The 72089-nt window shown below is 37.2% G+C and overlaps 1 protein-coding gene across 1 annotated transcript; it reads left to right on the top strand.

The window, feature by feature from the left end:
* The first annotated feature begins 18827 nt into the window (after positions 1–18827).
* Positions 18828–21071, top strand: LOC116130607 (probable nitronate monooxygenase). Its single transcript, XM_031416330.1, has 6 exons — positions 18828–18993; positions 19141–19353; positions 19567–19662; positions 20068–20213; positions 20523–20739; positions 20876–21071. Exons 1-6 carry the CDS (start codon positions 18859–18861, stop codon positions 21056–21058), a joined length of 990 nt encoding a protein of 329 aa, XP_031272190.1. The 5' UTR covers positions 18828–18858; the 3' UTR covers positions 21059–21071.
* Positions 21072–72089: the final 51018 nt, after the last annotated feature.

Here is a 72089-nt window from a genome sequence, read left to right as displayed (position 1 = left end):
TCTTCTCTCAACTACATATATCTATTTGTTAAAATTCAAGTATATTTGTTTTTCTTGTAAAAAAGTCTAACTAAATTAGTATTTGTTTTTTTAGCTCTCTAGCAGAATAAAATTTCATTCTTATTCCATATCCCATTTTTTTCCTCTTCAAAACACCATCATAAAGAGAAAAATAATTGATTTATGAACATGTACTTTTTAGTACTTGATAATTTAAAAAAATTGATAAGACTTACAAAGGGATTTAGTGATACATAAAATAACATTTTCTTTTTTTTTTTCTTTTTTTTTTTTTAATATACTTACTCATGTTATTTTCCCATTGGGGCAAATCCCAATTTACACACTCTAAAATATAGCTCCTTACCTATATCAATCATAAAAATAATGTGAAATCAAGTTACCATCACTTTTGTAGTTGAGAAAGTTAAGTAGTCATGTTAATTATTTGGGGTTTAAACATATAAACAAGAGATATTTCCATAATATTTGTTTCATCAGTTTACATTATTTCTATGGTGAATTTTTTTCTTCTTAAGAAATAACAAGTTATTTCAGATATTGCATAAGATGTATTATAACTTGTTATGCCTAAAAAATATAGGGCTGAGGCAAAACTCGGTCAGCATAAAAGGTTAGAGCTTGGGTAGGCCTACAGCCAGTTAAAAGTAGCCACGTCGCGTGGTGACCTGAGCATCAGTAAAGTGGGTGCGCGCCAGACTAGCCAAAAGCCATAGTGATTCCACGTGTCCGATCCTTGCACCAAATTGCGTAAATCACTCTAGAAGGTGGACAATGTGACATAAAGAAAGATTTGCACGGATAATCCCACTAACTCACAGATTTAGTAATGATAACCTTAATCTATCCCACTATAAATAGAGAGCTCTTCTCTCATTTATGGGATTAGCGACTCTTTCTAAAAAATATATAGCATTCTCTCTCTTGTACAATCATTTGTAAGTCAGTCCGCTAACGCGACCTAACCTCTATCATTAATACAAAAAAGTAGGATTCGCTTCCTTAGCATCTGAACCACTTTAAACACTATTTTCCATTGCATTTACTCTCATTTTCATATTCACGTGTGTTCTCTGGGCCTGCTCAACATTTCACACGTGCGTTTGGTTGGTGTCAAAATCCCGCATCAACAGTTTGGTGCTAGAAGGAGGGCCTGATTTAGTATTCGTCCTTCATCAAAAGAATCTCTAACAAACTAGTCCTACAATAGCAAATGGCCCACTAACCTGAACTTGAGCGAACCAACCAAGGTGTTGAGGAGATTCCCCAAGTCCAGGATGACACCTCTTCCGAGGTACCTTTGGTTCTGAAAAATGTCGTAGGGGATATCCTATCAAGTTTAGAACTTGACCCTGCCATTATGAGCTACCTGGAAAGGTTCAATAATACCCTTCAGATGGTCAACCGAAGGTTGAATCGTTTGGACCAGGGCGTGCCACCCAAATTAGCTGGGGTGGTGCAACCGCCAAAAACGCTTGCAGGTCACGCAAAAGTACGACAAAGTGAGATAGCCCATGCCGCGAACACTACAATGCGTTGAAGAAAGGGTAAGCAAGTGGCAAAAAACGGGCCCAAGGGCTCCAAAGGGCCGATGAACATTGACCACGTCCCGAATAGAATACCAGTGGCATTAAGACTCGGTGAAATGACGCAACCCGACCTGTCCCATGCCACGTCGCATGTACACCCCCATAAAAGTGTTGGGCGGGTTGATTCTTATCCTCGCCAGCAAAACAATCCTGATCGTCATCGTGCGGGAGGTTCCCACACTTCGCGGGGCGGGTCGCACCAACGCGAAGGTCGTGAAAATTCTTCGCACCATTTATCGCCATCATATGACTCTAGCCAGCGTGCATCGAAAGCGGTCGAAACTGTCAGCCGAGGCGAAGAGGAATCTGACCTCCGGACTTTCCTTAACTACAATCGCGAGGGCTGAACTCGCATGGGCAAAAGCAATCCCCAAATAGCTCCACTGCCTCAGATTGAAGAGCTTCATCGAGCTCTAGACCGACTAAGAGCTCAGCAAAATAAGCCAGGGTAGGTCGCATCTGCGTCTCCCTTTTCTCCAGAAGTGCTAGCTGCCCCACTACCATCAAGATTTAGAATGCCCAACATGTGGGCGTTCGATGGAAATTCTGATCTGTAGGATCAATTATATGAATTCAACGACCTGATGAAGCTTTACTAGGTCGCAGATTTAGCGAAGTGTCGTTGTTTGGCAGTAACTTTAACCTCTCATGCCAAATGGTGGTTCAGGTTGCTCCCAGCGGGATCGATAAGCTTGTGGCCTCAAATGAGCGCGACGTTCCTAAGGCACTTTCAAGCGAACCGAAAGTTCTCAATGCCTTTGAGCTACCTCAGCAATATAAGGCAAGAAAGGGATAAATCCCTCCAGTCTTACATCGACCGATTTCACAAAGAACTCAACAAGGTAGCTCACACTCCCGAAGAGTCTGTTTGGACTCTCATCATAGCAGGAGTTTATCCACAGACTGACATGTGGAAAGAGTTACAAGCTGAGGATGATGTTTCCCTCACCCAATTCTATAACCTTGTAGAGAAGTACCTTCGAATTGAAAATTCAATGGTGACGCTCCACCGCCGTAACCCCGACGCTTCAGGTAGTATGTCTGGTAAGGGGGAAAGAGGAGAGTTGATCGCAGATGGGCTACTGACGATCAATGAAAATGAAAGAAACCGCGCTGTGAGTCCAAAAAGTCTTATGCTCTTGTTCCTCGTCGCGATCACGACAGAAACTAGTATATGCCTTTGAATGCATATGTATCGGCTATCCTTGACAAATCAGAAGAAGCCAACCTGCTCGAAGAGCATGAGCCCATGAAAAATCCCCTGTCAGCTAGAAATAGTAAAAAGTACTGTCGCTTTCATCGGGATAATGGGCATCACACCAATGAGTGTCGAGGTCTCAAACAGGCAATCAAAGAACTCATCAAGAAGGGGCATTGTAAGGAATATATTGATGACTCTACCCCCGCACAAGAGAAAAATCAAATGGAACCAAGAAAGGAGCGCCGTGATCGCAAAGGCATATGTAGTGTCAACTTGATCTTTGGAGGGCCGCACCTCGCGAGGAACTCGCGAGGTGCCCAAGAGAGATATTCTCACGCGGCCCATCATGACCCTGTCAGTGTGATGAGCACGACGTAGCGACCACAAATGGTTCACAGGGAGGAGGAAATTACCTTATTCGAAAAGGATGCAGCTCATTTGCATCATCGCCACGATGACGCTCTTGTAATCACGCCCCTCATAGGGGACCATAACGTCCACAAAATATTGGTGGATAACGGAATTGCTATGAACATCTTGTTCCAAATAGCTTTCGAAAGAATGAACTTAGAGGAGGCCGACTTGAAGCCCGCCTCAATCCCCTTATGTGGTTTTACAATGGACCACCTGATCCTCAAAGGAACGATCTCGCTTCTAGTCATGCTAGGTGACTTTGACGAAGTGATCAAGGTAACCAAATTCTTGATAGTGGATTGCCCATCCGCTTTTAATGGTATCATGGGGCGACCTCTACTGAGAAACTTCAAAGCAGTTACTTGGATATACCATCTGAAGATGAAGTTCCCCACCCCGACGAGGATAGGGGAAGTTAGCGGATCTCAGTGCATAGCTCGTGACTCTTACGTAAGAGCAGTACAGATGGCGTGCAAAGGGAAAGGTATCTCACTTGGCATTTCCCGATAGGCAATGACGATCAGCCAGATCGAGCCATAACTTAGCCCAGCCGAGGATACTATGGATCCTCATATTCAAGAATACCCGTCCAGTGGGCCAGTTGAGTATCTGATTGAAGTGTTGGTCAACCAAAGCGAGCCGAGCAGAATGTTAAGGATTGGGAGCAATCTCAATCCCCAGCTCACTACCAAGTTGACCAGTTTCCTCAGAGAAAATATCGATGTGTTCACCTGGTCGCACGTAAATATAGTCGGGATCAGCCCGGATATTATTTGCCATGCTTTAAACATCGATGGTGAAGCCAAGCCGGTTTGCCAAAAAAGAAAAGCGATGGATTTAGAGCGATATGCTGCCTTAAAAGTAGAGGTGGATAACCTCCTTCGAAACAGATCCATTCGAGAAGCGCTTTACCCGACCTGGGTTGCAAATCCAATTTTAGTAAAGAAGCCCAATGACAAATGGCGAACCTGCGTTGACTTTATCGACCTCAACAAGGCATGCTTGAAAGATAGCTTTACCCTACCCAGAATCGACCAACTCGTGGATGCCACCTCGGGGCACGAGCTGCTAAGTTTTATGGATGCATACTCGAGATATAATCAAATTCTGATGTACGCGCTGGACGAAGCGCATACATCCTTTGTTACAGATCGGAGGCTATACTGCTGTAAAGTTATGTCCTTCGGCCTCAAGAACGCTAGTGCAACCTACCAGTGGTTGGTTAACCGAATGTTCTCCAAACAGATCAGAAAATCAATGGAGGTCTATGTAGATGACATGTTGGTCAATTCCCATGTCGTTTCAAATCATATAGCACATCTTGCTAAGATGTTTAATATCCTCCGACAATATTGAATGAAGCTAAACCCCCTCAAGTGCTCGTTCGGAGTATCCTCGGGAAAATTCCTAGGGTACATGGTTAACCAACGGAGAATAGAGATCAACCTCAAGAAAATCCAAGCTCTCCTCGATATGGAAAGCCTGACCATAAAAAAGCAGGTCATGAGCCTTAATGGGCGAATAGCGGCGCTAAGTCGCTTCATATTGATGTTAACAGATCGTTGCTTGCCGTTCTTCAATGTTCTGAAGGCCAATAAAAAGTTCGAGTGGACTCCCGAGTGCAAACAAGCGTTCCAAAGTATTAAAGAACACCTCGGGAAGCCACCTCTCCTATCCAAACCTCTCCTGTAAGAGATCCTCCTCCTGTATCTATCCGTTTCTCAGTTCGCTGTCAGTGCAGCTTTAGTTTGGGAAGAGAAAAAGGTCCAATGGCCACTGTATTACGCGAGTAAGCGTCTGTTGGATGCCAAGATGTGGTATCCAGAAATGGAATGGTTAGCCTATGTCTTGTTGATTGCTTCCAGAAAGTTGCGACCTTGCTTCCACGCCCATACGATCCATGTAATGATTAATTACCCGCTAAGGCAGGTCCTCCAAAAATCGGAGGCATCGGGTAAATTGCTTAAACGGGCCATGGAATTAAGTCAGTTCGAAAAGCTGCAGAACCCAGAGGAACGACTATTCTAACATCAGGAACAAACATTCTTGATACCAATAGTCACTTTACTTTGAAATCTAGGGTTTGGAATGATCGTTCCCCTATATGGACTGGTCGTTACCCTATCGCGAATGGGAGTTCCTTTATCGCGAATGGGGCGTTACCATCTTGGACCTCTTGATGTCCAAAAAATTCAGAACCTTGAACAGCTTCCTAGAATGGCATTGTTCCTTTTTGGAACGGACTGAATAATTCTGGGAATGGGCGTTTGTCGAGGTGGTTCTTGATTCAATTGAAGTTTACATAACCTTGACTTGAGCTCAAAAATTCTAAGTCCAAAATCTTAACTTTACCTTGGAACGGGCATTCCTCTCATGGAACAAGTGTTCCTCTTCATGTCGCAAAAGGTGTCAAGATCCCAGAGTTATGGATGAGGTGATGGAACAACGTCGTTCATGTGGAATGGGTTGAATGAATGGTCATTCTTCTTACATCATAAGTGATGTCAAACTGTGGGTGTGTGTTAGCCTCTTTTGGATAAGTCTTGATATGTCTGGAATGGTCGTTCGGTTTGGTCATTCCATTTCTGACTTGAGTTTGCTTGAATGGATTTTTGCTTCACTTTGGACAGAATTATAAATTTGCATGAGGAATGATGTCGTTCCAAAATGGAGCGCTTGACTAAATCTATTTTCTAGAAAAACTGAATGGAATGGGCGTTCGATCTGTGTGAATGGTCATTTCACCCAAAAAATCTACATTTTTGTTTTGGTAATGACTTATGTAATATCTTTGCACCTTGTTAGTTCATTAACCCTCTTTTTGATTAGTTTTGGCACATCAAAACACATGAGGGCTTGACATGGAAGATAGCTCCTATTGAGGGTGAAAAGAGACAAGAGGATGAGACAGAATCCTTAAATGAAGGAATAATGATGGAGAGAAAAAGAACAAGGACAGAGGCTGGATTGAGTTCTAAGCCTACAAGCCACGCAGATGAACTTATTGAGAGAGTAATGTCTCACTTTGATGAGAAATTCGAACGGTTGAGTAATCAATTGTCTGAGGTAGTCAATGACCTTTGTCGATGTAGAGACTAGAAGCCAAACTAGCCACCACCTCCACCAAAGCCTTAGAGTCTTAGGATTTATTTCATTTGATGTTTATGACTCTTACTTTATATTTTGTAGATGATGATACATTTTGTGTACTTTTAGTACACTTGATTTTTATCATTGTTTAAACTTTTGATTCTCATGACTATGAATGAATGGTTTACCTTCTTTAAATTTATTTGCATCGTTATTATGTTGATATGGAATTTGAATATGCTGATGAGTTTTGATACTTGGACTTATTTTTGTTTGATGTCAAAAAGGGGGACAAGTATTGAGGTTGCTTGATTGGCGTTTGTGTTGAGTTGATGAAATGAAACTTTTAGAAGTGTTTGTGCTCATTGTGTATATTGAGAAGTTGTTAAGGAAGTTTGTGGATGATAATGTTCATTTGAAGTGTTTGTGTTGATGAATGATTTGTTAATGAATATTTGTATGTGTTGAGGCCTTTTTGCGCTTATTTTGATATGTGTATGGAATGCTTGTTGTGAGGGGGAGCTTTTACTAAAAACTAGAAGTCACTTTTGTTTTAAATTTGTTTAAAGGCTATGCTTATTGTTAGGGGGAGTTCTAGCATTTTCTTGTTTATTTTTATTAAATTAATTTTTTGCTTAATTTTGTCATCAATCAAAAGGGGAGAGATTGTTGAGCCCTCATGTGTTTTGATTTGCCAAAACTAATCAAAAGAATGTTTAAAGACTGACAAATGTGCAAAAGTATGACATAAGTCATAACCTGTAATACCCAAGATGTCAAAGGCATGTTCCAACTCAAAATAGTCCTTTAAATGTTAATTTTATGTTAAAAAGAAAAAAATCTAACTTAGGGTGAAATAGTCAATTCATTTGTAACAATATGAATCAATTATCTATAAACGGGTATTAGGGGCAAAATAGTTATTTTGCCAATGTATAAGCATTGCAAAGGTCAAGGATGAGTATACTTAATTGCATTTAATGACATTAATTAAGTAATAATTATGTTTAATGCCAAATGACCAAAATGCCCTTATATGAAGAATTAAGGACTTATGAGTTATACAATTAAAATAATTGGGCCAATAGCATAATTTTGAAAAATTAATGAAATATTTTCCTATAAATGAGAGGAAATCCGTTCAACCCAAAAGAGATATCATTTCTTCAACCTTTCTTCCATTTTCTCTCAAATCTTCCATGGAACAAGCTTTCTCTCTCTAAGTTTTAAAGGAGTTTTGCATAATTTTTCAAGGAGAACAAGATAGGAGCCTTGGATATTCAAGTTGAAGGGTTTAAGGTGAGGAATAAAAACCCTAGTTTTGATGTGATTTGAAGATTTGAGGTAGATATTAAGGTATGATGTTATATAGTAGGAATAAAGTGTAAAAGAAAATAAAGGCAAAGGATTTGGTAGGGGAATTCTTTAAAAAGGTAAGGAAGAACCTCCTATGACTTTAGGAATTATGCTAGGGTTTGTAGATTTTAATGAAACCTTAAATTAAGGCTTTAAGGCATAGAATTAGTTGATGGCAAGTGTAGTTGAACTCATTAATGTTATTTATTGCCTTGAATTTATTATACATGAAGTTATTACCATTTATGTTTTATGAGTTGTTATGTTTTAATTGAAGAAATGAAATATTTATGTTGATTGTGGCAAAACTTGTAGTATTGGAGGCCATATGGTGTTGAATTGTTGCTATTAGAAGTGTTGATGTGTTGTCTGCATTAACTTACAATGTTATAGCAATGATAAATGATCATGGGAGTGAGGTTTTACACTTCTTTTAAGATGTTAAAGACTATTAAGGGGAGGTTTATTTGATCCATAAGTTGACCTTTTGGTGAATTGTCAATAAGAATTGATGTGGCATAGTTTAATATGAAAAATTCGGATTTGGTAAGTTTAGGGGCTATGTTAAACATGCTTCAGTATTTCAACCATAACTTAAGTTATAAAAATCAAAATGAGATGATTCTTGAAGCACTAGAAATATGTTTAGGCAAGAGCTAATTCATTTAGGAAAAGGATGGATAATGGCTTGAAGTATAAGCCTCTAGTTATCAAAGCTTAAGATTTAACATAATTAATTCTTATGATTATGAATTGATTATTAATGTATTATTGTAATTATGCCATGTACTAATGTTTACCCATTAGTTAGATGATCTTTGTAAGATATTTATGGTCATTGATGCTAATGCATGATTAATGTTATGAAATGGCATGAAGATGCAATGTAATATATGTTTTAAGATGATGAATGTGAGCAAGAGGTAATGTAAATGGATTGATAATCCATAGATGAATCAAAAGTATTAAGCTCACTAAAACATGCATTTACATGCCATAGGATGTTAGAGATGCATATAGATAGGATTAAAAATACGTAAGCATGCCTGTCAACGATATGAGCTCTAGATGAATTTGAGGCTAGATGAGAGGAAAGGTGAATATATGCTTTAGATGCTAAACAACGCATAAACATATCCTCATATATCGATTCAGGAAAGATGAAAATATGTTTTAGATGCTAAATAACGCATAACATGCCTCTCGATAATATGAGCTCTAGATGAATTTGAGGCTAGATGATATGAAGTGCTTAAGACGCTAAGAAAAGTTTGATCGGCTAGACGTTAGATGATTCATATGCATTTAGTTGTGTTACATGAGTTATGATGTTATTTACATCATGAGATGATTTGTACTCATGTTAGATGATATTTAGATGTTATGTCATGACATGTGATGTGTATGCACTATGTTTACATATTTATTTGTATGTGTACACTTGATGTTTTATAAGACCATGGGGAAGATGATGAATAGTATATGAGTTAATGAAGAAAAGGAACCACACTTAGATGCAAAAGAGGTGTGGTATGTGAATGAATGTGTTTGAATAAATGTCAAATAACATAATTGGTATTAAATGGATCATTCCTTACTAAGCAATTAGCGCTCACCCTTTCATGGTTGAATGTTTTACAAGTAATCCAGAAGCGATTGATGCTAGAGACAGCAAGGCTATGCATGAGGGGACATAATTTATTGTCATCCTGACGTTTTATCTTGATGTAAATGACAATTTTTCTTGGAAACATCTTTTTGAAGCTTCCACCATATGAATGAAAATAACATTAATATGTTTTGATTGATTGATGCCTAAATGAGTTTAGGTTTTTACTTTTATCTTTGAAGGTACAAATTTTGATCCTGCGGTACATCTTATAGTAATGTTTCAGACATTATTGTTATTCTTGCACAGGTTTTCAAAATACAACTCGTTCCCCAGACATGAATTCTCTAAATTCTCATTGAGGGATATTCAGAAGGTATTTGATTGGGGAGGGGTTTTACATAACCAAAAATGAAAATGCATTTTTCCAGGTGAAATGACTATTCACATAAATGGAGCGCCTGTTCCAATAATTTATTTATGAGCAATAACTCCCAGTCAAGCTATTCCAAGTTGGAACGACATCGTTCCATGATATCATTCATCATTCTGCCCAAAAGGAAGCAATCTTTCAGTCAAGTTGTTCCAAGCCGAACAACTGTCCAGTCAAGCCATTCTGAACATTTGTGAAGACTTAGACAAAATGGTTGAAACACATACCTAAAGAAGGAACGACCAAACCGAATGACTGTTCTTCAAGCCCGTTCCACATGAATGATGTAGTTCCATCACATCATTCATCACCCTAGAATCTTGACACAATTATACAATCCGAAAAGAAACACCCGTTCCACAAAAGGAATGCCCGTTCCACATCAAATCAAAACTTTGGACTTAGAATATTCGAGCTCAAGTCAATGTTTTGGAAAAGCAAAGAGTTAGACCCAAATGACCTCGATGAATGCTCGTTCCCAAAGTTCATCAAGCCATTCTAAGAAGGAACAACACCATTCTAGAAAGTCGTTTAATGTTTTGGAAGTTTTGGACTTTAAGAGATCTAAGATGGAATGCCCACTCGCGATGCAAGAATGTCCGTTTACGATAGGGGAACAACCATTCTAAGTAGGAGAACAAACTTTTCGTACCCTAAAATTCGAAGAAAAGTGACCGTTGGTGTCAGGAACACCCGTCCTCGATAATGGAACATTTGTTCTTCTAGGTTCTGCAACTTTGTAGAAAGCTGCAATAGTGTATTAAATGAAGCAACGACTCTAATTTGTTTCAAGGGTTAGTGAAGACATAAATAGACAGAGTCATTACAAGAGAAATAGAGAGAGAGAGAGAGAGGAGTGCAAAAATCAATCATCATTCTTGCAAACCCTAGAGCTCAACCTCAAACAAAAAATTACTCTCTCATTTGTACCAAAACTCATATCCTTAAAGAGAAACAGAAACCCATTCATGTGTATTAGTCTAGCTTAGAGGCGATCATTCACAAAAACATTTGCTTTATCTTTATGAGCAAAATATTGTAAATCTAGAGGTGAAATCCTGTAAATATGAAGGCGAAATCCTGTCGTAAGTATTTTGATTTGTTAACCGATTCATTCAAATTTGTGCACAATCTATTTAGTTTCAATTTAAAGGTGGTCACAAACAGAATCGCAGTGATCACATCACATCTGACAGATTTTATTTTAATATTTATGCATATCGCACCTACCTTAATTAAATGTGATTATATTTCCTGTTGTGGAAAATTTTATGTGGACATTATATATTATGTGAGCTGGAAAAGATTTTATTCCATTAAAATCTCAAGAATCCTTTTCCTAAAAGAAGATTAAGATTTCAAGAATCCTTTTCTTAAAAGGAGATTATGAGTTCAAGAATCCTTTTCTTAAAAGGAGATTATGAATTCATGATTCCTTTTCTGAGAAGGCAAATCTAAAAAGGATTTTTTCTTATTTCCCAATCCTTGTCACAAGTATATATATTACCCTTTTATTATTGTGACTTTTTAAGGAAGCCAAAATATATCTCTGTTCTCTCAGAATATTTTTGTGAGGTTTTTTAGATCCTTAATGGCGGTTTCCCTTATGCTTTGGTAGGCTTAAATTACCTTTTATTATTCTTGCTTTATTTGAGTTGGTTTGGGAACGTGGTTCCATTGTTGCTGCTTGGAGGAGTTCAAGTCGTTGAAGCCAAAGTTGATCTTCATCATTGAAACTTGAGAGGAGCTTAAGTGTGACCATGTGGTCTCATGGAAAAGAAGCTAGCTATGGTGGTTTGAGGTTCAACCAAAGAGTGAAGATTGAAGTGTTGTCTAAACAAAGAGTTTTACAATTAATACTTATTCCCGTCTTTGTAATTGATGTTGGGATTCATGTATTTTGGACATGGAAATGGAGAGAAAATGATGATCAAGATGATGGATATATAAGGTAGAACACAAACATAACATCAATGGCAATTTTTTAAAGAAAAAGAATAGTATATTACCTACTCTTTTTGCTATTAAAAGCTTGATGTTGAAACTTGGAGTCTAGATTCTTCAAAAGAGAATGAAGAAACTCAAAATAAAATCCGCCCTAGCCAAAGATGAGAGAGAGCCGAGAGAGTGAGAGAGTGCATTTTGTTTTCAATTGTTGCAATTGAATTAAAATGGTATAATCCTTAATTTATATACCATGGGCACAAAGTGTAATTGTAAATTGTCTTGGGAAAACAATTTAGAATTAATCTTGGAAAAGAGCATTTATGTCAAGTCCTTGGTTTTATGGTTAATTCATAATTAGCCCAAATTTTAATCCTACTAATTATTCTAACTCTTTAGAATAAAACCAATGCACTTTTGCCCCCATTATTGAATCCGATTCAATAATAATATTTAATAAATCCTTATTACCTTTAGTTAGTTCTAGCTATCCATAGATAATCATTTCTCACCAATACATTATTTCGGATGCAACTGTTTACACCCGAACATCATTAATCCGATCAATGATATGTATTACTCTCTCTCCTTGAGCTTGGTTTTATGTGAGACCATTTTGGTTCATTGTGATCTAGCCGTGGGCCCAATATCGGATTCCAATATGTTTCGTTATAACTCTTTATAATCAAAACTCCCACTGATTATGGTAGACGTCTAGCAATGTTCCATAACCCCTAAACCACAATGAAGTGTAAACTCCAATGAACCTTTTTTGATTGTGCGTACTGTGTAGTAAAATCCCTCCGTTGTCTTATCTCAATTAAGAATGGTTCATGGTATGTCAAAACCCTTAACTTAATCTTTAATTGAATTGTCAATCGATACAATGGAACTCATCAACATGAAACTACTTTTCATCTGACATTCATTATTTTTTGGCCAGAGATTTCCTTTTTCCAATGTTTATTGACATTCGTCTGGGAACTCAAGATTGGACTATTTTGAGTTAATGGATCATATCTTGACCATTACTTGTCTTCACACATGAATAACATATGACCAAATTGGCTTACTACCTAAGACATGACTAGTCTACACCATATGAACCATTTGCATCTATGTTGAATCCAATCGTGATGTCTCAGGTCTAAGGATCAGTGGTACATTAGCACGATCCTATGATACATCATTGACCACATCCATGTGATTCATCGTAATTGATCATATTCGATAAACAATTCACTAACCATTTATCCATGCTAACGCCTTAGTGACATACCTCTTATAATCACCAACACTAATACCACTACATGATATTCAGTGGAGACATTCATCATGCCTACTATGCAATGTTATTGCCCAATTAATATTACTTGCGTAGAGAATTCTTTGATGATTTGATCTTCTAAAGATCCGTGTCATTTGGACATTACACATGCAATATTAAATATAATATAAATGAAGCAGTAAATTAACATGTAAAATAAGAACATTTTCTTTTATTCATAATACATTTACAAGATGTAATGTCCTGAAACCAATAACACGATTGGTTTCTAGGGCATACACTAACAATTGAACACATAATTATTTCATAGTGGATTAGCTTTTTCTGGACTTGGTCCCATGGATGTAGGCATGTTGTCGAACCATGTATTTATTTTATCTTGTGGATGATTTATATATTTAATCATTAGTTTAGCAACTCATTAAGCACAATGTGAACAAGTAATCTTAATTGCACATAAGTTTTAATCAACATGATAAGGGTTTAAAACTTTCACTGTCAAACTATTGTATTAATGAAATCCAATTCTAGTAGAACCTCAAGGAGGTTGCCTTGAAGAAGTGGTGTAGGAGGCTCTTGATCAAAGCTTCAAACCACTATAAATCTCTGAGCATTTCTCTTCTCTCAAATAATTTATTACTTGTTGCTTTAACTCCTATTCATCCCCCTTGGGGCCGTGGGAGTATTTGCCATATTAGGGTTTTACAGCCTTATTTAGGTCTGTAAAGTCAACACATGTCCACAACTTGCCATTCGACTTCTTTACTATGATAAGGTTGGCAACCTATTATGGATACTAGGCTTTTCAAATAAACTCGATGGATAGTAGCTTGTTTACCTATTTTTTAGCGCCTTATAGTGCTCTACATCCCTTGCCCTTCGCTTGTAGCAAAAAAGGTGCACTTCAAGATCAACATTTAGCTTGTGACAAATTACTTCAAGACGAATCCCAACCATTTCCGTGTGAGTTCACAAAAAAATATCTAGATTTGGCTTTAGGAAATTGACCAACTGCCCGGCTGGCTATTGAAATCACCTCTTATTTTCAGTATGTAAGTAGGCTCACATTTCATTAACTAGGACTTCGACCAGTTTCTCAACTGGCCTGCTAATAGATTCTTCCTCAACAAGACTAGGTTGTGGCTCTCCCTTTTCGATCGCTATCATCTGTGGTCGCTTGTTCTTCAATGCAATTTGATTTGCTTTGTTGTAACATTGCTAGGATTCAATCTGCAATCCCTTTACTACCCTAACTTTGTTAGGGGTTGGAAACTTTACCATATGGTGATAGATGGATGTGATTGCCTTCAGACTGTGTAGGATAGGCCTTCCTATCACTACGTTGAAGGCAGACATGCAATCCATTACCAAGAAATCTATCATTTTTGTCACATTGCTTCTTTGGCTGACTATGACTGGTAGGGTGATCATGCCTTGGGGGAAGACGTGATCCCCTGTGAATCCACATAAAGTATGGCAACCAATTTCATATCTGCATCCTTGAACCCCATTTTCTCAAATGTAGACTGGTAGAGGATGTTAACTGCACTATCATTATCCACCAATATCCGGTGGACCCCATATTTCCTACCTAGGCAATAATGACAAGTGCATCATTATGAAGGTGATGTACTCATCTCATGTCTTCCTCTGCAAAGCTGAATGTCTCAACTTCTCCTCTTGGACACTTCGCTAGTCACAACTCGAGGCTAAGCACACTGGCAAAAGGCTCAAACCTCGCTTCTCTTGCATAGAGGTCCTGGGACGTCTAGAACTACCTCTAACATGCAATCCTCCAAAAATTGTTTTGATTCTATTGACTTCTTCTTGGGGATCCTATCATTGCTCATCATTGCCACTTCGCCCCTTGTGACTTCGCTGGTCATTGATAAATTCTTTTAAATGACCCATTCAGATGAGGTCTTCAATTACATCCTTTAGTGCTTGACACTCATCAGTGTTATTTTCGATGTCTCGATGGTATTAACAATTCTTCTTGGGATCACGCCTCTTACGTTTCTGCTTCAAAGCTACTGATTTTAGAAGCAGTCTCGCGTCATTAGAAATTGTTAAGACATACCATAGAGCCAACTAAAGGAGTATAGTTGTAATGAGGAAACAATGGGATTGTCTTCTTAGACTCTACTCATTATTTCTTTGATACCTTCCTCCTGTCCTTGTTATCCCTTCTATCCTGATTGTCTCTTCTCTTCTCACCCAGATTGTCCTCAATCTGGACATGAGCATTGGTTGAGGCCTAGGAGTCATTGTGACTCAAGGTGGTCATATAATTCTCTATTTGAAAATGTTTTTCAACCATCTTGTAAAACCGAGCGAAGGATGCCTAGTCCTCAACTTGAAGCTCTTTCCACATGTCTATCTATGGTCAAACACCAGCAATGATAAGGGTATGAATTGATTCCTCAAGAGCATTGGCTACCCTGTTCAACCTGAAGTTGAATCTTTCTAGATAAGACTTTAGTGTCTTATCCCTTTCTTCCTGGATGTTACTCAGGTAGCTCTTATTGGATGTGCTCAAGTAGCTTAAGGGCATCGAAAACTTCATGTTTGCTTGAAAATGCCTAAAGAATTTTGAATCCAAGAGGATATAGATCCTGTGGGGAGTAATTTGAGCCATCTCTTTGCTCTTGTGGTCAAAGTGACAACCAAATAGCAACATTTGGTGAGATCAAAGACCTGGTGTAACCTCATCAAGTTGTTAAAGGCATCTAGGTGATTTTGGGGATCGCCATTCCCATCAAAAGCCTTCGTGTCGAGCATTCTAAACCTTGATGAAAGAGGTGCACATAGCACCATGGTAGAATATTAAGATTCTTCGTGTTTGGTTCCATGCTCGTCATGTTGAGCCCAAAGCTTGTCGAGGGCTTTCTGCAAGTCATCCAATTATTGGCCTGCTGGATGGCTTCTTTTTGTGACCTCGATATGGGTTTTTCGGTTGTATCGTGTTGCATTTATGTGGTCACAAAGTTCTTCACTTGGGGTAGGTCGCCCTACTCATCCCATTCTCTTGAACACGCTTGGACGCATGTTGTTGCTTGAGAATACCAAATTGTCAATGCGAGGTGGGCTATCATCAGCACATTGTTTGCGGGTGCCTTTGCGGTGTGAGTTATACTCAACGCGCCAGTTATCGGTACCACAAGCGAGCTTTGGATTGCTAGTGTTTTCGCAATGTGAGTTATGCTTAGCATGCTGGTTATTAACAACGCGAGCGAGCTTTCGGCATGGGTTATTGCCAACACGACTGGGAGAGCTTAGGATCCCATGCCTAAATGCATCGTGATTGTGACCAAGGTGGTTGGGTCCCTGTTGCCACCATCTGGACAACACCCTGCTAGTTTAGGGCCAAGGTCATTGATGCCACCACTAGGACTGCATCCAAATGATGTACTAGCATCTAGAGCACGAAAGTAAGCATCCCAATGGCGTCCATTATTTGCGGATCTGTTTGAGGGCCAACTGGCCTATATTTTGATATTGGTGGGGTATGCTTGTAAGAGAATTCCCTCAAACGGCTTGTAGAAACCTCTTCGACCCGGCTGGTGATAACCTGGTTCTTTGAGTTGGCTCTAGTGGCACAAGTCATGGTGGATATCACACAAGCTTGGTAAATAGAATAAGATCTACTGAAAAATTTGAAGAGGTATGTGGAGGGCCTTCCTCTATTGTTAAAATGTTGATGTTGTAATTTGCACCAACGAGAAGTACGTAGGATCTGTGGTGGGGTCTACGTAAGAGTTTGTACGAAACCCATGATTTTGATGATGGATAAATAGACAAATAAGAAATCAAACAACAACACAAGGAAAATATTTTTAAAGTGATTTAGATGCTAGGTGCAAATCTTACGTTCATTGTTCTTGTACTGCTATCTGTGTTTTCTTTACGCACAGGTACAACTTACAAAGTATCAATAAAAAATCATATCCCTAATTTGAGTAAAAAGTAAGTTTATGTACTATTACAATAACAAACTTGTAAATAAAGTTAACACAGATAGAAAAATGTTGGTAAATGAAATAAGATCTATTAGAAAATTTGAAGAGCTCTATGGGGGCCTTGCTCTATTGTCAAAATGTTGATGTACCAACGAGAAGTACATAAGATCCATGATGAGGTCTACATAGGAGTTTGTACGAAACCCATGATTTTGATGCTGGATCAACAGATAAATAAGAAACCAAACAATAGCACAAGGGAAATATTTTCAAAGTGATTGATATGCTAGGTACAAATTTTACTTCCATTGTTCGTGTATTGCTATCTATGTTTTCTTTGCGTGCAGGTACGACTTACAAAGAATCAATAAAAAAATCATATACCTAATTTGAGTAAATAGTAAGTTTATATACTATTACAATAGCAAACTTGTAAATAAAGTTAACATAAACAAAATAACACATAGTGTGGTTCCACAGAATGACATATGATATGAATCCATACTTCAGGGATTTACCACACAATAACATGGATAATGGTAGAACATGGGGTTATTGTTTACTATTTTAATATATGTTGTTAATTCTTTAATTAACGTTTTGCTTATCAACTATTAATTCTGAATAGTAAACATCCATTTTAAAGAAGATTATAATCTTTTAATTTTTTTAAAGTTGTTAATTTTGTAATATATTTTTTTATTGTATGATGTATAAAAAAAATCATGTATATTTAATGAATATAGAAAATGCTGTTTTTTTAATGTTTTCAAATTAGATAAATAAATATATAAATGTTATAAACATAGGGATGAAATTAGTATTCAAAGATACTCGATGAAATGAGAAAGTTAGAAAACTGAAACTAACATTACACTTGGGGTGGCAGTGTTAAGTTTCAAAACATAGAGGTACTGTTATTATTTCATAATTCGTAATGAGAGAGAGATGTATGAGAGTTGACTATCTTTAAGGAGTTTGACTTTTTATTTCATCATTCCATTCATTTTTTGTCACCTTACTTTGTATAAAATTTTTTGTAAGGTTTCTTTGTAAGTATAGTATTATTATTTGAGTAATGTTATTCTTATAATTGAGTTGTATAACTGAGTCACATAAACATACAAAAAATAAATGATAAAGTAATTATTTTACATAAATTTTGTGTAATTTTTGTCCGTTTGTATAACCTAATTATAAAACTCAATTATAAACAAAACATTATTATTATATTTTTAACTCTATGTTTTACGGATGAATATTTGTCGCCCCTAATTTAAGAAACAAGGTTTTAAATATTTTTTAAGGGTTAATTTTATTTGCCCTAATAAATAGTTAAGTTTCAAGGGTCGTAACGATTTTATTATATATTTTCCTAAAATTATCAAAAGCCCTCTTAAAATTATTATAAACCCCTAAAAATATCAAAAAAACCAAATTAAGTGTGTATTTAATATTTTCCAAAAATGTATTTTAAACGTAGCTAACTAAAATAAACTCTTTTTTTTTTTTTTTTTTTAAATTTAAACATGAATTTTAACGTTCAAATGATATTTTCATAATTTTATGCAAAGCATTTACTGTTAAACAAATTGAGATTTAGATTAATTTTGAATAAATTGATATGATATTGCATAATAATAGAAAAATAGGTATTTCAATAGTCAAAGTCAGGCAATCCTAAATTTAATTTGGCAAAGACTAACCATGAGATGAGACTAAAAATGGGTGGAAAGTGATAGCTCCAAATTTAAGTTGTTGAAATGATATTCAGACAGAAACAAAAGTAGCAGGCTTCAACTGAGTAGAGAAAATTGAGTTGCTCACCTCTACTTAGGGTAGAGAAAATTGAGTTGCTCACCTCCACTTAGCTCAAGTATTATATTAATTGGCTATAAAAAGAGAACAAGAGAGACAGAGACGGAGACGGAGAGAATTAAGATAAAGATAATAAATGGGTTGGAAAGGGATTCTGGGTTTTGAATATGGAATTGTTCAGGGGCCATTGGGACCTGATATTTCAGGTCCAGAGCTTGTAGCTGCAGTTGCTAATGCTGGTGGGCTTGGTCTCTTAAGAGCCCCTGATTGGGTACTTCAACTACTCTTCTCTCTTCTTTTTTAATATCTTCATTGTGTCTTGCAAATTATTGTTTGCAATTATATGAGTTGGGTATGGTGTGTTTCAGTTTAATTTTTGAGCACTTCTATTGATTTTCTCAAACTTTTCTCTGATCAGGAATCACCAGATTACTTAAGGGAGCTAATAAGGAAAACCAGAGCATTAACGGACAAACCGTTTGGGGTTGGTGTTGTTCTGGAATTCCCCCATGAAGAAAATATAAAGGCTATATTGAAAGAAAAAGTTGCAGTTTTGCAAATTTCATGGGGTGAATGTTCAAAGGAGCTTGTACACGAAGCTCATAGTGCTGGTGTAAAAGTTGTTCCCCAAGTGAGTGTTGCAGCTGCTTTTATATATCAGTCAAAATCTGTTTATTGAAATCCATATGGCATTTTGTCAATAAATGTGATAGCCCTGATACATAGTTAATAGGAAAGTACTCATTTAAAGAGTTTGTGTTGAGTATCAATCAGTCTATTCGGTTTTGTACTTGTGATTTTCTCCTGATGTATTTTATGAACTATAAATTTAATTCGGTTGGAGGTCGGGAGTTTCGAAGAAGCAAGACAAACAATTGAAGCAGGTGTAGATGCGATTATTGTCCAAGGACGTGAAGCCGGAGGGCATGTACTTGGTCAGGTATGAATTCCTTTAGGTTTCATAAGTTTAATCGTGTTTCCATTTTCAATGAAATTGAGAAAAGTAATAGCTGCTACCAGCAGGATATTAATTACAATTTGATTTGATTTTGCATCTGTTACATTTTTTATGTCTGAATTTATAGGAAATAGATTGTCTTGACTCTTTCTCTGACATTTAGATTTCTCATTTGGTTATCGAAAGGAAAAGCATATAATAGATTTGTATTTTTTGATGGTCAAAGGGCACCCATTACCAGTCTTTTACTTTGATGAATGAAGTGATATTCTACTTCTATTTAAGTCACACTGACACAGCCTCTTGATTGTATGATACGTAGTTGGTTGAAGTTTTGATCAAGCTGGTTGACGGATATATCCTTGTGGTCTTTATTCTTTTTTCTAGGATGGTATAATTTCATTATTGCCAAGGGTTTTTGATCTTGTCGGCGATCGAGATATTCCTGTGATCGCTGCAGGAGGAATTGCTGATGCTCGTGGTTATGTTGCTGCTCTGGCACTTGGTGCTCAAGGTGTCTGCCTAGGCACAAGGTTAGAAAATTTTCAACTTACATGAACATATTGAACTCCTTTCAGTTATCTTAAAATTATGTGTTGGCAATCATTCAAACTTTTGAAAGATTAGTACTACCACGTAAATGGTACATGCACATGTTATAGCAACTAACTTTGTTTAATTTTTAATCAGATGTGAAAAACATAATGGTATGATAAAGCTTAGTAGATTTCTTAGCTGAGGCAATCACAGTAATTTTAAGCTTTGAAGTCTGCAGTATTTTTTCATAGTATCTGTAATATTTTTGTATATTGGCTAAAATTAAGTCTGAAAGTTAATTGCAGATTTGTTGCAAGTCTGGAAAGCTACGCGCATCCTACATACAAGAGGAAGTTGGTTGAACTCAATGAAACGAAATATACAGATGTATTTGGCAGGGCAAGATGGCCTGCACCAGAACGCGTTCTGCAGACGCCTTTCTTTAATAATTTGGGAACCATCCCTGCTGATGAAAATGAACTAAACCAACCAGTGATTGGTCACTCAACAATTCATGGCACAGTGAGCATTAACTTTAGTTTTTAAGTTTTATCCAAGCGCTGCAATGCAATTTAAGTCATGAATATGTGGTTTCGAGCTGCTCAAACTGCAGTAAAATATACTCACATTATGATCGACTTGTTTTGTTCTTACACAGGAAAAAGAAGTTCGCCGTTTAGCAGGTACTGTTCCTAATGCGTCAACAACAGGCAATATTGAGAGCATGGCGATGTATGCAGGCGAAGGCACTGGTCTCATCAAGGAAATCCTACCTGCAGGAGAAATAATAAAGAGGCTGGTTGAGGGTGCTCAACTTCTGATCCAGAAACAATTTAATTAGTGGCTTAAAATTGTAAAGGTGTCCAGCCTAACTAATAAATTTGTTTGTACCCAAATCGAGTTTCTCATTGGAGCAGGGGATTTGTAAAATTTAAAGCTGGAATTAATAAATTTGGGAAAGAAATTTGAATTTGCAAATCTTGAATTTATCTCATTTACAGCTTGTTAGATCGTTTAATATAAAAACACATCTACAGTGATTGAAAGTATATATATACCTCCCTAAAATTTAGGGTACAGAATGGAATCATATTAAAACTTCATTAGAGATTGAATATGTGATAGAGTGAACTCTTAACTAGAATGTTTTGTAGAATTAAAATACTAGAACTAGATGTATTTTTACAGGCACAAATTTTCTTTGTGGTGAATTTCATAAATTCAAACAAGTTATAACAAATTTATTGGAGAGCATTGAAGGTAAAAGGAGGAGATGAAGTTGGTGAGGCCTAATCCAAATTGATTAATGCCAAATTGGTTGACCTTTTATGTCAAACAAACTGGCGCCAATTGCTTCTCATTGATTAGCTCTACATTATTGGTTCATTTCGCTGTGTTATATAATCTATTTCTAACCACAATTACTCTCTAATACGCCATAACATCACATTCAAATTATTAGAATCAATAATATTGGCTCCGTTTGGTTGCATTTTGGGAATATTACTTTTAGTATTCTCAAAAAAGTTAAATAGTAAAATATCAAAAAACTTACAATATTATTCAACTTTTTTAAACCCCCTAAATTTGTTAATTTAATTAAATACCTTTAAATACTTTTTAAAAAATTGCAAAAACACTCTAACAATCCACATTTACCAGATTCCGACCACCACTGCCGAAAAATAGCCAGAATCTGGTAGGATGGCGCACTACTGGCTGAATCTGACCGGTAGTGCGCCGATCTAGCCTTTTCCGGCCAGATCCACAGTGGATCTGGCCAGAAAAGGCCAGATCTAAGGCCAAAGATCTAGCCGTTGACGGCCAGATCTTTGGCCATAACTAGTCGACAACGACGGCCAACAAATAGTTATCGTTGACCATCAACGATGACTGTTTGTTGGCCATCATTGATGAGCAAATACGGCTAGATCTAGTCGTAGATCTGGCCTTTTCTGGCCAAATCTATCCATATCGGCGTACGACTGGCAAGATTCAGTCGGTCATGCTCCGATACGGCGACTCCGGCCACCCTCCGGCAATGGTGGCCGACTGTCCGTATTTGAGGGTGGGTTGAGGGTGTTTTTGTTAACTTTTAATGTTTTATTATAGGAGGTATTTTGTAAAAAAAACATAGGGGGTATTTTATAATTTGTAAATTCTACATCGTAATACTCGTCTAATTCAACTTTTTTTAACTTTTTTCAAAAAACTTTTCCCAAAAATATAAAATTGTAAATCAAACGGAGTCATTATATTCACAATCCAATCTCGTAAGTTTCTTTTACAATTTTCGACATAACAACTTGTTATTGGTAGCTCACAATAAGCAGACGAGACCTATTCTAGAACTAATTAATAAAGAATTGTTATGTTAAAGGTTATGGGATTGGATTGTAGACTTAAAATTATTCTTATCGTAAATTTACACCTTTATCCTTGAGATTTGGGATTTGTTCCAGCAATATAAGATACACTTTGAGATTTGGATAAATTTGGGTTTGAAATTTCAAGTGGTGGCACAATTTCCATTAATGAATAACTCATGGAAAGTCGGAAATTGGGAAAATTTTCATCGAGTTTTGGAATAATGTCTGCTACAAAATCAGCCGTCAAATAAAAATGGGTTAGTCTCGATTTGTACAATTAACTCAATTCGACAATATGAAGACAAGCAACAACTATCAAATTAAATAAGGAAGAGCATGGAAAGTAGGAGAAAGTGGCAATAATATAATAAAAAGAAAGATTAAAAAAAAAAAAAAAAGAATAATAATTTAATCTCATTATCGATGTCCAGGGAATGTCTAGGGAATGATCAGCTAAAGGACTAAAGAGGTATGACTATCGTCATTCGTTAGTCTGGTAGGTGAATGTTAAGCTTGTGAGTAGTTAAAAATTGTCTATCTATCTAAGTCCTACGTGATTTAAGGATGTCTCTCATGCAGACAACCAATAGGAAACGGGCTAAAAATTGTATCACACCTACCTGACTGTAGAATCATGATTACTATCTTGGATCCATCAACTATAAATAGAGAGCTCCTCTTTTATTTACGTGATTGACTCATCTTCAATCTTCCAAAGAATACTTTCTCTCTCTTTCTCTCTCTTTCTCTCTATCTATTAACATAACCATCGTGGACGTAAGATTTGCTTTTGAGCATCCGAACCACTTTAAAAACTGCTTCTTATTTATTTTCTCATTGTATATTTTCATATCACGTGTAATTTTCAAGTCCGCTTAACATTTTGCACGTGTGAGTTGTTGGTGTCAAAATCAAGCATCAACGAGAATAATCCTCAATAATTAGGAACAATGAAACTGGATAATCTAAAAGGTCATTTTCTCACTTTATTATTATTATTTTTTAAATATCTTTTATAGTTCTATTATATTATATATACCTAATTTTGGGATTAATTGTATCAACCCACCAATCTTTCAGATGGATGCATAGGACCGGCCGACATCGAATTGTAAGCATCATTTCCCATCAAATAATTTAAATTAATTAAGTACGTGTTAATTAATAGCATGAACACAAGATTTCCAAAATATATAATAACATTAATTAAGTATGAACTTAAACTTATAATTAAAGTTTTTTTTTTAACAAATTAATGTTCCCTACATAAACTAGTATTGCTGAATAATCTAACTCATTAAGTAGAATAATTTTGAAGACTCGTTATTATCAGATAGATACCAAGATCTTGAATTAAATTGTATTTTTTTAATCATCAAGGGTATCTGGGCTAGCATGCATATACTTCAACTAATCCTCTTAGATCCTGGAATTGCCGGTCGAGTAAAAAATCCAGTAGTTATCCTTATTAGTGCTTGGAGAACTGAAACTCAGGAGTTCATAGAATTCTTTTTTACTCTTTTACTATTAGACCACCCAATGATGATTAAATTAAATTGTATTTCCCTTTTATTAATTTGTATATTATGGAGTAGGCAACTTGGCTTGTCCTAATCCCTTTGAATAGATGAGTACCCACACAAACACATTATAGCGAGTTGGTAGCTGGCTCCATCATTTCCTTATGTATCATCCATTGATTTTGACTATACTCTAAAGTTGTTATTGGTGGTAGGGTTAGAAATAACAAGTTTTTTCAGATATTGGAGAAGACTTATTATAACTAATTTGATTGATTCGAGTTTATGACTTCATTAGGTCATTGAAAGATTTTGCTAATTTTTTTATTCTAAATATTTTTCAAAAAACAAGTTATTTTGAGATGTTGGAGAAAACTAATAAATAAAATAGTGATGTGTTCAGTTTTTCTTTGTAATTTTCAAGAAACAGGATTGGGGTTTTCTGAAGCTGAGTAATGGGACAAATTTTGCCACTTGAAAATAGAAGACATGGCAGGTGGTGGCGAATACGGTGGCGACCTGTTTTGACAATATAACCATTGAAGCATCTTTAGTGATTATGTTGTGATATGATCCCCTCAAAACTTGACACCAAGTACTGTGAGTATTGTCACAATAAGACTGCAATTAATTTGATTTATCCAGCCTATAATTTTATATTATGAAAATTTTTAATAGTTCTTCCACATACAAAGTTTTGCTAGTAAGAATGCTTCTACCTTCCAGTATCCATTGTATTCCTAAGGTTTGAGATAGTATACATATATGATAACCTAGTAGTAAGCAAATAACCTTTCAACCTTACAGTAATATATATATATATATATATATATATATATAGTCACAAAAAATTCTAATCCCAATTTGGGATAGTTATAAATAAGAAATACTCTACATTACAATAAGTTATAATTCTTTTAATTTTCATCTTAAGAAAGTTGCCTCCACATAGTAATAATTGTTTGTATATAACACAAAAAATATATGTTATATTACATTAAAAGTTTAAGATGAAATAAAATATCTATCCAAAATTAGTTGGGACAATGATTTATGTTTTATATTCATTACCACATCTTTTAACTTAACTCGTTAGCATGAATACCTACTTGTTAATGCCAAAATATTTCTAACTTCCAAGCATGTTTAGAACTTCTTGGCATGAAACTTTTTGTATTTCCGTACTATCATCCTCAGGACTACTTCTTTTCTCTTCTTGTCTAATTGCAGCAATGACTATTAAAACAATGTGTAAGTTTTAAAGAGGTTACCAAGTGATTAAAAATTACGCGGAATTGGTTGTTTGTTCAATTTTTATAGCAAATGAGTTGTGAGAGACATAAACAAAACATACATTAAAGCAAGTAAAGGACACACTCATTTTTAATGGTTAGGCATCAAGCCTACATCCATGGGAGCAAGTCCAGAGGAAGAAAATTCACTATGAAATACTTATGAGTTCAAATACAAAGCAAGATAGCCAAAGTTGCAAAACACTCCCTGCTTTCTACACGACAACTCTATCTTCTTTGGTTGAACTTCAAGTCCTCACAACAAGCTTCATGTGCACAACATCACCATGTTGAAAATGAGCTCCTCTCGAGTTTCAACAATGAAGACAGATCTTTAGGATACCAGCTTACACACAAGCACTCATCATCATGGAATCAAGTTCCAAAGTCATCACACAAGAACAAGTGAAGAGGGTAATTTAAAGTCTACCAAAGCATAGTAAGAAACCATAGCCAAAACGAAGACCTCAAGGAGTATTCTAAGAGGAAAACAAGGGTAATCAGATTTCTTGAGAAAGACACCGGAAAAGTATGAATATATAGAGAACAAGGTGACTAGAGTTAGGAGATAAAAAAGTTAAAGTAAAACTTTTTTGTTTTTCTTTTTGAAAAGGAAAAACACAAAAGTTTTACTTTAACTTTTTTCTTTTTGAAAAAGAAACTTGGAACCACAACCAAAAGCAAAACAACTTTTCTTACACAACGAATTATAAGAGGACAAATAAAAATGTACCATAACAAAATATCAAAAAGGAATATTCTTGTCCCAAATCAGAACGGGTGCGAATTGTGCATTTATGAAAAAAATCTACCAGATGCATTGTGACCACACATACTCTAAAGTGCCCACACTGGTGAAGGTGGTCACCTTTAGAGAGAGAGTGGCCACATTGGCAGATAAGGTAGAAAATTGTGCAAGACCAAAAACAAGATCATAAGATGACAAAAACACTTACAATCTCCCCTTTTGTCACTTATGATCAAAGTACAATTTTTTACACAAAAGAAAAACATTTATCAACTATAAGAGATCAAATGGAAAGTTAACAAAAACACAACAACTCCTCCTCAACAATAAAACTCCCCCTAAGTAGAAACATTAGTCAAGAAAGAGTTACCATAAGTTTCCACATGAGGCAGTTCAACATGAGGAAATTTGCACAATCACAGAACCAACCAAACAGCCACAACAAAAGAAATATTCATCAGTTAAAAAAAAAATATCCATAAGAGGTTCTATAAAGAAGAGTTCTACATAAAATATGATGTGAGCACATAGAAGCAATAGTGATCACAATGAAAAAGCAATAAACAGAAAGGAAAAAAAATATGTAAACAGTAAAAAAAAATCACATTGCCTCAGCAACAACAAAATCTCCCCCTCTTTGTTCATAAGTGATCAATCTTTATGCCCAGAAGATCTTTTTGTGTGGGGCTTCCTACCAACAGATTTGCCACGAGTCTTAACAGAAGCTCGAGGGGGATCAATTGCAAAGGTGGACACAGGTGGAGGAATAGTAACAACAGGAACAAAGGTGTCCATACCGGGATCATCTTCTTCAGTTTGAGAGATAGATGGAGGGACCACTTCTTAATATTCTTTCTCCCTGTTTGGAGAATCAATTTCTGGAACAAGCACGAAAGAGATAGTTCCTTTTGCACTCTCATTAGCAACAATTCCAGAATCAAGTTCATCCACAATGTTTTCTTCATTAGTTTCTAAAATGTCTTCAGGAATGACAAAATTAAGATCCTCAGGCACAATATTTGCAGTAGTTGGATTTGCATTCAGATCAATCAAAGGCTCAGAAGGAACAACAATCTTCTCAGCAGGAACAAAAGCATCAGGAACATCTTTGGAACCACTTGAAGAACCTTTGCTCAGAAACTCAGCCCTGGTTTCCTTTAGTGCAGCTTCAAGGGAGTCAACATGACCTAGCAAAGTGGTGTGATATGCATCCACTTTCTTGTCAAGACCCTACCATAGTTCAAAAATCTTGGACTGACAAGCACTGGACTTTGTTGGAGGTGCTTGAGAGAAAGATAGGACATCCACAACAGGCACAGACGTTGAGACAAAGTACTTAAGAGTCTTAGAAGAAATGGTTCTAATCTTAAGGAAATGATCATTTGATTGTTTTGGAGCCCCATAGGAATCAACAAATATTGAAACCAAAGAAGGAAAAGGCAACATAAAATTTTTTCTTTCTGACTAAGTAGCCATTTTGATCAACTTATACAAAACAGATGCAAGATCAATTTTCTTTCCTTGCACAATGCCATATAGGAACTAAGCTTTATCAAGCCTAATTGATGAATTATGCATAGAGGGTGACCAGTTAGAGATGGTGATTTTGAAAAGAGTCTTGTAAAAGGAAGTGAGCACATTGACAGGGAGAAAACCACTGTCAAGCCATTTAGTCACAACACCACCACTAAGGTCACTAGCCATGAACTTACGCTCCTCTATTGGGATAGACAAGTCATCCTCATTCTTTACAACAAGAAGCTTTAAAATAGTCCTAATAATATCAGGGGTAAACTCTATCCAAATACCCCTTACCCAAACCTGGTTTTTACAGAAAGAGACTTGGTCCAAGTCTTTCCTGAAATGTGCATAGAATTCTTACACAAACCCCTGACATGGTGGCATGGGTTTAACAACAGTTGCTTTCCATTTTCGTTCAACCACAATTTTGGCAATTTCAAGGAACTCAAAGAGTTCAACATGAGACTCACAAACAATAGGTCTAAAAGCAACAGAGTCCTTAAACCTAGACTCAACAGAAGGAGAAAGAAAGATCTTATGTTTACCAAGAACCTCAGATTGAGGTGGCACTTTCACCTTTCTTTTTCCCTTGGCAATTTCAACTTGTTTCTTTTTCTTCGCTTGGGATTCAACAAGAGACCTTTTCGAGCGCTTCAGTTTCTTGATGAGTGGTTGATCATCAAATGGTGTGGATCTTGAAGATTAAGAGTTTGACATCGATTTTGAAGCAAAGAGAGTGCCTTCACTTTAAGCAAAAGAGTGCGCACTTTCCTAGGCATGTGAGGACTTCCCTGATCTCGTTCTCTTCTTTGATCCAGTAGCCTTCCTAATGTCGTCAACAAGCCCCTGTTGATGTTCCATTGAATCTCACAAAAAGGGTAGTTAGGCAGAGAATATTGAGAATAAAAAAAAAAAAAAAAACACAGACTTTAGGTTTGACGGCAGAAAAGAACAAGAGGCGACTTTAAAAAGAAAAAGTTTGAAGCCCTAGAAAAACACGAAACGTTTTCATTGAGCAAAGGCGAGCACATCAAAATTCAATATGCGCACAATAAACAAAAAGAAAGGAAATCACACATGTGAACACATAACTGAACAAGGTGCACACATCGAACCAAAGATAAAGCGCAACAATAGTAGAGATGCTTAGGAGAGAAATCAAGGATAGAAAACCGTAGGCATGTGAACACACGAACTCTCAAGGTGGTGACATTGAACAAAGGAAATAGACAAGAGACACAATAATGAATAAAAATTACCATGAGATCAATTTCATTAAACAAAGATTTATAGAGGCAAGTAATGACAATTAGTGTGACATTAGAGAAAAAATCACCAACTTGAGGATGCAAAAAAAAAAAAAAAAAAAAAAAAAAAAATTGTTCTCAAACAAGTCACTTTCACACACAAGAGCAATTATTCCTTTAATCAAACAATGAGCAAGAATGCAAGAATTCTTTGTCATAAGTGTGTGAACGGTCCTCAAAGGGAGACATGACTCATTGGTCAATTTAACTTCATTTGATTCCCACTTCCCTCATGCGCTTTTCATTTTTCAATTCATTTGAATTCTTTCTCATTTCTTTTTCAATGAACTTCGCAAGCATTAAGCAAAACAAAATCTCTCAACAGCAACCAAGTGTAACTTTCACACTTGCAAGGAGGTAGCCCTTTAAATGGTAGATCTTCTATGAACATAAGGATCTCTACATCTGAGAAGATTACTCAATTATGACTTTCACACTATAAGCAAGGTAGCTCTTTCACATGGTGACAAAGTCAAGCAATAAAAACTCATGGAGAGAAAAGTCATAAATGCTTTTAGATATGAAAGCACAAGGTGGACACATCGCAGCAGCATACTACCACAAGACTGGAGCAATTCTCATATATTAGCACAATTAAAAAAAAGAAACTTGCAACAATAAAAAATTGGAAATTTTTCTCATGGTATTTATTAGAAAAGATAGAAACACTACTCAATTTCAATAAGTCCAATGGACTTCCTCAAATTTATGAAAGTTTACAGGTCTAAAGCCTTAGTGAACAAGTCAGGAAGTTTAGAGTTTGTGTTAACATGTATAAGAGTGATCACTTTCTCATCAACTAAGTCTCTTATAAAATGATGTCTAATGTCAATGTGTTTGGTTTTGGAATGCTGAACTGGATTTTTAGAGATGTTTATTGCACTTGTGTTATCACTTAAAATAGTTATTCATTCTTGATCAAATCCATAATCACTTGGCATTTGTTTTAACCAAAGAACTTGTGTACAACAGTTCCCTGCAGCAATGTATTCAGCCTTTGCTGTGGAGAGTGAGATTGAATTTTGTTTCTTGCTATACCAGGTGATCAGGTTGTTGTCGAGAAAAAAAAATCCTCCAGATGTGCTTTTTCTATCATCTAAGCACCCTGCCTAATCAGCGTCACTAAAACCCACAAGAGTAGCATTAGAATCATAAGAAAACCAAAGTCCAAAATCAGATGTTCTAGCAACATATTTCATAATCCTCTTTACAACTTTAAGATCACTAGGATTAGATTGGAACTTTGCACACACACCTACACTAAAGCACAAATTAGGCCTACTTACTGTCAAATATAACAAACTTCCTATCATGCTTCTAAACAACTTGTTATCAACTTTTTTACATTTTTATCCTTAGGGAGTTTAAGAGTGGAGCTCATTGGAGTGTTAGCATGCTTGGCAGATTCGAGATTGAATCTCTTGAGCATTTTTTTGGCATATTGGACTCCGAGACAAACATGCCACAATCAATTTGTTTGGTTTGAAGGCCAAGGAACATGCTTAGCTCTCCAACCATGCTCATCTCAAATTCATCTTTCATCAATGCAATAAATTTTTTCAATTGAGTATGTGAAGTAGAACCAAAAATAATATCATCTACATAAATTTGAGCACACAAAAACTCACCACTTTCATGCTTTATGAGCAAAGTTTTGTCAGCATTACCTCTTGAGAAGTTATGATCAAGGAGGAAGGAGGTTACTCTATCATACCAAGCTCTTAGTGCTTGTTTCAATCCATAGAGTGCTTTCTTTAGTTTGAAAATATGTTCTAGCTTGTGAGGATCCTAAAATCCTACTGGTTGTCTAACATAGACTTCTTCCATGAGCATCCCGTTCAAAAAAACACTTTTCACATCCATTTGGTAAAGCTTCAGCTTCATACAACAAGCAACTCCTAGCATTAATCTTATGGATTCAAGTCTAGCCACAGGTGCAAAAGTCTCATCAAAATCAACTCCTTCAACTTAGGTATACCCTTATGCAACAAGTCTTGCTTTGTTTCGCATAATGTTCCCAAACTCATTGGATTTGTTCTTGAAAATCCACTTTGTTCCAATGACATTAATCCCTTCAGGCTTGGGAACTAGTTTCCATACGTCATTTCTCTCAAACTATTCCAGCTCCTCATGCATGGCAGTAATCCAACAATCGTCTTCAAGAGCTTCTTTAGCATTCTTAGGTTCTGAAAGGGAAACATATCATAAGTTATTAATTTCAATCAATCTTTTTCATCTAGTGACCATTACCTGTTCCAGATTTCTAATCACCGTAGACAGTGGATGAGCCTTTTTTATCTAGGAGAGTGGTTCTCTGGTTTTGGGTGTCTTTTGTTGAGTGATATTATTGGACAAATTAACAATCAATTCGAGTCTTTGTCTCTCCAGAAGAAATCCTTGTTGAGCTACAAAGGTGTTCACATCAGATTTCGAAGTGGTCATATCTTTTGGTGAACTCGGAGTGGACACATTGTCTTGGGTTGTGGTCACCTCAGTAGGTGATATTAAGTCATCAATATCATCTTCATGAGAAACCTGTGAGAAATCTTCTGAATAAGAGAAAACAACATTAAATTATTCAATTATGCCTTGAGTTCTCATATTAAATATCCTATATTTCTTACTATTTGAAGAGTACCCGAGAAAGACACCTTCATCACACTTGGAATCAAATTTTCCTAGGAGATCTCTATCATTCAACACATAGCCCTTGCACCCAAAGACATGAAAATAGGACAGATTCGGCTTCTTACCTTTCCATAACTCATATGGAATTTGAGAAGTACCTTTCCTTAGAAAAACTTTGTTGGCAATGTGACACGTAGTGTTGATTGCCTCAGCCTACCATCTTATTGGTAAATTCTTGGCATTTAACATGACTCTTGCAATTCTTGAAAAAACTCTCTTTTTTCTCTCCACAACTCCATTCTGTTGGGTTGTTCTTGGAGCAGAAACTCATGCCATATACCCTGCGAATCACAAAAAAATGGAAAAGTTAGAGTTCTCAAACTCCTTTCCATGATCACTTCTTATACTTACAACTTTCTTAACTTCACAATTTGTTCAAGTTGAAGTATTTTGATCAGATTTTGAAAGGCTTCAAATGCATCAGACTTGTCCCTTAAAAAATCAACTCAAGAATATCTTGAAAAGTCATCAACACGCATAAAAACATATTTCTTACCTCCTAAACTTTCAGTTTGCATAGGACCCATCAAGTCCATATGAAGAAGTTCTAAGACACGTGAGGTACTTAACCGAGACAAAGATTTGTGAGGAGACTTAGTTTGCCTATCTTGTTGGCATGGGCCACAAACTTTATCTTTTGGGAACACAAGTTTCGATAAACCTTTCATAGCATCCTTTTTAGAAAGTTTCACAAGGTCTTTGAAATTCATGTGTCCAAGCTTCTTGTGCCAAAATATCAACACAACCTGATTTAGAACTTAAACAAGAAACTTTATTAGTCAATAGATAGCAATTATCATTTGATCTCTTTCCTTCAAGTACTGAAGTACCATCATCATTCAAAACTTGACACAAATTTTTTGAAAGTTTCACAACACAACCTTTATCACAGATTTGACTGATGCTTATAAGATTAGATTTAAGACCTTCTACATAGGACACATCATTTAGAACAGGGAAACCAAAAATAACAATAGATCCTTTGCCAAGGATTTTACCTCTTTTGTCATTACCATAGGTCACATGACTAGCCTCAACTAATTTAAGATTAGTTAACAAACTTTTGTTGCCTGTCATGTGCCTTGAACACCCACTGTCAAAGTACCATTGCTAATTTTGAAAGCAATGATGTATGAGCAACCAAACAGTTGCTACTAGACTTGGATCTCCATATTTTTCTATTTTTGAAAAAATTGTTTTGATGAGGTGATTTTTAAGAGGGAAAACCATGATTTCCAATGCATCTTTTCAAGTATGAAATGAGTTTGAAACAATTTGGTTTGATGTGACGTTTCTTTTAAGAAATGAAAACTGGAGTAAACCTTTTTACCTTCAAAGGAGGATCAGGAGGAGCAGCAAAAACTTTTGGATCAGAATTTGTGTTGACTAAGGTGGTCACAACTGGTTTGAGGTGCTCACCTTAGTGAAGGTGGTCACACCAGGTTTGGAAGTGCTTGCTTCAAGGGAAAAACCCAAACCAATTTTGTCACCAAAAGACTTCCCTTGGCCAAGAACTTCATCAAGTTTATATGAACCTGCATTCAATCTTTCAACAATGGCTTTGGCCTCAGTTAGTTCATTTAAAGTTGATTTAATAAAAGTTCATTGTTGGATAAATCAATAAACAATGCTTTCAACTTATCATTCAACACTTTATTATCTTTTATTAAGGTGCAGTTTTCAAATTCAAGAGATTTGATCTTCTTGATGGCTTTCACCCACGACTTATACATCTTGTCATAAGCCTCTTGCTACTCTTAACAGACATCATTTGAGTCATCCGCGGACACGTTTCTACTGTCCTCTTGATTAGCCGTAAAAGCCAAGAAATGCTCATCCTCATTTGTGTCATCACCTTCACTCTTACTGTCATCACTTTCTCTTAGTGTGGTAGCCATGGCTTTTCCCTTTTTCTTTAGAGTGTTCTTACACTTTGATTGAATGTGTCCATACCTTTCACACTCATAGCACCTGATCCATTTGTTTCTCTTTTCATTATCTCTCAAAAATCGTTTCAAGAAAGCACCTGACATACCTAGTCAGAAGACTTCTTCACAAAAGGTTGTTTACTCTTTTTGCTCAAATTTAGCCTTCTCATATTCTTTTTCAAGAATTTGGCAAAAACATTTGTGAGTAAAATGCACTCATCTTCCTCACCACCATTAGAAACAACACAAGCAGAAGGTTCAGTTATTACCTCATGCTTCAGTGCTAAACCCTTTCCTGGTTTTTTCTCCCATCATTTTAGATTAAGTTCAAACGTTTGAAGTGACCCAATGAGTTTGTCTAGCTGCATCTCATCTAGATTTCGGCATTGTTCAATAGGGGTTGCTTTGGACATGAACTTCATAGGTAGGGAACTCATCACTTTCCTGACAAGTTCAGCATCAGTATAAATCTTACCCAAGGCAAAGCATTCATTCGTGATGTCATACAAATGACCATGAAAATCAGTGATAGATTCAACATTATGCATAAAAAGGTTTTCATAATCAGTGATCAATCTCCTAAGTCTAGTCTTTTAACCGTGTCTCTTCCTTCATTCTTAACTTGGAGTATGTCCCATGAATCTTTAGCCATTTCATAGTTGGCAATATTTTTCATTTGGCCAATACTAACAACATTAAAGAGAGCAGGGAGAGCTTTTGAGTTGAAATTAGACTCTTCCAACTCAACCTTGGTCCATTGATCTAGGGGTTTTCCTTTACTACTACCTTCTTCACCAACAACTTGTGATTCTTTCCAACCAACAACACAAGCATTTCAAGCCCTTTCATCAATAGATTTTAAGAAGGCTTTCATCCTAGGTCTCCAAAAGGAAAAACTAGTTCCTTCCAATAATGGTGGTCTATGAGTAGATCAACCTTTACCAAAGAAACTCATAGTGACAAGACAACAAATGCAGTCACATAGAAATGAGGTGATCACATAGCTCGAACTGAGCAAATCTGCTCAAAAGGACAGGAAATAAACGACAATGCAAACAGACACAGAAAAAACAAGCAAGGATCAATTGAAATAACTTTTTAGAATGCGCTCTGATACCAATTGTAAGTTTTAAAGAGGTTACCAAGTGATTAAAACTTATGTGGAATGGGTTGCCTGTTCAATATTTAGAGCAAATGAATTGTGAGAGACATAAACAAAATGTACATCAAAGCAAGTAAAGGACACTCATTTTTACATGGTTCGGCATCAAGCCTACATCCATGGGACCAAGTCCAGAGGAAGCAAATTCACTATGAAATACTTATGAGTTCAAATACAAAGCAAGATAACCAAAGTTGCAACACACTTCCTATTTTCTACACAACAACTCTATCTTCTTTGGTTGAACTTCAAATCCTCATAGCAAGCTTCACGTGCACAACATCACCATGTTAAAAAAGAGCTCCTCTTGAGTTTCAACAACGAAGATAGATCTTTAGGATACCAGCTTACACACTAATGAGTGCTTGGAAGTGCACTCATACTTAGTGATTTTAAGGGTATTTTGCGTGGGAATTAGGTTTAATTGGTTAATTTTACTTAATTTCTATATCTCTTTTACTTTCTAGAATCATGAGTATGTTTAATGAATTTTCAAGTATTTATGCACTGAAAAATGAGGATTTCAAGTATGCATGTTGAAGAGTAGAGAATCAGAATCATGTAGGAACAAACGGTTCGAGAATCGAAGCTCTCAAACGAAGAAGTTATGGATTTTTGAAGATTGTTCACTACAGAAAAACTATTCCCATGCCGCAGCATAAAAAAAGTTGTAAAATGGACAAAAACCTCATGTCGCAGCGCCACAAAATCATGTCGCGGCGCAATGCGGGAAATTTATGTTGGGAAATTTTTCTGCCAGAACATGCTGCATGAAAATGATCATAACTTGAGCTACACAACTCCGATTGACTGGCTCTGGTGGTGTTTTAAAGCTAAGAGACAGAGGTATAATTTTTATGTTTTGATAGTGGCCTAGTTCGACTTGGAAGATGGTTAAAAATGGAGACGAACACTACATTAGTGCTTAGAGATGTATAGATTTGTTATTATGCATTTTTAATTGAAGTATAACTTTTTACCATAATACCCTCATGACTTTAATATTATAAATAGGTGTCCTTAGCAATATTTTAGGGGCTAGGGTTTATAATATAAAATATAATTAGGAAGAGGCAAGGAGAGGAGATCTTAGCTATGGTTTCATCTTCTTCTTCTTCTTGTACTTCATGGTTTTCAAGATTTTGAGGTTTGATTTCCTTATGATTATGTGTAACTAAATACTTTTCTAGGGATCCAATGTTTCCTAATAAGAAGGTTTTATGTCTTTATTAATTCTATTTGTCTTATCAATCCATTGCAATTCTAGTTTTATTCATTATCCTTTATTCAATCTTTAATTGATGTTATTGTTTGATCACCTTTAATGTTAATTAATTGATTGTGTGAGACAAGGTTAGACTACACACCCTAGCTAATCTTGAATAACTTGTGTGAATGAATGATTAGTATTTTGTGCATACGCCTTGACAAATGTGCCTTTATTCATGATTTCGAGTGCTCTTGTGTTTAATGGGATTTTAATCATCAGGCTAGACTATACGCCCTAGCTAGTCTCGTGTTAAAGATATTAGGTTAATCTCGAACGCCTTACGGTAATACCTTAATTATGTGAGTGCGAACTCTAGAAATTGGATTGTGATAACAATAGTTTGATAGTAGGCATAAAACTGGATTATTATGGTGAAATTGGATACCTAGGTTGTAGTTCATTGGTTCCTAAATTAGTTTTTATTGGTGTTATTTTGGCTTAGTCAGTAGTAGTTAATTTTTATTTTCTTTTTAAATTTAGTTTTAATCACTAGTTCTTTAATTTTCTTGAATTTATTTGTTTAATTAAGGCATAGTTATTAGGATTACTTGATAACTTACAAATCTCTGTGGGATCGACCCTTGCTTTTGCACACTATACTGTGATAGTGATTCGTGCACTTGCGAGGAAGTAAAACTGTTCATCACACACAAGCACTCATCATCATGGAATCAAGTTCCAAAGTCATCACACAAGAACAAGTGAAGAAGGTAATTTAAAGCCTACCAAAGTATAGTAAGAAACCTTAGCCAAGACAAAGACCTCAAAGAGTATACCAAGAGGAAAACAAGGGTAATCAGATTTCTTGAGAAAGACACTAGAAAAGTATGAATATATAGAGAACAAGGTGACTAAGGTTGGGGGACAAAAAAGTTAAAGTGAAATTTTTGTGTTTTTCTTTTTGAAAAAGAAACTTAGGACCACAATTAAAAGCAAAACAACTTTTCTTACACAACGAATTATAAGAGGACAAATGGAAATGTACCATAACAAAATATCAAAAAGGAATATTTTTGTCCCAAATCAAAAAGGGTGCGAATTGGGCATTTGTGAAAAAAAATTTCTAGATGCATTCTAACCACACATACTCTGAAGTGGCCACACTGGTGAAGGTGGTCACCTTTAGAGAGAGAGTGGCCACATTGGTAGATAAGGCAGAAAATTGTGCAAGACCAAAAACAAGATCATAAGATGAAAAAAACACTTACACAATGAATTGATATCCTAATACATAATGCTAAAACATGAATTATAAAATAAAATATCAAAATAATAATTTTTGTAACTCCTAATACATACTACTAAAACGTGAATTATAAAATAAGAAATCAAAACAATAATTGTTGTAACTCCTAATACATTCTAATTGATGAGAAAAATAAAACTATCATAGCCAATCAAAATATGAAAAGGTCAGTTACATTAATAATACAAATGACCGCATTAAATGATGGCAACCAAAACAACTCATAAAATCAATAATTTCTCCTAAATATATCATGTAATTCCTACTATATTACTAATTCCCCTTAACCCCAATTATCCCCATAGCCTCAATCAATCATCAATCATTTGATTTCAAAGAATTTTTTGAGTTCAGCATTAAGATTAATCAATAATGGGAGGGTGTGCAAGCAAACCTAAGGAGATTGATTTTGCTCCATGTGAGGCTCCTACCACCCCTAAGAGCAATCACAAGAATAACAATATTAATAAAGCCCCTTTGGTTGATCATTCTAAACCCAAAAACAAAACTGTTGATGCTGAACCTGAACCAAAAACTGAAAAGAAGTTTGATGTTGCGTGGTTGATGATGTGAAACCTGCTTTTGCCAGGCCAACGACGACGGAAAATAAGAATAAGTTTATTGAGGAAGCAAATGTTGATCTAAACGTTAAAGGAATTGGAAAGAAGGTTGAAGGAAATGTAGAGAATGTTAAAGAAAGTGAGAAGAAAATTAGCTAACAAATGATCAGAAGGTTGTTGATGCTGAGCTAGCTTTTGCTAGACAAGTAGTTGAGAAAAAAGTTGAAACTATAAAGGAAATTGAGAAGAAAGTTGAGGTTGATAATAAGGAAAAAGAAATTGAGAAGAAGGTTGATGCTGCTGCAATATCATCGAAGGCTAAAGAAAGTGAGAAAAATGTTAAGAAGAAGGTTGAGGCTTGTTATGCCTAAAAAATTAGGGCTAACGCAAGCTTACATGAGCAAGCACCAATCAGAGTTTAGGAAGGCTTTATGCAGTCCAAGGGCTGCCACGTCGTCCAAAGACAGAAAGAGCATGGCTGTCATCAACTTGGCAGACTCAAGTTTTGTCTATGAGTGGATGAGAGTCACCTACCTGTCCAAGCTTTACGCGATTTAAGGATATCTCCTATGTAATTGGCCAATGGGAAGCGCGGTAGGAATTGTACTACACCTGCCCACTTGAATATTTGTAATTATTACCTTGAAATCTTCTACTATAAATGGAGGGCTCCCCCTCTCATTTTCAGGATTTTGATTAAAAAAAAAAAAAAAAACCCGCATTCTGATTGTAACCTTTCATTCTCAAAACATAGATAACCTACGAGAAAGAGACTGACTTGATATTCTCTCTGAATAATCAGTCATTTGTACCTCTGATCATTCGCAACCTCTTGTAACCTTATAAATATAAAAGAATAGTGGACGTAGGATTCGTTTTAAGCATCCGAACCACTTTAAAAATCATCTTCCATTTACTTCATTGCATTTTTCATTCACATGTAATTTCTAAGCCAACTTAGCACTTTGCACATGCGAATCGTTGGTGTCAAAATCAAGCATCAACAATTTAGCGCTAGAAGGATGGCGTGATTAGTATCCACTCTTCATCAAGAATCTTTAATTAATCAGCTCTACATGCTAACGAATGGCTCGTGGTTGGGATAGCTCCCATAGCCGTTCAGTGCCTACACATGGCTCCAACCATCGTGTGTCAAGGCATGCCGAAGGCTTTGGTTGAGGTGAGAAAGAGTCCGACCTGTAGTTTTTCCTCTATCGCAATCATGAGGGTCGAACCTATATTACGGAAAGCGATTCCTGAGTAGCTCCGCTTCCTTAGATTGAGGAGTTACAGCAAGCTCTCGATCAGCTTAGAGCTCAGTAGAATGAGCGTGGGCAAGCTGCTAAAGCGTCCCCCTTTTCGCCAACAGTGTTAGTTGCTCCTCTCCCATCAAGATTTAGAATGCCCAATATGTGAGCATTCAATAGGAATTCAGATCTGCAGGATCACCTCTATGAGTTTAACGACCTCATGGAGCTTCACCAAGTTTCCAGATTGGCCAAATGTCGTTGTTTTGCAGTGACTCTAACTACCCATGTCAAGCATTGGTTTAGATCGCTCTCGCCAAGATCTATCAACTCGTGGCAGCAGATGAGTTTGTTATTCTTGAGACACTTCTAGGCTAATAGGAATTTCTCAATATCATTGAGCTATTTGAGCAACATACGGTAGGAAAGGAATGAGTCCCTCTATTCCTATATTGATAGGTTCCATAGAGAGCTGTAGAAGGTGGCTAATACACCCAAGGAGTCAGTTCAGACTCTTATTATTGTAGGGGTTTGTTTGCAAACTAACTTGTGGAAAAAGCTACAATCTGAGGACGATATTTCCTTCACCCGCTTCTACAATCTTACTAATAAGTACCTTCGAATCGAGAATTTCGTGGCTGCTCTAAATCTCCACAACCCCGGGTCCTTCGACTAGTGCCCCTAGCCAAGGGAAAAAATGCCGGGGGGAGAATGGTAAGAGAGCTGATCACAGATAGGCCAATGATGATCAGCGAAAAGGAAAGAAACAACGGTTTGAGCCCAATAAATCTAATGCCTAGGTTCCTCATTGCGATCTCACGACAAGAATCAATATACTCCATTGAATGCATCGATATCAACTATTCTGGACAAATCAGAAGAAGGTAGTCTGCTTGAAGAGCCAGAGCCCATGAATAACCCCCCTATGGCAAGGAACAACAGGAAATATTGTCGTTATCATCGAGATAATAGGCATCATACCGATGAATGTTGGGCTCTCAAGCAGGCAATTGAAAACCTCATTAAAAATGGACACTTCAAGCAGTATGTTAATGGTCCAACTCTTATTCAGGAGAAGGATCAAGGGGATGAGGGAAAGAAGCGATGTGGTCGCAAAGGCCTCCACCTTGTTAGGATCATATTTGGAGGGCCACATCTACAAGGAATTCTTGAGGTGCTTAGGAAAAGTACGCTCGGGAAGCTCATCATGACCTCATGAGTGTGATGAGTACAGTATTACGACCTACTAAGGTGCGCAGAAAAGAAGAGATTACCTTCTAAGAGAAAGACGCAGTGCAATTGCATCACCCTCATGAGGATGCACTCGTTATCGCGCTTAAAATAGGTTGGTGCGAAGTCCATAAGATGTTGGTGGACAATGGTAGCATTGTGAATATCCTATTTCAATGAGCTTTTGAGGAAATGCAACTAGACGAGGCAGATCTGAAGTCTGCCTCTATCCCTCTCTATGGTTTTACTAGGGATCATTTGATTCCCAAGAGAATGATTACACTTCATGTCACTTTGGGTGATACCCACAAGGTGACCAAAATGACAGAGTTTTTAGTAGTAGACTGCCCATTCGCTTTCAACGACATTTTGGGATGATCTTTACTATAGAACTTCAAAGCCGTAACCTGTATCTATCATCTGAAGATGAAATTTTCCACTCCAACGGGGTTTGGGGAAGTTAAAAGAACTCATAGTGAATCCCGCGACTGCTATGTAAAAGCAGAGCAGATGACATGCAAAGGGAAAGGAGGCTAGTGGGCATTCTCGAACAGGCTATGGCGATCAGCAAGATCGAACCACAGTTGGGTCCAGTGGAAGACATCATAGATCCTTGTGCTCAAGAGGAGTATTTCTACAGTAGACTTGTTGAGACTCTATCTGAGGTATCGGTTAACCAGAAAGAACCAACTCAGGTGTTAAGGATTAGAAGCAATCTTAGCCCCCAGCTCGCTACCAACCTAACGAGTTTCCTCAGACAGAATATTGATGTTTTTGCATGAACTCATGCTGATATGGTCAGGATCAGCTCGAATGTAATATATCATGCACTCAACATCGATAGCGCGACCAAGCCGATTCGCCAGAAAAGAAGAGTCATAGACCCAGAGCGTTATACTGCTCTAAAAGTCGAGGTAGATAAGCTCCTCTCAAACGGGTTCATTCGAGAGACTCATTACCCAAGTTGGGTCGTCAATCCTATTTTGGTGAAGAAACCTAATGACAAGTGGCAAATTTGCATTGATTTCTCTGATCTTAACAAAGCTGTCTGAAGGATAGTTTCCTTCTATCCAGAATCGATCAGCTCATCGACGCCACCTCTGGGCACGAGCTGTTAAGCTTTATGGATGCCTACTTAGGGTATAATCAGATCCCGATGTACACACCCGATGAAGAGCATACCTTGTTCATTACAGATCGAGGATTGTACTGTTATAAGGTCATGCCTTTCGGTCTAAAAAATGTTGGGGCAACCTACTAGCGTTTGGTTAACTGTATGTTTTGCTAACAAATCGGGAAATCAATGTAAGTCTATGTTGATGACATGCTTGTCAAGTAGCGTGTCGCTTCAGATCACATAACGAATCTCACAGAGATGTTCGACGTACTTCGAAGATATAGAATGAAGCTTAATCTTTTTAAGTGTTCATTTGGAGTATCCTCAGGGAAATGCCTAAGGTATATGGTTAACGACTAGGGAATTGAAATCAACCCCGAAAAGATCCAAGCTCTTCTAGATATGAAAAGTTCCACCAATCGAAAGCAAGTTTAGAGCTTGAATGGGAGAATAACAGCTCTCAGTCGCTTTATATCATGAGCAACAGATCGTTGCTTGCCATTCTTTGATATACTTAAGGCCAACAAGAAGTTTGAATGGACTTTGGAATATGAGCAAGCCTTGCAGAGTATGAAAGAGCATCTCGAAATGCCACCTCTTCTGTCCAAGACTATTCCTAAGAAAATCTTATTTCTCCACCTATCCGTCTCTCACTGTACGGTCAACGCAGCTCTCATTTGGGAAGAAGGTTAAGTTCAGTGTCCAATATATTATACGAGCAATCGACTATTGGACGTTGAAACGTAGTATCCAAAGATGGAACGATTGGCTTACGCCTTGCTAATCACTTCCAGGAAGCTGTGACCTTATTTTCATGTTCACACCATCCATGTTTTGACCAACTATCCACTCAGACAAGTTCTTTAAAAGCCAGAGGCTTGGGGTAAATTGCTCAAGTGGGTTATGGAACTAAGTCAATTCGATCTGCATTATAGACTAAAGACAAAAATCAAAAGGAAGGCTTGTTGATTTTATTTCAGAGCTCTCTTACTAGCCAGATCGGGAACCCAAACAATCAGCCAACAGAGTTGTCCAAGAAACTATTCAGAACTTATCAACCTAGAGCCTCTATGTTGATGGGTCTTCGAACAGAAGTAGAGCTGGAGCTAGTCTTCTCTCCTTAGTCTCGAAGGGACCCGCATTCATGGAATCCTTAGGTTTTGGTTCAAAGCTACCAATAATAAGGCTAAATATGAAACACTACTTGCTGGTCTGGGACTAGCAAGAGAAATGGAGTCAGATGCAATTGACATCAATAGCGACTCCCAACTGGTTGTTAATCAGATTTTGGGAGAATATCAAGCCAAAGAAGAGAACATGATCAACTATCTAAAGAAAGCTAAGGCCGTACTCGAGACTTTCAAGCATTATATGATCAAGCAAATCCCCATCGCAAAAGCTTTGGCGAAAATAGTCTCATCGTTGGATTCTGATGCTCCGGATAGTATTCCAATTCGGTACATCGAGGTTCCCAACATCAACGCACCTAAGCAAACCGTAGCTGCAACCAAATATACTTCCTGGATGACTCCGATCATTCAATATCTCTAAGATGGGACTCTACGCAGCAATAAAACTGAGGCGAGACTCCTACGAACTAGAGTTGCTCGTTACACACTAATCAAGGATTAGCTATATAAGCGAGGGTTTAGCACTTCCCTCCTACGATGTGTAGCCGATGATAAAGCAGACTACGTCATGAGAGAGATACATGAAAGGATCTGTGGTAATCACACTGTTGCACGATCTCTCGCTAATAAAATTGTCCATCAGGGATATTATTGGCCCCTACTTTACAAGGATACCTTCAACTTTGTGAAGATGTGTGATAAGTGCCAGAGGTTTACGAACACCCCGCAAGCTCCTTCCCACCAGCTAACGACAATGACTAGTCCTTGGCCATTCTATATATGAGGAATTGATCTCATTGGGCCCATGCCAACAAGTAAATGGGGCTTCAAGTATGCAGTGGTCGTAATAGATTATTTCACTAAGTGGGTCGAAGCAGAGCCTTTGGCCATGATCACTACAAAAAAGCTCAAAGACTTTGTCTTTAAGAATATAGTGTGCCGATATGGGATTCCTCATACACTTATCTCTGATAATAGGAAGCAATTCGACAACAAGGAATTCAAGTAGTTTTGCGATGAGTTTGGGATTCATAAGAAATTCGCCTTAGTAGTAAGACCGCAAGCCAATGGCCAGGTTGAAGCTATTAACAAGACTATTAAGCACACATTGAAAGCCAAGCTTGGCGCAACCAAGGGTAATTGGGCTGATGATCTCCCAATGCAAAATGTCATATTTAACCCCCTTAATGTCTAGTATTTTATACCTATTTGTGGCTTGAATGTACTCATTATTATTCTATTTTGATTTAGGATGCAAATGGAGGCGTTAAATGCAAAACAGAACTAATTAGGTGAATTCGGATAGTTTTGACATCGCTTTGTAATCTGGGCATAACTCTCTCATCTGAGCTCCGATTGAGATTATTCAAAATGATATGGAACTTTAAGAAAGAAATCTAAAACTTTCATGTTTTGAGTTTGGAGAGATACTAGCTGTATCAAGGTTGTAATCGGGCCTGAATTTGATGCACCTGCACTGCTGACGTTCTGGAACATTCTATCCTATCATGCAAGTCAATTAGGCAGTTTATTATTGGAAGTTTTGAAGACCTGTTGCACACAAGTTACAGCTGGAAACATCACTTTCCTATTTTATTTTAGGACTTTATTTTATTTTCAATTAATCAGAATCAGATTAGGATAAATGTTATTTTAGGATATTAGAATATTTTTATGCGATTTAGTAGAATTCAAATACTTGAATTGGATATCTTTAAGAGGGAGAGAGATCAGATGAGAAAAGATCACACACGCCTCTCTTTCTCTCTTCTAGAGTTTTTCTCTTTTCGAGTTTTGATTATGGCCATGAGCGGCTAAAACTTTCATATCTTGGTCGAAGGAAACGGAGGCCTCGGAATCAATAAAATTGTGAGATCTAATCTGTTTTTTTAGTATTCAATTTATGTTTTGAGTATTTAATGTTCTGCTATGCCTATTTTCATGATTGTTTCATTTAATTACTAGGAGGCCTCTTGGTGTATTATTCGTTGCAATCTATTGCTAAGTTAGATATCAAATCCGTAATTGTTCGATCCATCTAACTTGTGAGTAATTAAGGTTTAAGAATTTGCTGCGTCAGGAATCATTGAATCTTAAGAAAAACATTCAACTAAATTAAATACAACCGCTTGTGTTTGTATTGTTCAACTTCATCGATTTCTCTAGCCCTTAAGACTGCTACTAGATTAAATCTTTAGCGCTTGTCTAGGGTTCTTTAGTAGTAAGGTTAATTAGATCATTTATTTCCTAATTAATTACAACTAAGGAGAGATAGGAAAATAGTTCCAACGGTGAATACTCAAAGTAACAATTGATTTATACTTGCATCGATGATCAGTTGTAAGATTCCGATTGTGGATGTTGACTTAGACGAAGGTTCGTTATTTTGGTTTATTTCAATAATTTAATTAGAATTGTTTTTTAATTGAAATTGTTTTTGTTTTACTCAACACCCCCCCCCCCCCCCCCCCCCCCAGCCTTGTTCACGTAACATTAAACTCGACTAGACACTCTCCGTGGGAACGATCCTTACTCACACTACTACATGTGTTTTTAGGTTTTAATCTTGGTTGCCTACAATAGCACACCAATGGGCATATAGAACAACTTTGAGAACATCTACTTTAGAAACACCTTTCTCGCTGACGTATGGCTGTGAGGTGATAGTTCTAGTGGAAGTACGAACTGGTTCACTTCGAAGGGAATTTTTCAATGAAACAGACAATGAGGTACTCTTACGTGCAAGTCTGGACTTAATTGGAGAATACCGCAACAAGGCTCAGTTAAGGATAGCTTCCTACTAGCAGCAGGCAAAAAGATTCTTCAACTCTAAAGTCAGAGGAAGAGATTTTCGGGTTGGCGACTTGGTTTTGAAAGAAGTCCTTTTTGGCACAAGGGAACCAAGTGTGGGGGTATTGGGACCTAACTGGGAAGGTCCATATGGCATCGTTAAGAAAATACGACCTGGAACGTATCACCTCAAAAGGCTTAAAGGTTCCGAAGTGCCGCGAGCTTGGAATGTTGAACATCTTCACCCTTATTATCAGTAATTCCGAACTCGCTTATAGTTTTGATCATTTTTACTTGTAAAGTTCTCACTATTGTAAATTTCATGAATAAGATTGTTCTAGTTCTCTTCGAAGAAACACTTGTGTTGTAATCTCAAGTTTTTAATAATCTTGTTATTTATAACTCCCTGCGAGTTCAATGATCATATATGTCATATCTGTTTTTGTTAGAGTAGATGCCCTAAAGCCAATCAATTATTGTATAATTGACTCTTTGTAATAATGTTCATTGATCAATAAAATGCATTTTATACTATTTCGCGTAAATCATCATTGTATGTATTGGTATATTTCCTTAGAATGGTAGAACCGTGGCGAGGGTATCAAGTGTTCCAAATCTTGATAGTGAGAACCCTATGAGCACATATGGTGGCCATTCTAGAAACATCCGTAGCCCTAGTATTATTCTAAAGTAAGGGCACAGATAATACGGTAAGTCTATCATAGTGTTGAACGACCCGAAAGACAGTGACTGATCTTGTCAAGGTTGTTTAGTGACAACCTGGTGTAACACATGGGTGCTTGCTGTAGGCAAGTTCACTGGACTGACCTACCAGAGGATTCCATATAGATGGTAACCCCAGTGTCTATGGAACAAATCCTCTAACAAATGGTGGTGCATATGATCCTTAGACTTGGGATCACCGGAGTGCCTTGTGCACCGATTGGTGTAGTTTGACACTAGCCTAACGCAGTTCTATTCAGAGCTATCAATACGGTGGTGATTGGCTACATCAAGGAGTGTATTAAGGCTATGGTGGATAGACAGATGATTCATCACTCCTGGGTACGGGAGAAGTTATCTCACGGCGTAATTCAGTAAATGGAAATGACACTAAAATTATGGCCACAGTGGGATTGAGTTGTTGCTCTATCCAGTTCATAATATAGGTCATTGGTCCAATAACTGAATACACAATATCGAGAGTAACCGAAGGTTGACACTATTTCTATGCCTCGATCTCGTTGAGATAACGTATGATGAAAGGATCGAATTGTACGGTAACCATATCGTTGACGATAGCTACTTTGCTGAATCTAAATCTATCGGGTGACCATGATAACTTACTAGGGGCCAATCTTGGTCTATGTTTAGTGAGACGATTAATTAGTGTTAATCGCGATACTACACAATGCTGGTAAGATGAGGAGCCTATGAGTCACACACATAGAAGATAATTTAAGAGCCAGAAAGGAAGAAGGGTGTTTTAGTCTTTTTAGGCGAAAAGGTATTTTGGTAATTTCACAGTGCAATTAAATTTGCTGAGGTCGTAGCCTTTATTTAATTTGTTAGAAAAATTAATTAAGTGAAATCACGTTTAAATATGTTTCGTATATATTTAAATAAATTATCATTATTGTTAAATGTTAATACATATATTAAATGTATATTAATTGATTTTAATTGAGATAATGATAAACAAAATTAAAATATCTAAATGGGAGTGTTTGGAAACAAGGGGTGTTTGGGTTGGAGCCCAAGCCTATTCCATAAGGGAATAGGGCAATTAAAATTGCACTATAAAAGTAAAAGTTTAATTGAGAGATATAAGATTCATTCATTTCATTTTTCAAAGAAAAGAAAAAGCTACAGCTCCCAAAACACTCTCTCACGCCAGATTTGGGTTTCGGTTTTAAATCAAATACTCTTCATTTCTTCTTTGTTTTTAAGGCTAAAGAGGATCTAGCAAATCCCTCTTTAGTTTCTTATGATTATCTTTGTGTGGACTACATCGATTCGATCCTACAGTTGGGTTGGTAGCAAAATACGTTCAGAGACAAAGTTGGAGGAGCCTCAAAACGTGCGTATGATTTCTTAAACTCTAAACTAATTTTCTGCAAATTCTTATTTTGATATAAACTATAAATTTGTACCCTGATCTTGGTTCTTTGGAACGATCCGTGTTGTTAAATTAATTTTTATTTTCCACTACATCAATGGATCGTTTCCTAACAGTTTTGTGAAGTGCTTAAGTATAAAAGTACTATCACAAGTGGTCAAAAAGTTCTTTTTATATATGTTCGATAAATGTGTAGAGAGGAGCAACCAAGAATTACAATAATGATAAGCAGGAAAGACTTAAAGCAAAAAGGCAAGAATAACTGGTCTTCGTTCTCGGGACCCCTGGCTGCAACCCCATGATCCTCTTGCTAGTCACCGACCTTCGGTTCATTTGTTCAATATGAAGGAATGCCCATGTTCGACCGATCATCTTCCGGGGGAGGATCTTGTTCCTCTTGCTGTTCGACCTCTTCGGCTTCAAGGATAAAAACAGGAGTGGCTTGGTAATCGTCAGGGAGGTTAAAGATGTCCATTTCCGGATTCCTTGCCCGCAAGCTATAGATAGCTTGAATTGCCCAGTGCACAACCTTCCTCTCAAGCTGAAGATTTTGCCACTTCATCTACTCGGTTAATGAAGCGACTCACCCCTGAAGTAGCTCGAGGTCCATCTGCAGCACCTTCTTCTGCTTTTTTGTGTTTTCCCATAACCGAGCAAATTCTCTTCTACCACCTTTGTGTGATCAGTGCTCACTTGTAACTCCTTTTCTCTCTCGCTCAACTCTTTGGTAAGTCTTGCTAATATTCGTTAGAGCCCTTTATTGTCATCATCTTTCTTCTCAAGCTCACCCTTCTGAAAGTCCGTTGCTCGAAGAGCATAATCTCTTTTAGTTAGGTACTAATCCGCCTAAATGCGAGCCGCTTTTGCCTCTGCATCTACGGCTACGAGTTCTTGCTTCAGCTTAGGATTCTCCTCCTTCAGCTCATGGAATCTCTCGACAAAGTCCATGTCACTCTTCTAATGAGTCATGCTTAATGCGAGGAAGAACTGCACAAGAAAAGAGACAAAAGTTAGTTTTTAAGATCTTAAAAAACTAAAACATCGGTTCGTATTGAAAAGTTCTCAAAGAGAACAGGTATCTTTACCTGACTTTGCCACTGGAGTGTGATGGCCACCAGGTCAGCAAGTTGAGAGGCCACGAACCCATCAAAGGCTGCGGCGAGTTGGCATTCTAACAGGGTGTATACCACCGAATGTAAGTGTTTCGACAGTTGCCCTAGTGAATCCAACACAAACAGGTCTAACCTCGATGAGGCAAGCATATTTTCGGTCCATTGTTTGCCCGCTCTCCTCTGGGAAACTATGGTCATTCCTTCTCCCTTACGCAAACTCTCGAGGGCAGTCGAAGTGCTAAGGGCATCCTCGAGTGAAAGACATGGTAGAGCTGAGATCTTTCTGGCAATACCCCAAAGCCCTCTAATTCAGACTCTGATTCCTCTTCGGTGGGTAGTTGCTTTCTCTTGTTGGTCTTCTAGCCCACAGTCTTCTTCTTTGAAATGCAAGCAGCCACAAGCTGGGGAGCTTCTTCGTGCTGCTCCATGGGTTATTGCCTTTCAGCACCAATTTGTATCCCTCCCGTGGGGACATCGCTAAAGGTCGCTCTGGTCGATTCAATTGGGTCAATTTTGGGGAATGTGAATCCCCTAGCTATCCTGGATGTCTTCGGGACCCTTGGTGGCATGGTTATTGCGTAACATAAAAGTGTGTCAGTAAAGAAAGTCTTTTGTTAATAAAGACATAGACTTCTCCTGCATGGGAAGATACTTACGAGTTGGAGCTTCCAAGGACACCTCGAGACTAAAGAAACCGTACTTTCGTAAATTGGCAATGGCACAAGCAGCTTCGCGTCACGACTTTGGCCAAACAATAGACCGAATGCCTTGATGTGGCTAAAATCTGTCAGAGCTGACAGCCTGGTTGTTTTTTTTCTGCAAGAAAGCAAAGGGTGCATTAGCCTTATTTATTAAGGAAGGGTTAAAGATAAGGGATAAACAATTTGGAAATTAAAAGGAAAACCTACTCGGCTCTCTAAATTTACAAAGACCATCGTACTTGAAGTAGAAATATTTGGTTTCGTAAGCCCCCACGTTGCTGGGGTAACCAAATATCCCTCCCACGATCGTTGATTGTTTTGAGAGGTAGTATGAATCCTTATCTTTAATCCTCTTCAAATAGTAGGCACATCCAATCTCCACAACTGTCAGCTCGCCGAGCTTGTATTCGTCACATGCGATATACATAGTGATGCCTATCATATACACATTGGGTGTTAACTAGAACGGTACGACCTCGAAGTGGTTAAGTATTAACCTGATGAAGGGGTGAAAGGGTATCGTACGATGACTTAAAAGAATAAAAGAAACCCTAGTTTCTCTCCCATAACCCTAAAACCCCTAAAAATTCTTAAGGATGATTTCCCAAAGATCTGTGCCCTAGATTTCAACTCTTAAAAGTGTTCCATTTCGAACACTGCCCGTGAATGTGCATTTTGTAATCCTAGCAGACATCTACTCCCACCATTACTGTGAAAAACTAGATTTTTTTAACAAAACTGAAAAAGAGAAGAAACTTTCTTTACCTCTGGATTATTGGGAGTGGATGTTTTGTCGTAGCGACGATTGCACATTGATAATCCATAAATTATACAGTTTATTTTAGATCTTTTTGTCGGATTTCAGGTACTTTCTGGTGCATTTTGACCTGAATTGGTTCTTAATTCGTTACTTTTCGTATTTCAGGTTAAAATGGACATTTTGAGCAAATAAGCACAAAATTGGATATTTTTGACTCAGAAATTAGTGGATTTCAGAAGATAGGGGAGTACCGGAGTAGGATTAAGCACGATGAAGCTTGTTTCCAAGGAAGAGCACCGAGAATCGAGGAATTAAGCGAAGAAGCAAGCGGAGTGGCAGTTCTGTAATTTCAGAACTCAGGAAGAAGCTTCGCCCCGGCGAAGGAAATGTCTTCGCCGTGGCGAAGTAGGCCAGGGACGAACTTATCTGATTCATTCTTCGCTGCGGCGACAGTCAATTTATTCAGTTTTGTTAAACGCACAGTTTCGTGTTGTGCGTGTTTTGGCTGGGTTTTTGGACTAAGTATAAAAGAGAAACTTAACCTTTTTGCCCAGACCGGTAGTCTGTTTAGGTTTAGCCGTTTTTAACACTTTTCTTGAGTAAAGCTTTGAGTTTTTCGGATGTTTAAGGAGAAGGTTCAGATTTTGACTTGAAGATTCATCTTTTAGGGAGATTTCTTATCTTTCATCTCTTTCATTATGTTTAACTTGTTATTTCTATATTTCGTTTTTGTAATATTAATTTAGCTATGAACTAATCTTTTATGGGTTAGGGTTTTGATTGTAGTTTGGATTTTAATGGGTTAAGTGTTTGATTGTGTTTTTCCATGTGAATAAGCTTGGGTGTGTGTTACTCTGAAATTGAATGCTGTATGTGTAAACATGATGAATTGAGAAATATTCAGGTTAGGCTTCTGGGTAATCACCATTATAGTATTGGATGCTAGAGATATTTCAAGAATTAATGAATCAATTTAGGATTCTTGTGCTTAATGATTTAGAATTATTAACCTTCAATCTGTTGGGTGCGGAATGTTAATAAGGATGAAGGAAAACATAGCCCAGGGTATGTTTACATATGAGAATTCGATTAACCATTGCGCATGAATGTGAATATAGTGTAATTTTATGTTTAACCCTAAAAGTCCAAACGAAGTCAAAACCCTACCCGTTTTACTTGAATTAATATTCCTGTGTTTTTATATTGCTTTCTTAATTAAGTTTCTCACCTTAGTAAATTTCATTTGTTGTTTTTTTAAATTAAAACTTGCTCCCACAATCCAAAGAATTCGATTACTTCAACTTGATAACGTTAGGAAACTTAGCGCTTTGCTAACAGTCCTCGTGGAACGTATCCTACCCATTTTATTACTTGAGCGACTAGTGCACTTGCTATTTTTGCATGTTGTAAGAAACCGCATCAAGTTTTTGACGCCGTTGCGGGGGAGCTGTTTTTAAGTTAACATTAAGTTTTTCTTTAAGTTTAGCTAGATTGAAGTTTTAATTTTTGTTTTTAATTTTCATTAGTTGTGATCTCACTTTTCTTCACTTGTGTTCGTTCGTTTTGCAAGAGCAAGACGTCAACCAGTGGTTCCTGTTGACCTTGAGCTTGAAAGGACTGTAAGAAGACTTAACAGAGAGAGAAAGAAAGAGATAATCTTACTGCAAAATCGGAAGAAGTTGTTGTTGAAATGGCTGAACAAGAAAACAGGACACTGAGGGAATTTTCAGTTCCCACAGTGAATGGAAGTGGGTCAAGTATTACTAGACCTACAGTACAAGCAAACAACTTCGATGACAACCGGCAATCATCCAGATGATCCAGCAGTCGGTTAATTCAACGGTGTTTGAAGGAGGATCTGAATCAGCACATTGCAAATTTCTTGGAAATTTGCGACACCTTCATCAAATAAGTGTTGGATGATGCTATTAGGCTGCGTTTATTCCCATTCTCATTGGGAGATAAGCAAGGGGTGGTTATGGCATTACCACCGGGAATGATAACAACGTGGAATGATCTGGCACAAAAATTCCTGACCAAGTTCTTTCCTCCAGCCAAGTCGCGAAATTGAGAATGATATCACTCATTTCCCAAGAAGATGTCAGTCGTTGTACGAGGCTTGGGAGAGATACAGGAATTAATGAGGAAGTGCCCACACCATGGTCTGCCAGTTTGGCTTCAAGTCCAAACATTCTATAATGGTTTGTTGGGTAATGTGCAAACCATGTTTGATGCAGCGTCAGGAGGGGCCGTGCAGAATAAACACCAGAGGAAGCTTATGAGTTGCTTGAGGTTTTGGCAAGCAACACTATCAAAGACCGAATGAGAGAGTTACAACGAGGAAATCTTCGGGTCTTCATGAAGTTGATGCTTTCACAGCCATCTCAGCCCAACTCACTGCACTTCAAAAACAGTTGGGAACTATGCAGGTAAACTCTATACAACACCCTCAACTAACATGTGAATTTTGTGCAGAAACCATATGAGCAGCAAGTGTCAAGTTGGGAACACATTTGCTCCGTCATCTTCATCAACGGAGCAAGTCAATTACTTGGCAGGAAATCAAAGACAACCGAGCAACCCGTTCTCCAACACATACAACCCAGGGTGGAGAAATCATCCAAATCTGGCTTAGGAAATCAAAATCAACAAATAACCAATGGAACCAGAGGCAAGTTCTAAATAACCCGCCAGGGTCTAATCAACCGGAGGTCAAAGAGTGACGAAGTTGGAGGATATGTTCGGTAATTCATGCAAGAGACTACAGGGTTCAGAATGAGACAGGACAAACTTTAGAAACCAAGGGGCTCCTTCGGAATCTTGGTTATGATGGGCCATTGGCCAAAAGCTGAATGATGGACCACAGGGTTCTCTACCAGCAATACCGTAACCAACCCACGTGACAAGCAAATGCCATAATTTTGAGAAGGGACAGTTTTGGAAGAGGTAGGCCACACTACCAAAGAGTTGGAGTAACCCGAAAGGAAGATTCTGAAGAGAATTGATGAAGAGAGAATTGATGAAGAGAGAATTAATGAAGAGATCATTTGTGGAGAGAAACCAGGTTACTTGGGGGAAAGAAAAGAAAGAGAAGAAAGGCAAGAAGAAGGAGAAATTGCCATTCCCCGATTACCACCAGATTAGCACATCACACCCTACCCGTGCCTTTTCCTCAGAGATTGAAGAAGAGAATCAGCATAAGCAATTTTCAAGGTTCATTGAAATTTTCAAAAAAATTGTATATTACATTCCTTTTGCAGATGCATTACAGCAAATGCCAAGTTATACGAAGTTCCTGAAGAATCCTTTCGAACACAAGGAAATTAGAAGATGAGGAAACGGTGATGCTCACGGAAGAGTGCAGTGCAATCCTCCAGAAGAATTACCCCCGAAGCTCAAAGATCCAGGGAGTTTTACTATTCCTTGTGTTATAAGGTATACTTTTGATCGTGTTCTATGTGATCTAGAGCTAGTATAAATTTGATGCCCTTTTCTGTTTTCAGAGATTGGGGATGGTGAAGTGAAGCAAACGACAATGTCGTTGCAACTAGCGGATAGGTCGATAAAGCACCCGAGGGGGATAGTTGAAGATGTATTAGTGAAGGTGGAGAAGATAATTTTTCCAGCGGACTTTGTGGTGTTAACATGAGAGGATAAGGAGATTCCTCTCATTTTGGGCCGCCATTCTTGGCCATGGGGAGCACTGATTGATGTGCAGGAAGGAAAGTTGTTGTTAAGGGTTCAAGATGAAAACGTAACTTTCAATGTTTTTGATGCAATGAAGTTTCCATCTGAATTGGATTCATGCTTTAGTGTCGATGTGGTGGATGAACTGTTATAGAATCCATGGAAGAAACACCCCTGAATTCCCTTTAGAAGCTTATATAGCCAAATCAAAAACAGTAGAGGTGAAAGATTCGGCAAGTAATGATTGTGCTAGGATGTTAGAAGCACTTCAACCGTAGAGAGTCAAGATATAGAATTTGAGGAGTTTGATTTTGACAAAGGAGGGCAAAGGAAAATAATGAAGAAGCTCCAAGTCTTGAACTGAAACCTTTACCGCCTCACCTCAAATATGTCTATCTTGGAGACTCAGAAACTTTTCCGGTGATTATTAGTGCATTTTGAATGCCTTATAGGAAGAGAGAGGTTGATTAGAGTTGTTGAGGAACTAGACTAGCAATTGGATGGACCATTTCGGACATTAGAGGTATCTCACCCTTATTTTGCATGCATAAGATTCTCATGGAGATGACATTAACGCTAGGGTACAACCACAACGGAGATTGAATCCTTCAATGAAGAAGTGTGAAAAGGAGGTGGTGAAACTCTTAGATGCGGGGATTATTTATCCGATCTCCGCTAGCCCATGGTGAGCCCGTACAAGTAGTTCCGAAGAAAGAAGGGATCACTGTTGTGAGAATGAGAGTAATGAGTTGATTCCAACAAGGACGGTAACGGGTTGGAGAGGTGCATTGATTACCGTAAACTGAATGAGGCGACAAGGAAGGATTATTTTCTATTGCCCTTCATCGATCAGATGTTGGAGAGGTTGGCAGGACATGCCTATTATTGTTTCCTGGATGTTATTCGGATATAACCAATTGCCATCGCTCTGGAGGATCAAGAGAAACTACCTTCACTTGCCCTTACGGCACCTTTGCCTATCGACGGATTGCCATTTGGGCTATGCAATGCACCAGCACATTCCAAAGATGCATGATGTCAATCTTTGGAGACATGGTGGAACGATTTATAGAAGTCTTCATGGATGACTTCTCAGTTTTTGGTTCATCATTTGATAACTGTCTACAAATCTGTCTCTTGTTTTGCAGCGGTGTAAGGAAACAATTTGGTGCTGAATTGGGAGAAATGTCACTTCATGGTCTAAGAGGGAATAGTGCTTGGCATAGGATTTCCAAGGATGGATTGAAGTTGATCGGGCAAAGACAGAAGTGATTGAGAAGCTACCACCACCATCAAATGTCAAGTAATCCCAAGTTTCTTGGGGCATGCGGGGTTTTACAAAACGCTTCATCAAGGATTTTTCTAAGATCTCTAAACGCCTTTCAATCTTTTGAATAAGATGTTGTGTTTGATTTTAATGATGATTGCATGCATGCTTTCCTAACTCTGAAAAAATTACTAGTATCTGCACCTATTAATCGGGACTGCCCTTTGAACAATGTGTGATGCTAGTGACTTGCTTTAGGGGTAGTATTAGGACAGAGAAAAAAAAGTGTTGCATGTAATTCATATCAGAGCAACACTCGTTGATGCACAACTGAATTACACCACCACTGAAAAAGAATTTTGGCTGTGGTGTTTGCTTTTGATAAGTTTCGTTCTTACTTATTAGGTGCGAAGGTGATCGTATACACGGACCATTCAGCACTCAGACACCTATTGACGAAGCAAGAAGCAAACCTCTGTTGATAAGATGGATTTTGCTACTTCAAGAATTTGAGTTGGAAATTCAAGACAAGAAGGGGTCGGAAAATGGTAGCTGATCATCTGTCGAGAATTGAGAGACCAATCAAGGGAAATAAGGAGGAAATGCCAATTTCAGAAACATTTTCGGATGAGAAGCTGATGAGAGTGGAGGAAGCACCATGTTATGCGATTTTGCAAATTATCTATCATCAAGTGTGCTCCCAAGTGGTATGACATTTCAACAGAAGAGGAAATTTTTCTCTGATTTAAAGTACTACTTTGGGAAGAGCCGTTCCTGTACAGGCACTGTACGGATCAATGAATGGAGATGTGTCCCGAAGGAAGAAATGGAGAGCATTTTAAGGCATTGTCATGAGAAGGAAGTAGGTGGCCATTTTGGGGGAGCTAGAACAACAGCGAAAGTGCTACAATCTGGGTTTTATTGACCAACCCCTTTAAGGATTCCTTCCGGATGATTCAGGAGTGTGACCAATGTCAACGGATGAAATATTTCAAAAGAGATGAGATGCAGTTGAACAATATCCTGGTGGTTGAAATTTTTGACGTTTGGGGGAGATTTCATGGGTCCTTTCCCAAGTTCTTTTGGGAACACGTATATCTTGGTAGCGGTGGATTGTGTCAAAATGGTTTGAGGCAGTTGCTCTGCCAATAATGATGCTAGTGGTGATTAATTTCGTGGGGAAGAATATTTTCTCAAGGTTTGGTGTACCACGAGCAATCATTAGTGATAGAGATCGCATTTTTGCAATAGGCAAATGGATGCATGCTGAGTAAGTATGGAGTGACACATAGAGTTGCAACACCCTACCATCCACAAACAGCGGGCAGTGTGAACTGTCGATAGAGAACTAAAGGGGATTTTAGAAAAACAGTTAATCCCTCAGGAAGGATTGGTCAAGAAAGTTGGACGATGCTTTATGGGCTTATCGCCACTGCCTTCAAACCCAATTGTATGTCTTGTGTTCAGATTGGTTTATGGGAAAGCAAGCCACTTGCCGGTAGACTTGAACATAAGGCATATTAGGCCGTCAAGCAGTTGAACATGGACTTGAAAGCCGCGGGAGAGGGAGAATGCTGACTTTGAACGAGCTTGATGAGTTTCGTCTCGAAGCATATAAAATCCCGGAATTATAAAGAGAAGACAAAAGGTGGCACGACAAGCACATCCGGGTCAAGGCTTTTGAAGTTGGACAGAAGGTATTGTTGTTCAACTCTAGACTTAGGCTTTTCCTGGAAAACTTAATTCTAGATGGTCCGGACCATTCACTATTACGAAGATACATGCATTCAGAGCAGTGGAAGTCACACATGAGGAAAAGGGCACTTTCACACTTTAATGGACAAGGTTAAAGCCATACATTGGGGGGTGATGATTGCAAGTTCATCCCAATCCGGCTTGAAATCCCAACTTGAGAATTGAGAGTCGAGCTTTCGACTATAAACAAGCGCTTCTTGGTAGGCAACCCAAGTGTTTTTTTTTACTTTTTGATATTAATTTTGGTTGTTCGAATTTATTTTATTTCATTATGAGTTTGTATAAAATTTGTGTTTTTATTGTTTTTGGGTGTTTCAGGTGAAGTCTTGAGCCAAAGGAAGGTATAAAATTTCCAGACTTTGTCGGCGAAGAAAATTTCTTCGCCGCGGCGAAGAGACATGAAGAAACCAGGTTAGCTACTGGACGATTTCGCCGTGGCGAAGAAAAGGAAGTAAATTGCTGAAAATTGGCAAAGGTATTTCGCCGCGGCGAAGAAAAGGCGAAGTGAGCCTTGTGCTCTTGGGAAGTTTTCCGCCTCAGCGAAGAATTTTCTTCGCCCGCGACGAAACCTGGGAATTTTAGGGTTCATGAACATGAACTTCACCGCGGCGAGACCTGGAAAAGTTGATTAGGTTTTATGCATGATGAACTTCGCTGTTCTTCGCCGCGGCGACGAGCTTTTTTTATAAATACCAACTTTTCTTCTTCATTCTTCCACGTCGCCTTGCATTTTGAGTTGAGAGAAAATTTTTCAACTTTCAATCTTTTGCTTCTATTTTGCTTTTCCAACCAAAACTCTTACTCTACAACATTCCTAAACACCAAAACAACCCGTTCAACAACAAATTTCACGAAAATTTCACAAAATTTTTGGATCAAAAAATTGGGGCTTTCTTATTTGGGTCGTTTCCGTTGTTCAATTGGTGGTGCAAACTCCTTCATATGGTGATCTCGAAAACCCAAAGCTTATATTTCGGAAAATTTTAAGGCTATAATCAAGATCTAAGAATTTTGTTGAACTTTTGACTTGAGAATTTTGGTTATTTTGAGTTGTGATTTTGATTGATGTTGAGAAGTTTGTGAATCAATTGATTGTTAGAAGTGTGGTTTTGATTTTTTTTGGAGTGTTTGTGTTGAATTGAAAAATTGTAGTTTGGGGGTTGAATTGCAATTTTTTGGAAGTGTGGGTTGTTGTTGCAGTTTGACTGGCTGTGTATTTGTAGGTCTAATTCCTTGGGGTCAATATTTTGGATTGAATTTCAGTTGGATCAATGGCTCCAAGGGTTAAGCAACCATACAAGGGAAGAGTAAGAGTAAGGGAAAAAGTGTAGGTAACCGTTTTGTGAACGATGAGGCCCGGAAGAGTATGAGGCACCATTCAGAGGAAGACAAGGGATTATCTCGGAGCGCGGTTTAACCGCTACTCAGGCAATTGAGTCGAGTAGAGGAGCAGTGGGAGATGTTTATGCGAGCTCCTGATCAGTTGGCTGTCGAGCCGCTGGTAAGGAATTCTATGCCAGTCTCCTCGAGTGCCAGGAAGCAACGGTTGTATGTAGAGGGGAGGAAGTGCCTTTTCACTAGAAAAGAAATCAATGATTTCTTTCATTTGCCGAAAGTCCTGATTGATACTACTTCAATTCAGAGATCAGTATTGACGACGACTTGATTCCCCAGTGATTGCAAAACCGGGTACACAGTGGGCAGTGTCCAAGAAACAGAAAAAGACTCTTAAGGCACACAGTTGACACATATGGCTAGGCTGTGGCAATACTTCATTGTGCGAGACTCATGCCGGAATCACATTACAGTACTGTGACTCGCGAGAAGGCCTTACTACTCTATTCGATTGCCACAGGAAGAATATGATGTAGGGGATTTAATTTTTAACAGTATTAAGCTGGCAGCAAACCCAGGGTGAGGAAGTTACTGTTTCCCGCACTCATCACAGCCCAATGTCTAAAAGCTGGGGTCGCGATTCAGGATGACGAGCAGCGTATTCATGCTGCTCCCAACCTTAGATTCGGATTATTACACAAACACCTGGACCTAACGGAAGCTGCCCAACCAAGAGCAGCGAAAGGCAGAGACGAACCTTGCCACATCATCAGCTCCACAGGCACAAAAAGAGATGATGCAGAAATGATGGGCTCTGAAGTACATGAAAAGACGCCAGATTGGATGATGGAGCGGACTGAGAGATGCATGATTGCTGACAAACAGTTTCAGAGCTGAATGTTGACACTTCAGCATACCAATGGGTTGACTGGAACTCGGATGAGTGGTTGGACTTCGAGGAGGACAGAAGATGAGGGCTCCAAGAGGAAGCAGATGAAGAAGAAGATTGACCAGAGCACCCGTTTTATTTTATTTTTGTTTAACTCTGTTCATTTAATTTCGTGTCAGTTGAAACGTTAAACTCAGTTTATTTTGGTTTTGAACTTTGTTTATTTTGTTAGTTTTTAGTTGCTGTTTTAATTCGTAGTTGTGAAAAGGACGGGATTAGGTTGTAATATTTTCAAGATTAGTTGTGAATTTGCTAACATAAAGGACACCGCAGTTTGATTGTTTTGACAGATTCTGGATGATGAAAAGTCCGACACCGGGGGTCATTGTGAACGACAATTCATGGATTAACCAGGAGAATTCTCGCACCTTTATTGTTTAATTATTCTCTATTCCTGATTTTTTGCATAATGGAACATTGGGACAATGTTATGTTTAGTTTAGGGGTAGGGAATAGAATTAAACCGGGTTTAAGGTTATATTGGCTGGAAACCAGTAACCGCCTTAAAAACTGCATGGCAGTATTTGGCGACCTCGGGTATAACAACGCCACATACACCTTAACTTGAAAAAAATAAAAAAATAAAAAAATAATTTTTTTTTTTTAGGTTAATTGTTACTTTCTTTGTTTCATTTAAGGTATATTGGCTGGAAACCAGAACCGCCTTAAAAACTGCCTGGCAGTATTTGGTGACCTCGGGTATAACAACCCACATACGCCTTAACTTGAAACCTCTTTGTGTTTTGTTTGTTAACTTTGTTGTTTGTTTGCCGATATGAATTGTATAAATCAATGATAAGAAAAGCTGTTGAATTTTTATTGTTGAGAAATGTTAGCTTGCTTCAAGTTTTTGTTTATTGATTGGATTCTGATTGAGGTTTGTTGAGTGGTTCAACCACATTTTCATTTTTTTTCGGCTGCTTAGATTCTTTTTATGCGATTAGGTAAAGTCTTATAATGTTGGTGAACTCTAGAACCTAGTTGAGAAATGCTTGGCAAATTCTAGGATTAGACATGGTTGAGGAGATGATTTAGCATTTTTCGGAACGTTTGAGCCTTTCTAGCCAACCCAACGAAGTTATCCCTAGTCACCCATTTGAGCCATATGAACTTTGCTTTATATTTCTTGGAAAACAACAGATTGTAATTCCTTTTGCCCTAAACACTTTATTGTACTTTAGGAGAATTCGGTCCTAGTGCAAACAAAGAATGAAACGAGTGTACAAATGAGCAAAAGAATAGTTTGGGGGTTAGAGAAAGAAAAATGAAGAAGAGACCAAAAAGAATGATGTAGGTTGAGAGAAAAGAATAAAACAAAGGAGGTAGTCACTCAATTCAATTCTATTGATCAAGAAAAAAAAAAAAAAAAAAAAAAAAACCAATTCTGCCTCGTTCAAGGTATACCGGCTGAACCCAAACCCGCCTTAAAAACTGCCTAGCAGTACTTGGCAACCTCTGGTATAACAATGCCACTATGCCTTAAACGATCCACCCACGTTTATGTATCCAAAAGTTTTTAAGGATACGCGTTTGAAGGCTGTGAACTAGTGGACTGTCGATTGGTGTTGAGAAAGTGTGGGTTTCGATGTGATTTTAGTTTTGGTTTAGGACAACCGAGTTCTCTTACTTTGTTTCCTATCCTTTTATTGGAGCCATGACCCAGCCTAATGTTACAAGCTTTTAAAGACCTTTTGATTCTCATCTGTGTTTAGTCCTCATTAGTGGGAGTAGTTCGATATTTAGGCTTTGAGTCTGCCACCATTTGATATAACTTTACAATTTTTGCATAAATAATCCGGGAAGTTGGAATGTGGATTGAAGTGGGGATCACCTACTTGGTGGACCGATTGAGAAGACAGTCGATGTAGCTATAACTTCTTGGAGTGTCGAACATTTCCTGATAATAATTTTTCAACAATTTTTGAGACATGTGCAATTTCTAGCACTTCACTGGTGGAATTTGAGTTGGTTGGTTTTATTTTTTTTTCAGTTTTTGTTGTTGTATTTTTTCATGTTTTTTTTTTTTGTTTATTGTCTTGTTTCCGTTAGTTTTATACTGTATGCTTGGGGACGAGCATCTCTTTAGTTTGGGGGTAGTTGATAATCCGTAAATTATACAGTTTATTTTAGATCTTTTTGTCGGATTTTAGTACTTTCTGGTGCATTTTGACCTGAATTGGTTTTTATTCGTTACTTTTCGTATTTCAGGTTAAATGGATATTTGAGCAAATAAGCACAAAATTGGATATTTTTGACTCAGAAATTAGTGGATTTCAGAAGATAGGGAGTACCGGAGTAGGATTAAGCACGATGAAGCTTGTTTCCAAGGAAGAGCACCGAGAATCGAGGAATTAAGCGAAGAGTAAGCGAGTGGCAGTTCTGTAATTTCAGAACTCAGGAAGACCTTCGCCCCGGCGAAGGAAATGTCTTCGCCGCGCGAAGTAGGCCAGGGACGAACTTATCTGATTCATTCTTCGCAGTGCGAAGAATTCTTCTTCGCCGCGGCGACAATCATTTATTCAGTTTTGTTAACGCCACAGTTTCAGGTTGTGCGTGTTTTGGCCGGGTTTTTGGACTAAGTATAAAAGAGAAACTTAACCTTTTTGCCCAGGATCGGTAGCTGTTTAGGTTTAGCCGTTTTTACACTTTTCTTAGAGAAAGCTTTGAGTTTTTCGGATTGTTTAAGGAGAAGGTTCAGATTTTGACTTGAAGATTCATCTTTTGGGGATTTCTTATTTTTCATCTCAGTTTCATTATGTTTAACTTGTTTATTTCTATATTTCGTTTTTGTAATATTAATTTAGCTATGACTAATCTTTTATGGGTTAGGGTTTTGATTGTAGTTTGGATTTTAAATGGGTTAAGTGTTTGATTGTGTTATTTCCATGTGAATAAGCTTGGGTGTGTATTACTCTGAAATTGAATGCTGTAGTGTGAACATGATGAGATTGAGAAATAATTCATGTTAGCTTCTTGGGTAATCACCATTTAGTATTGATGCTAGAATAGATTCAAGAATTAATGAAATCAATTTAGGATTCTTGTGCTTAATGAATTTAGAATTATTAACCTTCAATCTGTTGGTGCGGAATGTTAATAAGGATGAATGGAAAACATAGCCCGAGAGGGTATGTTTAACATATTAGTGAATTCGATTTACAACCATTGCGCATGAATGTGAATATAGTGTAATTTTAGGTTTAACCCATAAAAGTCCAAACGAAGTCAAAACCCTACCCGTTTTACTTGAATGATTATTCCGTGTTTTTTATTGCTTTCTTAATTAAGTTTTCACCTTAGTAATTTTCATTTTGTTGTTTTTAAATTAAAACTTGCTCCCACCAATCCAAAGAATTCGATTACTTCAACTTGATAACGTTAGGAAACTAGTGCTTTGCTAACAGTCCTCGTGGGAACGTATCCCCCCATCATTTTATTACTTGAGCGACTAGTGCACTTGCTAGTTTTGCATGTTGTAAGAAACACGCATCACACATCAACCAAGAAAAGGATGAACTAATTTCTCGAGTATGAAAACGTTGTTTTTCTCTCTAAAAACACAAGTTCTGTGAAAAATGTGGAATAGGCTTAAGGTTTCATAAGGAAGAAGGCGACGTTTGGCTTCCCTTGTAAGCGACGTTTGGGCGAGACTCGTTTCTAGCCATTGGATGCAACCACATGTCATCAATCCTTGTGAAGAGTAACATTCACACTTCATGAAGATCAATCAATGTTTCCCTCCATTGGAGTTGTCAAACGTCAGCATGATTATCTCCTCCACATTAAATGTGTCCTCATCCGCACTTAATGTTTTAAAAGAGAATGTCGTTTCAGCATGGCTTGCATTCAATGCTTATGGCCAACACTTATTGCCCAAAGACACGTCTGTCAGATAAAGCTTATTTTATTGACCAGGACAATTGTCAAGCATAACAAATAAACAGTTGAAGAGGTCGTTCAAATAAAACACTCTTCCGATATATCAAACTCGGAGCGTAGTGATTTCTAGCTTTCGACAATAAAATACTCTAAGTACTTTCAGGTCGTGGATGATAGGTAGAGTTCAAAACACATCGGTATAGCACTAGGCAGGATCTAACATAGGTCGTTGAACCTTTTGGGACGATCACCTCAAGTCGCTTGTGTAACTCTCGAAGATCCATGTCGCGACCTCTATTTAGTTCACTAGTCGAGTTAAGTCATCAACCTCATGTCATTCGGGCTGTTCTCAACCGACAACTCGAGCAGATGCTCTTCGAGACACAAGTCAGGTCGCGGTATAATCATGAAGTTCTCAAGATTCAATTTTTGAACCTTAAGAATTGCAGAACTTCTGTTATGCCTAAAAAATCAGGGGTGACGATAGCTTACGTCAACAAGCACCAATCAGAGTTCAAGAAGGCTTTGTGCCGTCCAAGAGTTGCCATGTCGACCAAAGACTGAAAAAGTATGGCTATCATCAAGTTGGCAGATGTAGGTTTTGTCAATGAGCAGATAAGAGTCGCCCACTTGTCCAAGCCCTATGCGATTTGAAGATATCTCCCATGTAATCAGCCAATAGGAAGCGTGGTAGGAATTGTACTATACCTGCCCACTTGCAGATTTGTAATCATTACCCTGAAATCTTCTACTATAAATGGAGGGCTCTCCTTTTCATTTTCGGGATTCTGATAAAAAACATGTATTCTGATTGTAACCTTTCATTCTCAGAACATAGATAACCTGCGAGAAAGAGACTGACTTGATATTCTCTCTGAATAATCAGTCATTTATACCTCTGCTCACTGTTCGCTATACGCAACCTCCTGTAACCTTATATATATATAAAAGAACAGTGGACGTAGGATTCGCTTCAAGCATCCAAACCACTTTAAAAATCATCTTCCATTTACTTCATTGCTTTTTTCATTCATGTGTAATTTCTAAGCCAGCTTAACACTTTGCACGTGCGAATCGTTGGTGTCAAAATCAAGCATCAACAAAGCTAAAGCTATTGCAAAAGAAATGCAGAAGAAGGTTAAGGCCGCGGTTGTGGGTAAAGTTGACAAAAAAGATAAAAGTCCGTAAAAAATTAGAGAAATTAGACCAAAAGTGACTATCATTTGTGGCTGCATGAACTTTATTGGGTTTAAATTTTGTGTTTTTTATAATTATTGATGGGACTTGTATTCATGATTTGTAAGAATTGAATTGATTCGTTTTTATTTATGTAACTTGTTTAATTTTATGGGGTGCTATAATTAAATTATGTCTATACTTCTCTTTTATAACTATGTCTCTTTTATTTTTATTTTTATTTTTCCAAAATGTAAACTGACAAATGCTATTCCTTTACATGGGAGCTAAATTATAATCCCACTTAAATTAGTAATCCTAATATTAATTAAATAAGTCTAAGGTAAGATTATTAAACTAAGATAAAGACTTGGAGTTGTCTATTTAAAATATTTTGGCCAAACTCCATACTCTATTTCTACATTTACAATTATTTGACAATCGTTTTTATATGACAATTCACTCTTTTCTTTTGATTCCTCCAATACTTAATTTCCTAAACTTAATTGCTTGAAAAATGTGTGTACATGTAGAGTGGATTATCAAAATTGTTGTATGGGAAATCAAGAACAGATAAAATCCTCTTTTGACATGTAGATATCTCGCGATATAAATCTCATAATCAAGGCTGAAGATCACGCAACTCCTTATTTAATTGAATTTGTGTTTATCTCCAAATCAACAATGTATTTGACACTATATAAACCCGGTTGTAATCTATTTCTGGGGATGGAAAATAGGGCTCAAAAAACAAACTACAAACTCCTTGTAAATCGAATTGTTGTTTCAACATATTCAAAACATAATAATGTACGTAGGCCTTGCATTACGAGCCAATTAATAATCAATTGGGAAAGCAATGAAACTTGTTGTGTATCAATTTGTCAAGCCACTGCAGCGCCTGCACTTTGCACCCCCTTGTAGAATCCAGTATACCTACAACAACACTGGAATTCCAGTTCAACAACACATGAAATCAATTTAATTGAAAGGGAAAAGTATCCAATACCATAACCGCATATGCATTTATCATATCTTACAAGTCATGTAAATGCACATAACCTATAATTGTAAGAGTACTATGTACATCCGTTCAATCATATCAGTATGCACAAAATGATTGGGCTGGCGCTATAGTGAAACTTTCAAATACTAGAACTACAAATATCTTTCAGTGTTATTTTGAGATGTTGGAGAAGACTAATAAATAAAATAGTGATTTGTTTTGTAACTGCAACATGCAATATGTAGCAAGTATACTAGTCGCACTAAGTAATAAAGTGATGAGTGAGTATCGTTCCATGAGGATAGTTTTACTAAGTACCGATTTTTCTAGTTTAAGTCCTAATTGAAGCAACAATAAATTGGATTGATGGAAGATTAACAAACTAAATACAAATGCAAAACCCAACAACTTAACTAATTAAACAATTCTAAAACAAATGCTAGGGTGTTGAATTCACCTAAATACGCTAACCCAAATCATAGAATCTATTACCCAAGTTCTAATTCCTTGATTGAAAATCGAATTCCCTAAGTTGTAAAACATACATTCTCATGCTACATTTCCCTACTTATCCCTATTAAGCTTCCGCACCCAACAAAATGAAGATTAATAGTTCAAAGGATTTTAAGCTTTGTGGAATTCTATCTAGATTTCATAGATCGCTAAACCTATCTCTAGCGTTTGCTAATCTATGGTATTTATCCCAAGAGGCACAATCACAAATCACTTCTTAGTCTCATTGTGAACAACACACATTTGAATGGTGATCAAGCATCCAAAAGACATTAAGCAAAGAGATAAACACTCAATCATGAAATTAAAACTCAAAGTAATTCAATCCATATAAATTTAAATCATTGTATCAAGATTACATCACACCCTAGCTAAACAACTCAGTTCATACTCAAAAACTAAATAAAACAACAAAAACAAACTGAATGAAGATTCATCATTGAAAAGCAAGCAAAAGATGGAGAAATCTTCTCTAATTTGAAGCTCAAATCTTCAATAATCTTCTCCTTCCATGAGCTGCCTCCCAAATCACGAACCAAGACCATTTTCTCTTCCTTTTCTCTCTAATTTATACCTCTCTCACTTAAGGACGAAGCCCTAGCAAGCCAAAACGCGTCGTTTTATTTTTAGATCTGACGCAGGTCGCTGCGGCGAAGAATTGTCTTCGCCGCGGTGAAGACTTTCGGGCCAAAAATGAGCATGATAGAGTCTGAATCTGGAAAAGTGTTAAACATATGAATTGTATCCCTTTCAATTATATTTCTGGTCGTTCAAGAATAAATACAATCCAAGGTCTACAGATCAAGTTATGGCAGAAATACTGAAGCACGTCCAAAGACGTTTTTCTTCAGTTCCCAGCGTACTTTTCACGACTTTAAGCCAAGTTTTCACCCTTGTCCAGTTAGAATTAGGAAAAACCAAAAACATGAAAGTTGTAGCTCTTCTTCTTAGCTTTCCAAAGTTTCTAAATTTAGGTCATTCCGAGTTTCCAAGCTCAAGTTACACAATTTACGCTCAAAACTGTCATTTATGTTAAAAATCATCGTTTAAACCTACAAAAATAAATTAATAGAATTAGGTAGCAATTATGGCCCAAATTGTATGAAAAATATCCTAAATCCTATCAAAATTCAATGCAAAATTATAGTGTAAAATATGCTTATCATTTAATTAGTTTTTCTTTGTGATTTTCAAGAGACAAGCCTGGGGTTTTCTAATGTTGAGTAATGGGCTAAATTTTGCCACTTGAAAATAGAAGGTGGTGGCGAATACGGTGGCTCCCTGTTTTGCCAATTATTAACCATTGACATCTGAAAAATCCATCTTGTATTTGTATTTGTAAAATAAAAATTAAAAAAAAAAAAAAAGAGAGACACAAGAGACAAGAGAAGAAAATAGTCTAATACATATTCATTAGTTTAGAGGTCATTGATATTTATAAGAATGCTTTTTATATATTTTCCTTAGAGGAACAGTATTCAGAACCAAAGTAGGAGTAATAATTTAGAACTGAAGTAGATTGTTCTTATTCGGACCAAAAATAGGAGTCATTTATTAATTTAGTCTTTTATTTAGGAGAAAAAATAGGGAGAATTTTTAAATCACTTTTTTTGTCCAGACAAGCAAAACTTTTAACAATTAGACATTAATAGTTATATTCCAAAACTAAAAACAGAGTTGCAAATTGAATAGTACAAAAACATGAAACCCAGACTTGATGAAGTCCCATTTAAGTATGGGGCTAGCTCTACTTCGTGTCCTCGTGTGGAATATTAACAAAAAGAAAAAGTAACTACCGCTGGGTAGTTAAGTGGTTCAATAGAGGACTCTTGGGTGTATTACTCAAGAGGTCCTGAGTTCAAATTTCTCCTCGGTTGTTAATAGGGATAGTCACTGGAACTTTTAACCGGTTGGTAGTTTCAAGATTCCGAAAGATTAGTTGAGGTGTGCTTAAACTAGCCCAAACACCCTAGATCATTAAGAAAACAAAAAGTTTGACATAAAAATCCAATTACCTCTTAGAGACCTCTAGTGTGTGAGACTAACGTGATGATCAACCACACCACATAGCCAATGGGAATATTATTGTTAATTAATAATCATACTCTTATGCTGTTCCCATATCTTCCAGAAAATTAAAGCCAATCACTATTTGGAGGAGTGACAGTATGGCAATCTACAGCTCACGTGGAAACCAAGTCAGCAATGACATGGACTAGCTAGCACTGTCCTTATGCCTGTAAAAAGGAATTGGTTGTTGAATAATCCTACACATACATCATTTTCATACAACATTTCTCATACAACATTATGTGGCAAGATATGATTGGCTAATTTAAAGTTAAAATTAAATTTTCACCCAATCATATCTTGTCACATAATGTTGTATGAGAATGATGTATGTATAGTATTATTCTTGGTTGTTATCTATTTTCTCCCTATTTATTGTTTTAATCTTAAAGAGCAACATCTCTTGAAATATTTACATATATTCTCAATAGGAATTAACAGACATCAAGAAGCCAAAAAGAAGAAAACCTTGTATATTTAGGTTAACCACAAATAAAATTCTTGAAAAATTTTACAATACTATATATATATATATATTTGAAAACTTAGCATCTCAAATAGAAAACGTAGCATATTCACTATAATTTGGGAACCCACCAAATGGATGTCTTTTCTGCAGTACTACTGTTTAGACAGAGTGGCTTAAGTTTGGACTGTCCCAAGTCATAAATTCCCACGTCGTGGCCACGACGGATGCAATTTGTTGTAGGCGTTATCATGGCTAAAATATATATGATTTGCTTGTACTGTTTTGTTGTATAATCTTGTTTGTGAACTTCAAATTTAATAGTATCATAACAAGTCGTATTATGGCGAACTATTAACAATTCACCTCCACAATGAACCATGTGAGAATGATCAGATGTTTGTTTAACCCTATCTAACTCGGTCAGTCTTGGACAAGAGGAGTTAAGATCAGAGGTAAACATTGTTCCTGCTCTTTGTAAAGCAAGAAGCTGTCCCATGTGATATATGACATCGGTTTAGCCACCGTATATTGCTAAATCTGATATTCTTAAATGAGTCCAGGTTGCATCTCCAAGCTTGCAATAGAACAAGTTAGCTTGAGAACAAATAACCGTGACAAAGCAGCTGGACGACGGGGAAGAATCACGAGAAGAAATAGGTTGTGAGGATAAAATAGCCTTCGTAACTGGCCACCTAAAAATATCATGATAACGATGGAGTTTAGGATATTGATGATATAAAAAAGGTGCAAGGGGAGGGAGTGCAATCCGTTGGCCAGAGACAGGGTTTTGCAAATGCATAGTCATATCTCAATTCAGATTCAAAATGGCGAGCCATCCTCCGTAAGAGCCTCGGCATACGCTATTTTGAGGCAATGAGACGCTGGTAATTTCGAAGGATAGGGATTCTGAAGTTGAGTGATGGGCAAAATTTTGCCACTGGAAAATAGAAGACATGGTAGGTGGTGACGAATACAATTGCTATATATTTTGCCAATTGATCTCCATGGCGAACAAACACTACAAAATCGAATATAATCACTTACATTGTCTAATTTTTCAAGTACAATGAATAATAGATCTTGAGGAAGTTGAGACCAATTAGACATTGTGACATGAATTTCAAAGGAAGTAATAAAACATTTTATTGAAAATCTGGTTGAATAACTTGAAACATAACAACCCTATTTATAGTAGGCTAATCATAATTGCATTAGAAAAAGTAAGTAAGAAATTCTAATACTACTAAAACAATAAATTGAAATCATAATTACTACTAAAATATGAATTATAAAATAAGAAATCAAGAGACTTCCTAACCAAGAATGGAATAGTAATAGGAAAATCTTTTTCTGAGTAAAAAGAAAATTTCTTTTCCTTAAAGGTAGTACTTTGTTTCTAATTGTTGTAAAATGTGATCCAAAACAGTATAAACATGCAATAACCCAGAAACATTCATCCACCCAAAACAAGTACAAGAAAAACAATTAAGCAGCAATATAAAAGAAAGAGAAATAACACCAGATTTATAGTGGTTCGGTAATCTTAAAGATTACCTACATCCACTCTTCAGAGCAACTAGAAAAAGGATTTCACTATGAGTTTGAGAAACCTTACAGAAGAATCAGCTCACCCCTTTACACAAGGCATCACCCTGATACAAAACCCTCTGATTTTACACCCGTATACCCAGGTGCTCTCACCACTCATACATCATCAAATAGGCAGAAATCAGTACATATTTATACAGTAAAAGAAAGACTAAACAATAAGGACAGCTCACACCTACCATCACCGTTGATTCCATGGACGAACCTCGAATTTCCAACACAACACCTCTAACTGATTTCTCTCTCTATTAACCAAGAGAGAATTGAGAGAAGTGAGCTGCGCACAAAACCTAAAACAGATTAGGTCGTTCGAAGATAGCAAAAACACTGAACTGCCCCTCAAGCCTTAACAATTTACATTTGACCAGCCAAACTCCAAGTTGACTTCCACATGTGTCATCAGAATGCCACATCACAACAAATCTCCACCTTGGCATTTGATCTTCTCCCTTCCTTGCCGCCCCTAAAAAATCTTCTTAATTCTCTTCAACATGAAAAAGGCTCTTAAAGAGCCTTAACTTGTCTAAGGTTACTGACTTGGTGAACATGTCTGCTGGGTTCTCCCTACCAGGAATTTTCTCCACCTTGATAACTTTGTCTTCGATCAAGTTTCTTATAAAATGAAGTCTAACATCTATGTGTTTCGACCTCTCATGAAATACCTGATTTTTACATAGAAAAATGGCACTCTGACTGTCACTCTTAATAGGAACTTGTTGCTGAACCAGTCCCATTTCAACAAGCATTCCCTTGAGCCACATAGCCTCCTTGACTGCTTCTATAGTGGACAGAGTTACAATAACCTGCAGATTAGCTTTCCAGCAAACCAGGTTATTCCAAATGGTAAAACAAAAACTAGTCATGGACTTCCTATTATCAATGTTTCCAGCATAATCAGCATCTACACATCCCATGATGGGGTTTTCTTGAATTTTCCCTTTACTATAAACTATACCAGTGGACAGGGTACCTTTCACATAATTGAGAACCCATTTTATTGCTTCCCAATGAGTTTTTCTAGGATTACTCATAAACCTACTAACTGAACTAACAGCAAAAGCCAAATCTGGTCTGGTATAGACCATTAAGTACATCAGACTCCCTATGGCATTGGCATATGGTATACAAGCCATTTCTTTCTTATCTTCTTCAGTTTCTGGACACTGGGTTATACTAAGCTTAAAATGTTGACCTAAAGGTGTTTTGACAGGCTTAGAGTCAATCATATTAAACTTTCTTGATTAGTTTTTTAGCATATTCTTTCTATGACAATATGAGACTTCCAGTTTTCCTATTTCTCTCAATGTTCATACCCAAAATCTTCCTAGCTTGTCCTAAATCTTTCATCTCAAAATGTTTACTCATTTCTCTTTTAAATTTATCAATTTTAGAGAAATCCTTACAAGCTAGCAGCATATCATCTACATATAGTGACAAATATATATAGCATTCTCCATATAAACATTTGAAATAAAAACAGCCATCAAAACTACTTCAGATGAAACCAAAATTAAACATGAAAAAGTAAAATTTCCTATACCACTGCCTAGGGGACTGCTTCAAGCCATACAAGGATTTTTTCAACAAACATACCTGATTCTTAGATCCCCTTTCAAAAAGTTCAGGTTGTTCCATCAGAATCTTCTCCTCTAAATCACCATTTAAGAAAGTTGTTTTAATGTCTAGCTACTCTAGTTCTAATCCAAACTGAGCTACCAAAGATAACAATATCCTAATGGTTGTATGTCTCACCACAGGTGGGAAAATTTCATTGTAATCCACCCCTTCAACTTGTGTAAACCCTTTGGCCACTAATCTTGCTTTAAACCTAGGTGCTTCTACCCCTGGTATGCCCTCTTTCCTTTTAAAAACCCATTTACATTTTACTACCCTGCTGCCTTTAAGTTTGTCAATCAAGATCCAGGTTTAGTTTTTAATTAAAGAATCAAACTCCTCTTGCATAGCCAGTTTCCACTGCCTAGATTCCCTATAACTCATGGCTTCCTTAATACTTCTAGGTTCCTCATCAATGTCTTCAGCAACTTGAAGAGCAAAAGCAACTATATCAACATGTGAGTACCTCCTGGGCAACCTGATTTCTCTTCTTTCTCTATCCCTAGCTAGTTGATAATTTTGCAACTCATTTTCAACTCTATCACTATCATCACTATCCTCTAGGCTAGGTTCATCTTCCAGGGTCTGAACATCAGTATTGGAGTCTGGTTCGGTACTATCCAGGTTTGGGTTGTCTCTACCTAAATCTAGGTTTATGGTTTCTGCCCTTATTGTGTTTTCACTTTCACTCAAACCATTTTAATTTAGGCCAATCACTTCATCCTCA

Source organism: Pistacia vera, unplaced genomic scaffold, assembly GCF_008641045.1.
Source record: "Pistacia vera cultivar Batoury unplaced genomic scaffold, PisVer_v2 Contig223, whole genome shotgun sequence".
NCBI classification, from domain to species: domain Eukaryota; kingdom Viridiplantae; phylum Streptophyta; class Magnoliopsida; order Sapindales; family Anacardiaceae; genus Pistacia; species Pistacia vera.
Note: the sequence above shows the minus strand (reverse complement) of the source record. Positions and strands in the feature narration are given on the sequence as shown.

Coding starts and splice junctions, on each gene's coding strand:
- LOC116130607 (XM_031416330.1), top strand. CDS start 18,859: ATGGGTTGGAAAGGGATTCTGGGTTTTGAATATGGAATTGTTCAGGGG. Junction 19,663..20,067: donor GAGGGCATGTACTTGGTCAG/GTATGAATTCCT, acceptor TCTTTTTTCTAG/GATGGTATAATTTCATTATT. Junction 20,214..20,522: donor GGTGTCTGCCTAGGCACAAG/GTTAGAAAATTT, acceptor AGTTAATTGCAG/ATTTGTTGCAAGTCTGGAAA.